Raw genomic sequence first — 72,089 nt, forward strand, 5'->3', positions numbered from 1 at the left:
GGTTAATACAATTCTAGCATGAATAATAAACATTTATCATGATATAAGGAAATAAATAATAACTTTATTATTGCCTCTAGGGCATATTTCCTTCAGTCTCCCACTTGCACTAGAGTCAATAATCTAGTTCACATCGCCATGTGATTTAACAGCAATAGTTCATATTATCATGTGATTAACACCCATAGTTCACATCATCATGTGACCAACATTCAAAGGGTTTACTAGAGTCAGTAATCTAGTTCACATCTCTATGTGATTAACACCCAAAGAGTACTAAGGTGTGATCATGTTTTGTTTGTGAGATAATTTTAGTCAACGGGTCTGTCATATTCAGATCCGTAAGTATTTTGCAAATATCTATATCAATAATGCTCTGCACGGAGCTACTCTAGCTAATTGCTCCCACTTTCAATATGTATCTAGATCGAGACTTAGAGTCATCTAGAGTAGTGTCAAAACTTGCATCGACGTAACCCTTTACGACGAACTTTTTTGTCACCTCCATAATCGAGAAACATATCCTTATTCCACTAAGGATAATTTTGACCAATGTCCAGTGATCTACTCCTAGATCACTATTGTACTCCCTTGCCAAAATCAGTGTAGGGTATACAATAGATCTGGTACATAGCATGGCATACTTCATAGAACCTATGGCTGAGGCATAGGGAATGACTTTCATTCTCTTTCTATCTTCTGCCGTGGTCGGGCTTTGAGTCTAACTCAATTTTACACCTTGTAACACAGGCAAGAACTCTTTCTTTGACTGTTCCATTTTGAACTACTTCAAAATCTTGTCAAGGTATGTACTCATTGAAAAACTTATCAAGCGTCTTGATCTATCTCTATAGATCTTGATACTCAATATGTAAGCAGCTTTACCAAGGTCTTTCTTTGAAAAACTCCTTTCAAATACTCCTTTATGCTTTGCAGAATAATCCTACATTATTTCCGATCAATAATATGTCATACACATATACTTATCAGAAATGATGTAGTGCTCCCACTCACTTTCTTGTAAATACAGGCTTCACCGCAAGTCTGTATAAAACTATATGCTTTGATCATCTTATCAAAGCGTATATTCCAACTCCGAGATGCTTGCATCAGTCCATAAATGGATCGCTGGAGCTTGCATATTTTGTTAGCGCCTTTAGGATTGACAAAACCATCTTGTTGCATCACATACAACTCTTCTTTAATAAATCCATTAAGGAATGCAGTTTTGTTTATCCATTTGCCAGATTTCATAAAATGCGGCAATTGCTAACATGATTCGGACAGACTTAAGCATAGATACGAGTGAGAAACTCTCATCGTAGTCAACACATTGAACTTGTCGAAAACCTTTTTGCGACAATTCTAGCTTTGTAGATAGTAACACTACTATCAGCGTCCGTCTTCCTCTTGAAGATCCATTTAATCTCAATGGCTCACCGATCATTGGGCAAGTCAATCAAAGTCCATACTTTGTTCTCATACATGGATCTGATCTCAGATTTCATGGCCTCAAGCCATTTTGCGGAATCTGGGTCATCATCGCTTCCTCATAGTTCGTAGGTTCGTCATGGTCAAGTAACATGACCTCCAGAACTGGTTTACCGTACCACTCTGGTGCGGATCTCACTCTGGTTTTACCTACGAGGTTCGGTAGTAACTTGATCTGAAGTTACATGATCATCATCATTAGCTTCATCACTAATCGGTCTAGTAGTCACAGAACAGATTTCTGTGATGAGCTATTTCCAATAAGGGAGAAGGTACAATTACCTTATCAAGTTTTCTACTTTCCTCCCACTCACTTCTTTCGAGAGAAACTCCTTCTCTAGAAATGATCCATTCTTAGCAACGAATGTCTTGCCTTCGGATCTGTGATAGAAGGTGTACCCAACTGTCTCCTTTGGGTATCTTATGAAGACATATTTCTCCGATTTGAGTTTGAGCTTATCGAGATGAAACTTTTTCACATAAGCATCGCAACTCCAAACTTTAAGAAACGACAGCTTAGGTTTCTTGCCAAACCATAGTTCATACGGTGTCGTTTCAACGGATTTAGATGGTGCCCTATTTAACGTGAATGCAACTGTCTCTAATACATAACCCCAAAACGATAGTGGTAGATCGGTAAGAGACATCATAGATCGCACTATATCTAATAAAGTACGGTTATGACGTTCGGACACACCATTACACTATGGTGTTCCAGGTGGCGTGAGTAGTGAAACTATTTCACATTGTTTTAATTAAAGACCAAACTCGTAACTCAAATATTTGTCTCCGCGATCAGATCGTAGAAACCTTATTTTTCTTGTTACGATGATTTTCCACTTCACTCTGAAATTTTTTGAACTTTTCAAATGTTTCAGACTTATGTTTCATCAAGTAGATATACCCATATCTGCTCAGATCATCTGTGAAGGTTAGAAAATAACGATACCCGCCACGAGCCTCAACACTCATTGGACTGCATACATCAGTATGTATTATTTCCAACAAATCTGTTGCTCTCTCCATAGTACCGGAGAACGATGTTTTAGTCATGTTGCCCATGAGGCACGGTTCACAAGTACCAAGTGATTCATAATCAAGTGGTTCCAAAAGTCCATCAGTATGGAGTTTCTTCATGCGCTTTACACCAATATGACCTAAACGGCAGTGCCACAAACAAGTTGCACTATCATTATTAACTTTGCATCTTTTGGCTTCAATATTATGAATATGTGTATCATTACAATCGAGATCCAACAAACCATTTTCGTTGGTGTGTATGACCATAGAAGGTTTTATTCATGTAAACAGAACAACAATTGTTCTCTAACTTAAATGAATAACCGTATTGCAATAAACATGATCAAATCATATTTATGCTCAACGCAAACACCAAATAACACTTATTTAGGTTCAACATTAATCCCGAAAGTACAGGGAGTGTGCGATGATGATCATGTCAATCTTGGAACCACTTCCAATACACATCGTCACTTCACCCTTAACTAGTCTCTGTTTATTCTGCAACTCCCGTTTCGAGTTACTAATCTTAGCAACTGAACTAGTACCAAATACTGAGGGGTTGCTATGAACACTAGTAAAGTACACATCAATAACATGTATATCAAATATACCTTTGTTTACTTTGCCATCCTTTCTTATCCACCAAATACTTGGGGTATTTCCGCTTCCAGTGACCAATCCCTTTGCAGTAGAAGCACTTTGTCTCAGGCTTAGAACCAGACTTGGGTTTCTTCACTTGAGCAGCAACTTGCTTGCCATTCTTCTTGAAGTTCCCCTTCTTCCTTTTGCCATTTTCTTGAAACTAGTGGTCTTGTCTACCATCAACACTTGATGTTTTTCTTGATTTCTACCTTCGTCGATTTTAGCATCACGAAGAGCTTGGGAATCGTTTCCTTATCCCTTGCATACTATAGTTCATCACGAAGTTCTACTAACTTGGTGATGGCGACTAGAGAATTCTGTCAATCACTATTTTATCTGGAAGATTAACTCCCACTTGATTCAAGCGATTGTAGTACCCAGACAATCTGAGCACATGCTCACTAGTTGAGCGATTCTCCTCCATCTTTTAGCTATAGAACTTGTTGGAGACTTCATATCTCTCAACTCGGGTATTTGCTTGAAATATTAACTTCAACTCCTAGAACATCTCATATGGTCCATGACGTTCAAAACGTCTTTGAAGTCCCGATTCTAAGCCGTTAAGCATGGTGCACTAAACTATCAAGTAGTCATCATATTTAGCTAGCAAAATGTTCATAACGTCAGCATCTGCTCCTGCAATAGGTCTGTCACCTAGCGGTGCATCAAGTACATAATTCCTCTATGCAGCAATGAGGATAAACCTCAGATCATGGATCCAATCCGCATCATTGCTACTAACATCTTTCAACACAATTTTCTCTAGGAACATATCAAAATAAACACAGGGAAGCAACAACGCGAGCTATTGATCTACAACATAATTTGCAAAATACTACCAGGACTAAGTTCATGATAAATTTAAGTTCAATTAATCATATTACTTAAGAACTCCCACTTAGATAGACATCCCTCTAATCCTCTAAGTGATCACGTGATCCAAATCAACTAAACCATGTCCGATCATCACGTGAGATGGAGCAGTTTCATTGGTGAACATCACTATGTTGATCATATCTACTATATGATTCACGCTCGATCTTTTGGTCTCCGTGTTCCGAGGCCATATCTGTATATGCTTGGCTCGTCAAGTATAACCTGAGTATTTCGCGTGTGCAACTGTTTTGCACCCGTTGTATTTGAACGTAGAGCCTATCACACCCGATCATCACGTGGTGTCTCAGCACGAAGAACTTTCGCAACGGTGCATATTCAGGGAGAACACTTCTTGATAATTAATGAGAGATCATCTTAAAATGCTACCGTCAAACTAAGCAAAATAAGATGTATAAAAGATAAACATCATATGCAATCAAAATATGTGACATGATATGGCCATCATCATCTTGCGCCTTTGATTTCCATCTCCAAAGTACTGTCATGATCTCTATCTTACCGGCATGACACCATGATCTCCATCATCTTGATCTATATCAATGTGTCGTCTCGTGGTCGTCTCGCCAACAATTGCTCTTGCAACTATTGCCATCGCATAGCGATAAAGTAAAGCAATTATTGGACGCTTGCATCTTATGCAATAGAGAGACAACCATAAGGATTTTGCCAGTTGCCGGTAACTTCAGCAAAACATGATCATCTCATACAACAACTTATATCTCATCACGTCTTGACCATATCACATCACAACATGCCCTGCAAAAACAAGTTAGACGTCCTCTACTTTGTTGTTGCAAGTTTTACGTGGCTGCTACGGGCTTAGCAAGAACCGTTCTTACCTACGCATCAAAAACCACAATGATAGTTTGTCAAGTTGGTGTTGTTTTAACCTTCGCAAGGACCGGGTGTAGCCACACTCGGTTCAACTAAAGTTGGAGAAACTGACACCCGCCAGCCACCTGTGTGCAAAGCATGGCGGTAGAACCAGTCTCGCGTAAGCGTATGCGTAATGTTGGTCCGGGCCGCTTCATCCAACAATACCGCCGAACCAAAGTATGACATGCTGGTAAGCAGTATGACTTATATCGCCCACAACTCACTGGTGTTCTACTCGTGCATATAACATCAAACCATAAAAACCTAGGCTCTGATACCATTGTTGGGGAACGTAGTAATTTCAAAAAAATTCCAACGCACACGCAAGATCATGGTGATGCATAGCAACGAGAGGGGAGAGTGTTGTCCACGTACCCTCGTAGACCGAAAGCGGAAGCGTTATATCAACGCGGTTGATGTAGTCGTACGTCTTCATGATCCGACCGATCCAAGCACCGAAACTACGGCACCTCCGAGTTCTAGCACACGTTCAGCTCGATGACGATCCCCGGACTCTGATCCAGCAAAGTGTCGGGGAAGAGTTCCGTCAGCACGACGGCGTGGTGACGATCTTGATGTTCTACCGTCGCAGGGCTTCGCCTAAGCACCGCTACAATATTATCGAGGATTATGGTGGAAGGGGGCACCGCACACGGCTAAGAGAACGATCACGAAGATCAACTTGTGTGTCTATGGGGTGCCCCCTGCCCCCGTATATAAAGGAGTGGAGGAGGGGAGGCCGGCCCTCTCTATGGCGCGCCCTAGGGGAGTCCTACTCCCACCGGGAGTAGGATTCCCCCTTTCCTAGTCCAACTAGGAGTCCTTCCATGTAGTAGGAGTAGGAAACAAGGAAGGGGTGCAGCCCCTCCCCCTAGTCCAATTCGGACTAGGCCTTGGGGGGGCGCGGCCTGCCCTAGGCAGCCTCTCTCTCTTTCCCGTATGGCCCAATAAGGCCCAATACTTCTCCCGGCGAATTCCCGTAACTCTCCGGTACTCCGAAAAATACCCGAATCACTCGGAACCTTTTCGAAGTCCGAATATAGCCGTCCAATATATCGATCTTTACATCTCGACCATTTCGAGACTCCTCGTCATGTCCCCGATCTCATCCGGGACTCCGAACTCCTTCGGTACATCAAAACTCACAAACTCATAATATAACCGTCATCGAACTTTAAGCGTGCGGACCCTACGGGTTCGAGAACAATGTAGACATGACCGAGACACGTCTCTGGTCAATAACCAATAGCGGAACCTGGATGCTCATATTGGCTCCCACATATTCTATGAAGATCTTTATCGGTCAGACCGCATAACAACATACGTTGTTCCCTTTGTCATCGGTATGTTACTTGCCCGAGATTCGATCGTCGGTATCTCAATACCTAGTTCAATCTCGTTACCGGCAAGTCTCTTTACTCGTTCCGTAATACATCATCTCACAACTAACTCATTAGTTGCAATGCTTGCAAGGCTTATGTGATGTGCATTACCGAGAGGGCCCAGAGATACCTCTCCGACAATCGGAGTGACAAATCCTAATCTCGAAATACGCCAACCCAACATGTACCTTTGGAGACACCTGCAGAGCACCTTTATAATCACCCAGTTACGTTGTGACGTTTGGTAGCACACAAAGTGTTCCTCCGGCACATGGGAGTTACATAATCTCATAGTCATAGGAACATGTATAAGTCAGGAAGAAAGCAATAGCAACATACTAAACGATCGGGTGCTAAGCTAATGGAATGGTTCATGTCAATCAGATCATTCAACTAATGATGTGATCCCGTTAATCAAATGACAACTCTTTGTCCATGGTTAGGAAACATAACCATCTTTGATTAACGAGCTAGTCAAGTAGAGGCATACTAGTGACACTCTGTTTGTCTATGTATTCACACATGTATTATGTTTCCGGTTAATACAATTCTAGCATGAATAATTAACATTTATCATGATATAAGGAAATAAATAATAACTTTATTATTGCCTCTAGGACATATTTCCTTCACATTGAACATTTGAAACTTACCAGCTCAACTTGAGAAAAAATGGATAGGCATGGACATTTGTGCTTTTTGCCATCTAATCTAATCTACCTCAGCTTGATTAACTATTGTTTTGGTTTTCACTTTGTGCCAGCCCATTAGATTAGTTGGTAAAGTACATGCTTCATCTTACATTCCCTACCTGTGTGTACATGCATTTGCAGGCTTTCAGGCCCTGACTAATTAACTACATTGCTGATCAGAGACCCTGCTGTTTACTGGGAGGTGGCAGTACTACTGTGCTAGTGTGCTAGTACTGGTTTTTATTCTTTGGAACCTTCTACTTATGAAGCTCTCTCAAGTAAAGATTTTCAACTAGTAGTACATTTTTGTATGGTGCAAAAGTCCAGCAGCACTAGAACTGAACTGATTGATCTATACATGTTGTAGGAGGATCTATATCATTTTCTCCATGGGGAAGGAGGAGAGGGAGGAAGGAGGAAGGAGGAGAGGTACCTGGGCGGGCGCGGCCGGTCGCCGGAGGGGTTGGGGTCAGGGTTGGGGTTGGCGGCGGCGGTGTTGAAGGGATGGCTCGATTGGTCGCCGGGGAGGCCTCCTGGGCGCCTCGGTTGGTCGTGGGGAGGCCGGCGGCCGCGGTCGTCGTCCTGCACCCCATGCCCAGACTGAGGTAGAGGCGGCGCAGGGCAGGGGCCGACGCGGGGAGGCTGTCGGCGACGGCGAGGTCGCGGAGGTGTCGGCTATGGCGGAGCTGCAGTGGTGGGGGGCGCGGGGGCGCCTGCGCACGTAGGGGCGGCGGCGACGTGGGGCGGGGCAGTGCGCGCGGGGGGGGGGGGACACTAGATCTGGCGAGAGGGAGGGACGAAGGGGTCGGGCTAGGGGGGAAGATTACTAATGGCGCACCCCCGAGCGGTGCGCCATTAGAATGTTTTTTCTAGATAGCAATGGCGCATCCCAGAGCGGTGCACCATTAGAATGTTTTTTTAGATAGCAATGGCGCACTACACGAGCGGTGCGCCATTAGTATGTTTATTATTATTATTTTTGTTGCTATTTTTATTTTTTTTATAAAAACAGTAATAATTTTTTTATGAATATGAAAAAATATCATCAAATGGGGGTGCTCGGCGGCGGTGGAGCGGGCCGGGGAGGGTGCGGTGGGTCGGTGGCGACGGTGGAGCGGGGGAGGGTGCGGTGGGTCGTCGGCGACGGTGGAGCTAGCGGGGGAGGGTGCGGGGGGTGTTCGGCGGCGGTGGAGCGGGCCGGGGAGGGTGCGGTGGGTCGGCGGCGGCGGTGGAGCGGGGGAGGGTGCGGTGGGTCGTCGTCGACGGTGGAGCTAGCGGGGAGGGTGCGGGGGGGGGGGGATTGAGATCGAGATGAAGGGGGATAGCGATCGAGATTTAAAAATATTCATCAAATTTGAAAAAATATTCATGAATTCGAAAAGTGCCCATGAAATTTAAAAATATTCATGAGTTTAAAAATATTCATGAGTTCAAATTTGATATCGTACGCCTCATAGGTCGTCAGGTTGTGCTCGGCGCCCTGTGACAAGGCGAATATGAGTTGTTCTTCCGCGGAAAAATCTTCATGTAAAGGATACGACAGAAGCTTATGCTTGAACCAACGCGTGAAACATGAGTTGTGCTCTTTACTAGTTTAAACAACGAGTGAAACACGTGAATCTTGAAGTAAAATAAATAAATATATATACTAATGGCGCACCGGGTAATAGTGCGCCATTACTAGTTTAAACTAGTAATGGCGCACTGTGAAACGATGCGCCATTAGTAGTTTTGCAAAAAATTTTTTTTACAGTAATGGCGCATTGTCTGCTTGGTGCGCCATTACTACTTAGAACTAGTAATGGCGCACTTCAACCTGATGCGCCATTAGTATGTATCGAAAAATGGAAAAAATAATTTAATACTAGTGGCGCACCCAGTTTCTGGTGCGCCATTAGTGTCTTCCACATTAATGGCGCATCACCAATCGATGCGCCATTAGTATATAGTAGTGACGCACTGCTTCCATGGTGCGCCATTAGTATCAATCCTATCTATAGCCCTTTTCCTAGTAGTGTCTGATGGACAGGGATACACATTCATTAGATGTGGGCAAGGGCATGATTTTCTAGCCATGGATTTGTTGTTGCGCGAGCAATACATATCCTCCCTGGCCCGGTGGTGGTGGTCGGGACAGCGTTCTACCACCAGGCGGATCAGTGCTCGAGCCACGGACTTGGCTCGTCTATGCAGATTGCTCGACAATGGCCGTCGGCAGTCACTAGATCACGTGACCTCCGATCCACTGGGATGGAGGGGGATTACAGGTGTGGACAACCCAATGGTGGTGGTGCCGACCCTGGCCCATTGGCTGATGCCAGGCTTTTTCTGCTGCGGCTTGAGCACTGTGAAGTAGATAGTTGGCGATGTCTCATGGCTTGGATACCGAGGCGGCAACCCTGGAAGGCGGTCGTCATGGGTGGCTCTCCGGCGGGCACCATGGCGATAGTGGTGACTATGTCTCTTGGTCACGTGGGCGACGAGAGGTATAGTGGCGGGTGGCTCAAGCACGCTCTGTCTTTGACAGTGGGGGCGCCCCGATCCGGATCTAGGGTTCTGGGCTCGCCGCGCTTCTCCTGAAGACCTCGTGGTGACATGGGGGAGCTATAGAGTGAAAGCTCTGTACTTTGTCGCCACCATAGGCGACGCTCGCGGGCGGCGCTTTCTTCCTGAAGATGTCGTCGTGGTGCTCCTCTTCGTGTCTGGGTTTCGGGTTAAAACCTTTGTCCATTTGGACTCGGCAGCGGTGACGCTTTGCGCCGTTCTCCCTCCTGGGGGCGTTGTCGTGGAGGTTAGGTGTAGTAGGGCATAGCACAACATTGATCTGAGAGCTTCCTGTGTTTTGCATGTTCCGTATTTTTAGGGATTGACTTTGTAAGAAGGATATCTCACCATCTTGTATCACTCAGTCGTGTATTCTGTTCGGTTGTTGCTTTATATATAAAGTGGGGTGGGGCTGTCTCGAGCAATGCATATCCTTATGAGTACTTGTATAAAGGATTTGATTTTTTTAATTTATTTAGGATCATAAAAGGGTTTGATATTGTTCTATGGCCATGCAAACCCCGACCTGTGGCAGTGCCATCTTAGGTCTGGTACAATGTTAGGTGCTTAAAAAGGTGTTTAGACAAATAAGCTAGGTTTTTTCAAAGTACCAGTGTCTATTTTTAAAGAAGAGACATTTAATATATAAATAAGCATTTGTGTTTAAGAAAAGACCGATTTATTTCTCGAAGCACCTCCTGTAAGCACCTTGCATCGTACTAGGGGTTAACATTCAGCCCAAGTACAAACATTTTCTGGTCGTTCCAACGGAGCGATTTACACACACTAGAAAAATAATAAAAGCAGTCTCATCCAATCTTGTCCCCGCAATTCTAGCTTCTTGCAATGCGAGAGAGATATGCGGCAATGCATGAATAAATGCCACGGAGAGTAATTAGCATTACTAACTGGTTTTAGTTTGGTAACTCCCCATCCGACGATCGAGCGACTCCCCTTCTTGTACCTCTTGCCGTACGTGGACATGGACGGCGACGCGAAGGAGCCGAGCATCGTCCACGAGCTGGTGCCACTTCCTCTACTCTTCTCCTATCTATTGAAGAGGAAACCAGCGCCGGCGCCGGCGCCGGCGGCAGTTCTCGGTCCACTCGGTCGGACCGAGCTAAATCCGGATCGGAACGGCAATGTTATCGGTCCCAAACGGGGCCACCCTGAGCCCTATATATATCCGGCCGATCCAGCCGAACCGCCGCATCAATCAATCGCAGCAGACGTGATGCCGCCCAACAAGGTCCAGCCGCCGGGTCCTGGCCGCAGGGGGCTCTTCTCCTGCCTCTACAGCGGCGAGCGCGAGGAACCCTGTAGCTTCAACTTCAAGGCCGCCGGCGGGGAGTGCGACGCCCCCCCTGACTTCAACTTCAAGGCCGACCTCCTCGACCTCATCCCCGACTTCTACGAGGAGGCGTTCGACCGGCTGCCCGTCGACGACTTACCGGACGCCGTTGCCGATCAACTGTACAAAACCATGCGCGACGAGCCGACGACGGCCTCTCCCTCGGCTTCCTGGACCCCGTCTCCAACATCATCCTCAACACCATGGCCCTCCTCCCGCGCGACCACTTCCGGCCAAACGAAGAAAGGCCCGCCAAGAGGATCAGGAGGTCCAAGAGGCTCGCCGGCATGGCAGTGGCACAGCCCAGGGATAGCTGGTCGTCCGGTAGAACCATTGGGCCGTCCTGCCGCAGGGTTACCTGGCGCAGAGTAGCTCAGGCGTCCTGCCAGGCTCTCGTGAGGTTCATGACGAGCTACTTCGGATGCATCAGTGAAGAACAGGCCACCCGCTATCTCCACTGGGCGGGCGCCGACCTTGCCCGCGCCGTCCTGCTCGTCGAGCACGATCTGTACGTTGCGGAGCTTGTGCTCCCCGACCCTGCCTCTGAGAGGACTCAGGCCGCCCTCAGGTGTGCCGCGATCCACGTGTGGCACTCCGCGCCTGACGTCCTCGTGCGGCTCCAAGCGTCGCCCTTGCCCTATCAACGGCTCCTCGCCGCCGCCCCCTTCCTAAAGTCGGGAGGGCGGAAGCTCACCGTCGATGATGTCAACACCATCATGGATCTGCTGCGGTACCAGGACGGCGGACCCCTCGACCTCCAGGTGAACTTGCTGCCAGGCGGGAGGGAGGTAGTCGTCTACTGCCGGAACCTCAAGCCTGATGAAGGAACGCTTGAGGTTTCCAAAAGCACAAGCTCCATGGATGGCTTCGACATGGTCACCATCAACGTCGAGCGGCATGGCGTCCACTTCGCGTCCTTGCGGTCTCCTAGAAACAAGAGATCCATGATATCAGCCTGTCTGGCAAAGGCCACAAAAACCTCCCAAAGGCGCGGCTTGGTGGACAGCTGCAACAGTGATGCGTGTGAGTACACCGAGTCTCTCAAGATGAGGCTCCACGCCATGATCCACGCCTTCTATGTCAAAGTCTTCACCATGCTACCCTCCACGGGGCTCCGGCTCATCCGCGACATCATGTTCGCCGGCCACTGCTATGGACCCATGGACCCCATCTCTAACATCATCCTCAACTCCATTTGGCACAACATAGTGTGCCCGCTCCCACCAGCGGACACTGAGATCCAGGTGTACGACATCCTCGACACCCTCTCCTTGCTTCGTGTGGAGGTCCGTTCCTTGGAAGGTCTCATCGCCAACGTCCGCGCAAACTCTGAGTCTGGATCCTCCATGCAGCAGGCGATGGAGCACCTCTGTTGCAAACAATGTGACTTGACCAAGGAGAAGCACACACTGCAACAATTTGTTGCCGCAGCTGCAGCAGCTCGACACCCACAACCCGCTGCGCTAGGATCATTCCTGGCATCCCTGACACCCGACGTGCTGGTTGACCTACGACGCTTGCTTACTATTGGTACCAATGGTGTGATATCTCATGAATCTCTTGATCAAATAGAGCGCATTCTCTGAGACATGGCACCACCGTTGGCTCCCGAACCTCGAAATGAGGTGGCCCAACTTTGCAAGGAGGCTAATGAGATTCTTCTAGAAAAGAGATCATGGTATAGGAAGATGCAGTCCTACATTTGCTCCGGGCTCACAGAAGCGCTGCAGAAATATGCCTTGGAGCATCCTCAGGTACATCAACACGGATTTCATTTGATTGAATTCATCGTCATTTATTTAATTTGGTACACATGTGCATATGTATTCCATACATCTCTGCATCATTTGACCTAGCTTGCTGCTACTTGTTTTAGGAACCAAAGTATGTGCCGAGTGTTATCTGTGGCGTGGAGTCCGCTTCGGAATCCTTGGGCAGGGACTGCTACCACGTTAATTTTGTGGCTGCTCCCAAATCAGGGGTCCATAACCAATTTTTCTTCGCCCAGGTCAATATTTCGTTTCCTGATGAGAAGACAGAACCAAATTTCTGCTGCCCTCTACGCCTCACACACACCGGTAAGTCCCCGTTCCTTGAGCAGTTGTATATGCAGGTTTTTGTTTTCGTCTGGTTTTTCGTAAATTAACTGAGCAATTCTCTTCTTCTTAATTAACCAATAAGGCAAAAGTTTTGACTTTGTTTCAAAAAGAAATGCAGGTTTGAACATTAAAGAGGAGAATTTTTCCCCTGCTTTGTTGAAAAGCCTTATGATTTCTGTTACGACCTTTTCGTATTTTGATCTTACGATGCTTATTCTTGTTTTTCTGCAACCAATGATGCTTGCTTGTTTCGTCCAATCATAGGAAAGGCCTTATGCTTTGTCGAAAAGCCTTATGCTTTCTGCGATCATGTTAACTCTCTTGTTGTCCTTGAGTTAATAAAATGGCTTGTGCTTGCAGCTGAGATCATGTTATCTGGCCTAGCAAATTCGGTTACATATGCCTTGTGTACGTCTCTGAATCTTGCTATGCATCATATAGGCTAAGCTATCGATTAATACTACTCAAATATATGTAGCAGTTTCGATATAAATTAAAACATTTGTGTGTTTTTGCAGCTTTGCTGCTGACCGCGTGTAGAAAACTTCAGCATCTTAAGATGTTTTTGGGATACACTTTCTCTAGCAGCCTTTATTGTGTCAAGCATGGTTGCTTAAAACTGTCTTTTTTTGTGGTGTGCTCAGTGGAACCAATGCAAAATAGACATGGTTTGCCGAACATTTCACTTGGAAGAATCACTGCCGGAGCTGTTTTCTTGTGACTGATACATAATCAATTCTGGTTTTGGTGACAGGCCGTTGCTTCTATGGAAAGGGATCCGCGAGGAAGCTTGTGTATCCAGATTCAACAAACTATTTCGAGTGTGATGGTGATATTACTAACGGTGGAACAATGAACACAGATGGAATGCTAGACACAGATTTCATCTTCGATTTTAGGAGAGACGTGCAATTTGCAGATGATCTGAGAATATATAGTGAACAACAGAAGTTACCGGAGTGTGATGAGTATTAATTTCAACAGCAGTAGCAAGCAATGTTAGGTCTTGAACCTTATTAAGCCTGGCATAGAAATAATATTATTATGCTTGTAAATACTTCTGTATTCCATCTTGTATTTAATCACCAGCACAAAGCACCTTTGTTTTTCTTTTGGTCGGGGGAGGTTCAATTTATTTGTTCTCACATCTGTAAGAGCAGACACGCGAGTACACAACATCACAGTTCTTAGATGTGAAGTTAAAGGGTCTGTTTAGGACACATCTAGATGTGACATAGTTATGTCACATCTAAGCTGATGTCCACTCTGTTTGTGGTCTATTTTTTTTGTTCTAGTTTTTTCTGTTTCTTGTTGCTGTATTATATATTTGTGGGAGCTTAGATATGACATCCTTGAAAAACATCTAGATGTAAATTAGACAAACTGGAAATTAAAAGTCTTTGAACAACTCTAGCTGATCAGCCGTATTCATAGCCTCCAAAAACAGTTTTGCGGACCCTCCAAAGAATATTCAAGGTTGCAGAGGCTGTGCGCAAACTCAAGGTTACCAAGCGTGTAGCTTCATGAATTTCTCTCTCCCATTTCTCCTATATCTGTGCACTCCAATCGATCCTCAGTCTCATAGATATAAGCTGAGCATATGGCTGGACCTCCTAACGGTTGCAAATTTCTAGGATCCTATCCCATTGGTTTGTGAGATATTTGCCATTCCTTTCCAATACTTTGAACTAGTTTGATCATACCCGGTGACTGCATCTAGCATGATATCCTGACATGCCAACAACAAAGCTATGTTCTCCTTGTTGTGTACTCCCTCGGTTCCTAAATATAAGTCTTTTTAGGGATTCCAATGGAGACTACATACGGAGCAAAATGAGTGAACTACACTTCAAAATATGTCTACATACATCCGTATGTACTCCTTATTGAAATCTCTAAAAAGACTTATATTTAGAAACGGAGGGAGTAGTTTGCAACCCGGACCTCTTCCTAGAAGCTTAGAAGGCATGGAATTGATCCTATTCCGTTTCTTCAATTTGATCGCTTCATCGATTTGCTCAAAGTGGCTATAGACCGGGGTTTTATTTTATTTTTGTCGGTAAAAAAGATGAGATGGGATACAATACAATTGTACAATATAGTAGCTAGTGATCTGATTATTGAGCTCTGCGACTCTGCTTGCCTAGCCAGAGTATTAATCTATCGCTACCACTATTGTACAATTTGGGTGCCTGTTAATCCCTTATTATTTTGGATTTTGGCTGCCTATTAACTGTACTTGAGCACAGAAGTGTAATGTGAGTTTCAATACTCTGGCTAGGATGAATTTGCTTAGCAAAAGGGGGAGCCAAAACATTCGGAAAAACTAATAATTGTATTTATATGCTTCTACTACACCTATAAAAGGACGAGAGAGGCAGATCCAAACCATCTCAGCCGTCCTATTACGCAATCTAATGGTCCAGAGTCTCTCCATGTTTAACGCTAACAAGCCATCAATCCATCAGCGCTAATCCTGCCCGCCCTTCGTCAAAAAAGAAAACTGCCCCGCACGTCCGCAACACCTTCGCCTGAGCGTCGCTCCAATCGCCCGCTCCTCCTGCGCGTTGCTCTAATCGCACGCGGCACGACCTCCGCCGCAAATCCTCTACTACTCCTCTATGGCTGCTCCGATCCTCCACTCCGCCGCCGTCTGCCTCCGCTCCGGTCCTCCACGCCGCCGTCGCTCGACTCGGCCTCCGCCGCCGTTGGTGAACTCTTCCTCCGTCGCTGGCGCTCAACTCGGCAGGGGCCGCATGCCCCAGCCTGGGACTGCCGATGCGGACGCCTTACGCCATATGGTTGCTGGCTTCTGCCAACGCTTTACGCCCTGCGGTTGGCCGGTTGTTAGCTGCTGCCGACGCCTTAACTCCTGCTCCTCCCTATCCCCGTCACCGGAGGGATCCCCGGCGCGAGCGCCTCCTCCTCCACCTAACACGACCCCCTCAGCCCGCACAACGTCACCCACGCCCCCGTCGCCGGCAGATCAGATGGCCATGGACCCTGGAGGCGGCGACCTTCAGTATGTTGTGATGGGCCACGAATCTTCTTCCTGGTTCGATCTGTGACGATTTCTTTTCGTTCCTTGATCCCTTTGCAGGTTCTGTTAACTCCATCTAAAGGAGTTCGAGTACAATTTCATTTCAGAGAGAGCTGGTATAGATCTCTCCTCTTTCGCTGGTAATTCATTATCAATATGTAGCATTTTGGGGATACATTTTGTTTTAGGTGCTATGCTAGAAATGCTTAAATACAACTTCAGGTTTCAGTTGCGGTTTATGCTCATTGGCCATTTTCTGGACTATTGATCCATGGAGATAGAGTATGTTCTGTATGAAAAACATCATAACCAAATCTCATGCAGCTCCATGTAATTTGCCTTGTTGCCCTGCCCGCCGTCACCCGACGAGCTCGCCTCCGCTGAGGCCGCTGCCATGCGAGCCTGCCGTCGCCGTGCGAACGGGCTTCTGCTGAGGCCGCTGCCATGCGAGCCTGCCGTCGTCGTGCGAACCGGCTTCCGCCGAGGCCTCCGCCACGCGAACCCGCATCCGCTGCACCCGTACGACAGTACGACAGCAAGTTTTTCTGAAAAAGTGCAGATCCAATAGGACCGTACGTAGTATTCATTTATCCATGATGTTGGCGCTGTAATCAACACTTGGGGTGCACCGATTGCACTACTTGGGGTGCTTTGGGGCTAGGTTACAGCGCTGCTTTGGCATTGTGCTTTGTATGCCTCGAATTTATATTATTTCTCTCTCCCTGATCAAGATTCTAGCGGAGTGTGGAGGAGGAATGTGTAGGATTCTGATTCAGCTGTTGTAGAATTTTGTCGCAATAGCTTACTGAACAGTTTTTTTATCATGCTTCTTATTCTCCATAATTGATTCTAGAACTTCTCTCAGGGTCTGCTCTGTACTGTGGACACTGTGAGCACATGATGTTTGTGGTAATATTCCTAGAAACAAGTGATTGACGCAGATGGTACTCATTGATGCATCTCATGTACTGTTTTCTTATTCTAACTTAGTTGTTAAGTTGTTATAAATGTTAACTGATTCAGAAGTTACCAAAGGAGCTCTAGGTGGGGTATTTGAATCATAAAAGATGGTCCTTTTTCCAATCGAAGTAACACTTCAGCGACTTTATTTCAATGGCATATGTTCTCATTGGTTACCTGAAATCACTTTGTTCTTGCGTTTTACTTCACTCATTGAGAGGTTACATATAGATCGATTTCATCATATTTTGTATTGTCATAAGTGATTTAATTGGCTCAAGCTGTCGGTATCCGTCGAATAAGGTTCTATAAATATTTTAGGCAATTACGTCTGTGTATCTTTGCCAGACTAAGTTCCATGCAAAAGAATGCACATTTTGCTGAATTTCTTGCAGATTTTTAGTCAATTAAACACATGGTTATACAGATGTATGTTCGGTATAATTGTTTATAATTCTATGATCCCTATCCGTTGAGGTTTGGCAAGTTATAAGAAAATAGGTACAATGAAATTCCATTAATTAAGCTTTCTGTCAAACATTTCATGTCACTAAAGGTTCCGAAATGATGCTTGTCTAGAGGAAGATAGTAGCATGGCTTGTACATTAGGTCTGTAGGAACACAAGAGGTATATGAATATTCTCCGTCGTCACTGATCTTAATTCCGAAACGTTGCTCACTGATCATCATATGAGCTGCTAGCCCGCGCGCACTAGCTAATTTTTGTTCACCCTTTCTTCCCTATAATCTTTCTCTCTGCTTTTACTTCGCGATCCTGTAGCTATATATTAGGATGATATGCTGAGCACATATAAGATCGTCACAAGCAAGATAGCTGGACTATGGAGTGCCTAGGGCAGTGGTAATTCATAAATTGCATGATGTTTAATGAGAAGCATCTGAGAGTACTAATGTCCAGTAGTAAGATATGATTTTATAGGTGATCAAGCCAATATAAGTGTACGTGCATCCCCTTTTAGTACAGATTTATAAAAAGTATGATATATGCTATGATATTTTCCAGAACAGTTTGGCCCTTGATCTTGAGGCACTCATGTCTATTGCTTTTCTTCCTAGAGAAATACATGTCTATTGATTATTATTGGAATTGGTTTGAAGAAACAGAGTATGATCTTCTTTCACAAGTAGTGATCATAAAACAACAGGGAGAGGCGTTTTAGCTCCCGGAGGGTGTTTCAGCGGTGTGCTCGAGGACGAGTGTTGACAGCGCGGGTGTCCGATTTCCAGCGGCGCAGACATGGCGATGGATTTCTCCATCTCTCCGGTAGACAGGTCAGAAATCCCCTTCTTGGACAAGAAATCTTCTTCCATTTACTATCCAGCATCAGAGAGACCTTAGAGCTTTAGTTCAACGCGTGCAGGTTGCCCATCTTCCCGGATGAGGCGGCTAGCGTGGTGTCCCTAATGGATTTGATTGCGGGCGAAGAGGAATCCGCCAATAGATCTTGTGGGGCTGTTGTCGCCGGATTTGCGCATGGCTCATCTGGGCAGTTCATACGTGGTGTTGTGTGCAGCAAGGAGAGGACTGTAGCTACCGGTGGCGCCGCCATGTCCGGTTTCAGTGAGAGCGAGGGTGACAGCGCAGATGCAATTGACCAAGCCGACGACCAAAGCACATATTGATGAACACCAAGAGGCTGTGATTCAAGATCTAGTTATGGAGGGTCTGCTCAATCTACTACTTGCAAGGTGGATCCGCAAGCCCCTGGGTGGACTTAGAGGTAATAGGCATTTACTTATAAGAGGTAAATGGTCTGTAGCAAAACCAGAGTTGCAATGATGTCTTGGTCATTGTAGTTTCATATGATCCCCTGAGGCATTGTCAGAGTAGCCCAGCTTTTTTGTTTTGGTTGCCTGGACTATGAAAAAGTAAATAGAACTGGAAATGTTGTGATGGATATGAGTGTTGTAGTTGTACTGCCATGTGTTGGATCTTGCATTTCCCCTGAATTAGTTTCTTGTTACAAAAAAAACTAGACAGATGTACAAAAAATGATTGGTATTTCATATATAAGAATTTTGCTTCATGTTGTTGCAGAGTAAGAGTCGGGAATCAGCCAACGGATAGAGCCCCATGCCCAGAAAGATTAGGCGCGCTGGAGGAGACAATTCGAGGGCATGCAGATAAATTGGGGGACCATGTAGTTGAGCCTGCTATTGGCTTAACATTCGACTCCTTGGGGGATGCATATGATTTTTGCAACCTTTATTCGTGGGAGCATGGTTTTGGTATCAGGTAAGACATGCCATTTTGCTTGTTTTTCGTGGGAAACACATCTATGGCAAGTGCACACATAGTTTTCAATGTTTCAGTAAAGAGTCATCCATCGGGCATGAAGCAGTAGAACCATTGACTGAAGATTCCTTAGTTTACACACGATGTCTGACGAAGTGTGTCACTGCTCATGGAATTTTCAGAGTTAGAGTAAGAGGTCATCGATCCAACAGAGTTAGAATATTCATCATTTAAAATTAGATTGTAGGTCATGGACAGTGTGTGAACATGTATGCTAATTGCCGACTAAATTTTCGGAGTAAAATATGACGTAGATTAGAAACACATGATTTCGTCATGTCATTGTAGAGCTTGATTAAGTTTATACAGTACATTTTATGGAGTATGCTAACTCTCCGCTGCACTGAAATTACAGGACACCCTGTCCCAGCGGGCTCGGCACACTCTCCGCTCCGCTGAAATTACAGGACACCCTGTCCCAGCAGGCTCGACACTCTCTGCTCCGCTGAAATTACAGGACCAGACACTATGTCTGGGACTGGGAAGAATTGGTGCACTGGAGCAAATGATTTAGGGGTATACAGATTAGTTGGGTGAGCACGGTGCTATTGGGCTAACACTAGACTCTATGTAAGAAACCTATGGTTTTTACAATCTTTATTCATGGAAGCATGGTTTCGCCATTAGAATATTACGGGAAAAGTAGGCTTAATGTCGGGAAGACAAAATGTATGAAGGAAGTTTTCTGCGGATGGTTGGGAGAGGAGAGTGGCACAACAGTGGTGGCAGGAGGAAGAAGATAGCTCCATCCATCAGTTGGCCGAGCTCCGACGTCCTCACGTCAAGCTTGGCTTGGAGTGCTGACAATGAAGCATTCTACATGGTATGCATCCACATCCACTTCATCTACTAGACGCTAAATCGAGTCAATGGACCAGTTGGCTAGAATTAGAAATTAACTGCGTGTATTTTGTGTTCGCGCCTCCGTGTATTTTGCTGGACGCTTAGTGTGTTCATCGCTGGGAGGAACTATCTCTAAATTACTTGTTATTATTGCAGTGTAGTAGCCAACGTGCGTGTGGACTAATGTTTAATTATGTGAGATTACCCCAAAATGCCTGATGCTGTTAAGCTGCAAAACGCACCTTCGTAGATAGACTGAGAACCTGACAACCAACGTTTTTCCAGCATTTTATTTTCCCCAATGATGTCTTTCCGACTTTTTTCCTGTGTACTTGACAAATCTTGCATGTGTTGGTTGTGCATGTAAAAAATAAAGGACCCCGATAACTGCCACACGTGTGGTGTATCGGATGGTTGTGCCGAACGTCCTATGTGGCACGGAGACGACCCTGCCCACACGACCGCGTCCGGGCGCGCGCAGCCACAGCCCGCACGTCCGGTGCAGCGCGATCGCCCCGCACGAGCACGTCCGGGCGAGCGAGCACGCGGCCCGCACGATCCGTCTCGGCCGTCGCCCCTCCCCACCTGCGAGCCACACGCCCCGCGTGTCAGTAACCACGCGTCCCGCCGCGATTGACATGGTTCGGACCCTCTTCAGTTGCCATGTTGCTCAACTGCAGTTGCCATGTTGCTGAACTACAGTTGCCATGTCGGACAACTACAGTTGCCATGGTTGCTCAACTGCAGTTGCCGTCTTAGGTCAAGTGCCGGATGCCATTTTTGGGCAACTACAGTTGTTACCATATCGGACAACTACAGTTATCATGATTTTGGAAAACTTTAAGAGTTGCCACCTACTAACACTGGACAGTTGCCATGTAGCACTAAAAAACATGACAAAAAACATGTTGCGGGTAAAAAGAGAGTTGCCATCTACTTACAAGCACGCTAGGGTAGTTGCCATGTATCCTGCAAAACACATGGCAACTGATGGCTTTTGGTGTGTGGGAGAGGAGACGGGAGGGCAGTTGCCATGTATCCTGCAAAACACATGGCAAACTGATGGCTTTTGGTGTGTGGGAGAGGAGACGGGAGGGCAGTTGTCATGTATCCTGCAAAACAGATGGCAACTGATGGCTTTTGGTGTGTGAGAGAGGAGACGAGCATGTGGGTGACGGTGGTATCTTTAGGAGTTGCCACCTACTAACACTAGACAGTTGCCATGTAACGCTGCAAAACAGACGTGGCAACAATAACATGTTCGGGTAAAAAGAGAGTTGCCATATGTTTACAATCACAAATAGGGCAGTTGCCATATACCCTTCAAAAACATGGCAAATGACAGCTTAGGTGTGGGAGAGTGGGTGAATGGCAGTCGTGGGAGATGTGAAACAGGAGTGGTGCGTGGCGTGCGGGCGCGACAGCAGTTCCATCGCACACCCCGACTGGTGAACGTTGGCCGCGGAGAGAAAACAGGCGTGTGGGCGAACTCCCCCACATGCCACACACACGAGTGGTCCTACGTGGCACATAAAATCAACCTTTTTATGCCAAGATTCATGCAAAAGGCGTTGGACGGTGATGTAGGCGTGTGGGCGAGTTGGCTATCGCCCACACGTATGGGCGTTAACATTTCCGAAAATAAAACCTCTACCCATGGACTCCTGTTGTGAAGTTTTAGAAGACGCCCGATACATTTTAGGGGGCTCATGTGTAAAACTTGTACTTGATCTATCTGTATGTGACATCTACCAGTTTGAACTAAAAAATCATTAGTCATGGGACGTAAGGTGTCGATGGAGGTGGTGGGGGCAGCTAGAGTACCACGGGCGGCTCCGTTTGTCCCAATGTCTGTACCAATGATGGCGTCAGGAAGGAAGCGCGCACATTGAGTGATACTGTTGTGTGGGCATCATGTACTGTTTTTATAATAGAAATACGAATCGAATACCAAGCCATGCCCAAATCATGAGGCACCTGTGTGGTCTAGATTGCAGGAGCATCTGGACCTGGGAGCCGAATTGCATTACCGATTCTAACTTTTCTCTAAATCGGAAGAATAAGACACATTTTAGTGTGTTTGTTCATTCATTTTAGTCCATATGTAGTTCATATTGATATATTCAAAACATGTTATATTGGTGAATGGAGGGAGTATTATTTACACCTTCCATGCGATTTAATTTTTCTTTCACCCAAACAAATACTATTTTTTGGTGAAACAAATGCAGATGAAAAACTATGTAGAATCAAACAACTGTGTTAATAATCATAATTATGTGTGGAGTTAAGACATGCGTTGCACGTGCAAGCTTACTAGTATTATAAAAGTGCACATATCTTTTCTTTTGAGATGAAAAAATGCACATATCTTAGCGGGTGCTGCGTCGGCAAGGAATATGGGCCAGCGACTTGAGGATCTGAATCGCGGGTTGGCCCATACATATCAGACGCGCGGGTGTGTCCCGTCTGCTGTTAACACTACAGCCGCATGCATACATATACGTACGTAACGTACCCATCGATCGTCGTCTTCCTCCCACAGACCCTGACGGCCACCGAACCGAGTCAGCAACCCTAATCGATCCTGCTGCCGGCCGAACCGCCGCATTAATAGATCCTGCCGCCGGCGGAATCGCCGCCTCATTCGATCGCAGTCGCAGCAGACGTGATGTCGCCCAACAAGGTCCAGCCGCCGGGTCCCGACCGCAGGGGGCTCTTCTCCTGCCTCTACAGTGGTAACTGCGACCAACCCCCTAGCTTCTGTTTCAAACGCGATCTCCTCGCGTCCATCCCTGACTTATACGAGGAGGCGTGCGACCGGCTGCCCGTCGACGACATGCCAGCCGAAGCCGCCGACCAACTAATCTCATCCATGGGCAAATACGGCCTCTGTCTCGGCCTCATGGACCCCGTCACCAACATCATCCTCAACACCATCGCCCACCTCCCGCAGGACTTCCGGGCAAACCCACCGCTTCCGCATGACTGTAAGAGGAGGAGAAGGTCCAAGTGGTTGGCTGGTGCGGCGCGGCCAAGGGATAGTTGGTCCAGCCACATTGGGCCAACATGCCGCAGGGATACCTGGCCCAGAGATGCCGCACCATCCTACCTGGCTCTCCACAGGTTCATGGTGAGATACTTTGAATGCCTCAGTGAAGAACAGGCCACCCGGTACCTCCACTGGGCGGGCGCTGACCTGGCCCTGGCCGTCCTGCTCGTCGAGCACGATCTATACGCTGCTGAGCTTCAGCTCCCTGACCCCGCCACTGAAAGGACGCAAGCCGCCCTCATGTGCGCCGCAACCTGTGCATCGCACCCAGCGCCCGACGCCCTGGTGCGGCTCCACACGACGCCAGTTCCACTAGAGCGGCTCCACGCCGCCGCCCCGTTTCTCAGGCCAGGAGGGCCAAAGCTCACTGTCGACGACGTCAACACCCTCGTGGATCTACTGCGGTACCAGTGCAGTGCCCTCCTTGACCTCCAGGTGAAACTGCTGCCAGGAGGAAGAGAGGCCATCGTGTACTGTCGGAACCTCAAGCCCGATGAAGGGAAGCTTGAGATTGCAATAGCACGAGCTCTGTGGATGGATTCGATGTTGTAAGCATGAAGGTCCAGCGTCATGGGGACCTCTTTGCGTCCATGCGGTCTGATCCTCAAGACAAGAGGTCCATGATATCGACGCTTTTAGCCAAGGCCGCGAAAACCTCTCGAAGCCGTGGTTTGGTAGAGAGCTGCAATGGCGATGCATGTGAGTACACCGAGTCTCTCAGGATGAGGCTTCATGGTGTAATCCACACTTTTTATCTCAAAGTGTTCATCATGTTGCCCCCCTCTACGGGGCTCATCCGCAACATATTGTGGGCTGGCCACTGCTATGGCCCCATGGACCCTGTCTCCAACATCATTGTCAACTCCATTTGGCACAGCATAGTGTACCCGCTACCCCTCTCTGAAATCAAAGAGTATCACATCATCGACACCCTATCTATGCTTCGAGTGGAGGTCCGTTCCCTGGAAGGCCTAATGGCCCTCGTCCGAGGAAACTCTGAGGCTGGCTGCTCGACACAAGGGGTGATGGAGCACCTCTCTCGCAAATGTTGTGACCTGTCCGAGGAGACGCACACCTTGCAGCAGTTTGCTGCCGCAGCCGCAACCGCTCAACACCCACAGCATGCTGCACTAGGGCTATTCCTCGCGTCCGTGACGCCCGATGTGCTGAATGACCTACGGTGCTTGCTGACCACCGACACCAATGGTGTGGTCTCCTGTGAATCTCTTGGCAAAATAGAGCACTTACTCCGACAAAAAGCAGTGACGTTGGATCCCAAACCTCCCAAGGTGGCCAAATTGTGCGAGGAGGCTAAGGAGACTCTGGTAAAAATGAAGTCATATTATAACAGAATGAAGTTATACCTTGGCTCTGAGCTTGAAAAGCTGCTGCGAAAATATGCCTCTGAGCATCCTCGGGTACGTGGCTTTGCTTTTATTCATCCTTGTATACATATCCATTACATCTCACTATCAGCTGCTTCATTTGACCTTGTTGTTGCTTGTTTTACGAACCAAAATATGTGGTAAGTGTTATCTGTGGTGTGGTGGATGGTTCCAAATCCTTGGACAGGGAGTGCTACCACGTTAATTTTGTGGCTCCTTCCAAATCAGGGACTGCCGGTAACCAACTCTTCTTCGCCAAACTCAACTGGTTGTTTCCTGGTGAGCAGCCAAAACCAAATTTCTGCTGTCCTCTACCCCTGATATATACTGGTAAGTCCACATTCCTTCCAAGTAGCATGTGCAGCCATCTAGGTTTAAAACATTAGAGATTTTTTTTTCTGTTTCACTGAAAGATCCTTTTGATTTCCATTCAGGACTTTTCTTCTTTAAATCCTACGATGCTTGTTTGTTTCATCCAATCATAGAGATAGCTCCCATAAAGAATTACTTTTATAGGGGCACGGAGTGCACATTCAATGTCGTTTCACGATTCAGCATCATGTTCCTCCCAATTTAATTGGTACACCATTTTCAATATACTAGATGATACCCCGCGCGTTGCCGCGGAAATTCTTGGCAAATTTTAGAGATGTGATGAATTAAGAAAGAAAAAGTTAAACTAATAATGTGAGTGTAATAGCTGGAATATATGAAATACTATTTAACCGGCATCAAATATAAGTACTAATGTGTAGAGACTACTCCATATTGTTCCGAACAGGGCTTTATTTATATGTCCTTTCTGATTTTTCAGTCAACATTATGAATTTTCCAAGCATCAAAATGAATCATAATAAATCAATTTTGGTTTTGGTGACAGGCCGTTGCTACTATGGAGAGTCAACCGCGAGGAAGATTGTGTATCCAGATTCAGCAGACTTTATTAACAGTAATCATGATATTACCGACGATGGAACGGCACACACGGACGTAATACTGGACGCTGATTTAATGTTCGATTTTAGGAGTGACGCACAGTTTGCAAACGATATGAGGAAATACTGTGAACGTCAAAAAGAGTTGTCGCAGGAGGTTGATGAGTATTAATTTGAGAAAAGTATACTTTTCGTCCCTCAATTTTTCACAGAGTTTAGATTTAGTCCCTCAACTACGAAACCGGACAATTTGCATCTCGAACTTTCAATACCGGACAGAATTCATCCCTTGTATCAGCAGACCAGGTTTCACTGCTGACTTGGCATGGATTTTGACTGGTTTGACCGGTCCACGCCAACATGGCAAAGGAGCCGGCAAATCGCTCCTCACATTGGCAAATTAGCTTGCACCGGCGGCGGCGCTCTGGAATCTGGACGAGGCGGGTGCTAGCGGGGAGAGGCTGCGCCATGCCTTGGAGCAAGCCGGGGTGTCCGCGCGTCTGGGAAAGCAAGCACGGGCATGCGGGGTGGCCGAAGCTTTGCCGACTACGACGGGCGGCGCTATGCGGGCATCGAGCTAGATGGCACGGGGAGGCTTGGGGAGACGGGAGAAACGACCAGGGGCTCACCTATAGCACGCACGCGTACTCAGACGCGGCGCATAAGCACCTGAGCGACGGCTGCGTGGACGGCAACCGGTAGCAGAGCACGGGCTCGCAGCGGGGTGAGCTCGTGGATCGGGAGGACGCGTGAGGCTTAGGTAGGACCACGGGGAGCTTAGGAAGCCGACAGGAAGAACCGGAGCTTGCAAGAGGGGGAGATCGCAGCACGACGACAGTCACCGAAGTCGAGGAAGACGATTTGGGCGTCAGCGATTTAGGGCCTCCGGCGTTGCTTCCTGTGGTGTGGTTTACTACGACGGCGAGGTGGAGCACCTGCACATGGCGAGTCGTGGAGGAGGCCTATGCCGCTGCGGGCAACCCGTGCTGCTCCCGACAAGCTGCAGCACGATTCCCTCCTGCTGGAGCAGCAACAGGGACACCCAGCCGGCACAACGACAGAGACGTGCGTGTTGTAGAGCCCCTCAAGCGCTAGCTCGGCGTCATAACCGCCGGCGTCCTGGCATGCCACCACAGCGCTTGTGCAGCCGGTGCACTATAAGTGCTCGTTCAAATGCCCATTAGAGAGAGATAATAGGAGGGAAGAAGAGATAGGATCAGTAGGACAGAGAAATACGGCTACTTGGACTATGACCGGTCAAAAACATGCCAAGTCAGCTTAGAAACCGCTTTAGTTGTGTCGAGGGACAAAATTTGTCCGGTATTGAAAGTTCGAGATGCAAATTGTCCGGTTTCGTAGTTGAGGGACTAAATCTAGACTCCGTCAAGAATTGAGGGACGAAAAGTATACTTTTCTCTATTAGTTTCAACAGCGGGAGGAACTAGTATTAGGCCTTAACCTTATTAAGCCTGATGTAGAAATACTACTGTATTAAGATTAAGCTTGTTGTAATACTTCTGTATTATGTATTCCATCTTGTCCGAACCTTCCTTGTTGTCTGCGATTATGTGATGAGCTGAAAATTTCATTGTTTGACGGAGGTTCATTTTATTTCTTTTCATCTGTAACAAGTTTGTACCGACTTTGTTGAACGTGCGCCTGCCTAAAGAGTAGAACACCTGGCCGCACACTCTTTTTTGCATGATTAGTTAGGGGCCACAAACATTGTGTTATACAAGAGTATATGCATAAATAAACACTCAATCCGATCCATATTAATTGTTGTTATGTATTCCATATTAATTGTCGCCAATTAATATGGATTGGAGTGAGTATATAATACTCCATCCGTTTCATAATGTAGTGCCAGTAGATTGTTTGAAAACTCAAAGTATGCTAATTCATGAGCCATCACATTGGTGCTTGTTCAAAGATGATAAGTAGTGGCGGACCCAGAATAAAATTTAGCCGGGACCAATATTTAAGCTCTAAAACTTTTACCAAAAAAGGATTTCGTCCCTCTTTATAAATAAAGCAAAAGCACTAAAAATTTAGGTACAAATGCAAGCCTACTCAATCAAAATTCATAAAATTCAACTACCAGAAATATAAAAATACATTCGAGAGACATAAAAACTCAGCCTTGAAGTATTCCACTTCCTTTTTCCAATTTTAAAACATGTCTTAGAGTAAGGACTGTTCTTTTCAACTCTGGATTTTCCAACCAGATTCCGGGAAACTGCCCATAGATTCAGCTGCCAATGGAATCAGACATCCAGTCTTTTCAAAGATTGCAGTCTAAGATTGTTTTATGAGTTGTGTGGTGAAATGTCTATAATGCCCTGGACCGAAATTGTGCGCCGAGTTGGTAACATTGAGTTGTGTTGAACTGTTTTACCCTGAATATTGAGTTATCCATGCAGTCATCGAGATCACAAGAATCATCGCAAAACCGCGGATCCATTAGTGAAATTACAACCAAAAATAGTACGGTGCGGGTGGCTTTTGTAATTATTGTTATTTTCTAGAATTAATGATGATTATTTTTCGTGTGTTTTTTATTCACTGGCTCTTAGAAGAGAAATTAGTGAACTTTGCCGGAGTGTCACATTGCAGAGAATGGGTTTTCAGAAAGTTTTATTGTTCAAGTGCTAATCAAATGATTCACCTAATTATGAGGTTACTTTTTTTGAAAAGAAAAATATATTAATATCAAGTCGATACCAATTATGAGGTTAATTTAGGACGAAACAAGTTTTGACGTGCATTCTATTGAGCACCTCGTGTGCACCATTCTGCCGAGCACACACAAGGAAGATATGGCCACGCCATGGTATGAGCGACGTCGAGGGGCGAGGGGCGGCCTGTGGCACAACATGCACGAGAACAACGGCCACGAGCATGCTTTTCACGACACACCAGCTCGCCCTCCTCCTCTGTAAACTGGTCTCAGATCCACGACACTAGCGGCTGGAGTCGGCCTAGCCCCGGCGAGAGGCAGGAGTCGTGGGATGGATCCAGGGAGAGACACAGAAGAGCCTCTTCGAGGAGGTCCCATGCAATTCTGCAACACTGCTGGAGCCTAGCAGGAAATCAAGCCGTGGGGGAGAGGAGCGGTGGCATTTGTTATATAATTAATCCCTCAAACAAGGATATTGCCCCGAAACTAAACATTTTTTTAGGGACGTAGCAGAAGAGTAATGCTAGACACATGGAGAGAAGGTTTACGTGATTCACAGACTAGCAAACGTGGGAGCTTGGGATTGGAGAAGGGGGGAGGATGGGCCCCACCCCGCCTGAAGATCAGGGGGAGATAGATTAGTTAGAGAAGAAATATCCGTAACAACTCCGTAATAATCCTTGCATCTAGGATTATTGGTAGCAGAATTGCTGGAATCGTAGGTTTTTGGCGATTTTGAGATACATTTAGATTCATGGGTTTTGGACGATTTTGAGATACATTGCTATTCTGGCATGATTTTCCAAGATTCTCGGGGAAGAATAAAGTTCTTTTCTGTTTATGATTCTCCATACCCATATTCTGAAATGAACTGGCCGAGCATCTTGTTATTTTTTTTTTCAAAAATGCTCCTAGATATGAAAAGAAGTATAGAAACAATAGCCCACATCTGTATATACTATACTTTAACAAATCATATTATTTATACCATAGTTCTTTGAATTCCCAATATTTTTCAGTTTTTGTGAGGAAAATCATGACCAATCAAATGAGCTACATGCGTAGTTGCTCTTTGTCTACATGGTAAATCGGCTCGACTAGATATGAAATAAATAATCTAAACTCAAAAGAAAAAAATGCAATCCTGTTGTTGCCACTGCCGCGTGCATACTTATGGTTCGCTGTTGCACCATCACAGGGACACGGCTACTTTCCCGGTGAGGTTCCCTTGCGGGGAGTCGTCGAGGACACACCTCGCCTCAGATTAGTGCGGTGGCCTGGCCTAAGATCGGTTGCCTAGAATGGGTGGAAAGTTGATGTGTGTGGTGGTGCTATCTCACTCGGGTTGTGGGTTGTGTTGGCCACCGATGGGTCTTCCTGAGGGTTCGCTCTCTAGATTTGGTGCCGCTCGTTCGGGCCAGGTTGCGGAATGTAGCCGAAAGGCTCATTTGTAGGTTTTGGGGATCTCATTCCGGCTAGTTTGCCTTCGACAGTGAGATGTAATATATCGACAGCGGCTTGTCACAGAGGGTACGGTTGTGCAGCAGTGACTGTGGGATTTGTAGCCCAACGCATGTAGCTGTTGGGATTGCGGAAAATCGGTTGCGACAACACATATTTGAGTCCGATTTGATGGTGCTTCTTGAGTACCCGGTCTCGAGCTCTGGGCTGAAAACCCTAGGTCTCGTCCAAGTCGGTTATACCTAGCAATGGCTATGTTTTTGAGCCGTTACCCTGTTGAAGACATTGCTCAAATATGGCAGGACTTGTTCTTTAGTGTGAAAACCTAGAAGCTGGCCTTTGGTGGTTGGATTCGTGATGATGGTTCTTGAGCGCTGTTTTCTTCTTAAAGGTGTTGTTGTTAAAGAACCTTCTGTGTCCCTGAGGTGTTAAAAGATGGTTGGTCCGGATACGGTCGTTATCGTAGTTTCTCCATCGTAGTTTTGATCGCTTTAGGTTTTCTGTCCTCGTTTAGGCATAGCTTTAGTTTTGTATTGTGTTTGTGCCCATTTCATAATTTATTTTGAAGTCAATAAAATCCACCTTTTATCAAGGTTGCTCTTTCACCATACCTATGCGGTCCTCACCTGCTTCCTTTCTTTGTCGTTGTGGGAGTGTCGTCGACAGGTCGACAGGGGGTTCGGAGCAGGAAGCCTTGTAGCCTTGTAACCAGGAGACACGCGGATCGGCACGATAACTCTGGAGCCATCATTGGAGCACAGAATTTATCTTTAGGATTTATTTGGAGGTGCCAAAGAAATCTTCTAACTGTTGCGAGATAACGTATTTTCGTTGGTCGGAGAGAGAGGGGGCATGTAAATAGGACAGGAGATGTACTAACTGACATGTTAGCTTTGGAACACGTCGACGCCGTTGCTTAATTTTTGCTATAGCTGCTAGTCGAGTCCTGCACATGCACAGAGCTGAGAACACAAAGTAATTTTGTCTCAACTACGTACGTACATAACGACTTGTGAGGTCGATCGACAGGTTCCATGCAACTTCCAGGGTTATGTTAATTATATATACTCTACAGCTTGTATCGAAATGCAGCAACAGCAATGCCATTAATTGGCAATCTCAATGCTTGAGTACGTCAGACCGTCATCAAGCTAACCGTACTGCGATAACCTACGTATCTATATGTATCATGATCGATCCAGCCCAGCTGAGCATTAGTTACAACTTTACAGGAGAAGCAAACAGCAAAGCTAGCCCAGAGTAGGTAGTCATGAGGTCGAAGACGGGGAAGAACAAGAATGTTCTGATGGTGGTGGCCGGCGTGCTGGCCGGGCTGACCGTCTTGTTCGGAGTCGTCGGCGCCATCTTCATGGGGGTGGTACGCACCGCCCGTATGCTAGATGGCTTTCTCGGCCGGCCGGCGGTCTTTGTGACGTCCGGCCATAGCTGATCTTGCTTCTTCTTAACTGTGCGTGTTTCCATCCATCCGTTCATTCATGCAGACAGCGGCTCCGCGTCCGGGCAAGGGCAGCGACGCCTACTGTACCTACAGGCTATCGCCGGCGTTGCCCTGTGGTCTCCTAGCGGCGGCGCTGGCGTTCATGACGCAGATAGTCGCCAGCGTGGCCATCGGCTGCTGCGGCTGCTGCTGTGGGGCGTGTCCGACTCCTAAGAGCATGGTTGAACGCGTCGTCGCCGTCCTCTTGTTCATCTTCTCATGGTATGTAGGTGATCAGAACGAGATACAATTGGAGTTCTATTGATTTTTTCTTCAAGAGTCAATTTTCTTCATGTTTGACTAGTTTCTAGACAAAAAAATATCAGTATCTACAATACCGAGTTTTCAACTTTAGATTCATCATAAAAAAGTATTTTCATAATTAATTTCTTTGATATTCAAGATGTTGATATTTATTTCAGAATTTTGGTCAAGCATATAAATATTTGACTTTCAGAAAAATTAATGCATCTTATATTCTAGAATGAAGAGAGTACTTGTTGGTAGCGGCATCTGTATCCGAACTTTAGAATTTATCTACAATTTCCACATGTATAGCCCTTCACATCCATCAATATATATCTCGGGGGCTTGTTCATTTAAGTATTAATTTTTGCGGTCTATATTGCATGCATGATTTCAGGTTCCTTGCCCTTAAAGTGGTGGTAATATTTCTGGTGGGTGCAATGATGATCGGGCCTAATGCATCTGTTAATTTTAGTGCCGGCAATTGTATTTCACCAGGTGTCGGAATCTTCATGGGAGCCACGTGCTTATTTTTTCTAGTTCTCGGCCTTGATCTCGGCGCCTACGCTCTGATTTAGAAGTCTGGCCACCAGCAAGCAGCTATACCGACCGTGATCCTCCTTTAGTGCCAACCGCCCCGTGTAAAGTTGGTGTCCGGCCTTCTCCTTCTGCATGGGCAAATAAAGTCTGAAACACATATATTTAGATAATAATATGATAAAAGTACTGAAAATATATAATTTATTATGTTGAACAATATTTTTTAAACATAAATAGCATAATGGAATAAAAATTCTCATGGTTGTTTGCGTATTGAGGTGGGCTTCTACTATGCATGGCTGCATGTTGACGGAGGTCCTTTCCTCATATGTATGTTGCATGTTGCGATGACATGTTTGCTTGTCGAGAGAAATATGTAATTGAAGGCTAGCTATTTAGATATAGAAGATTCATAGTATGTCATCATTTCTTTTTGTCAATGAAGTCTTTTGTGGGGATTTCGTGACAATTGTCATGATGTGGGATTCATGAAGCAATACACACTTGAAGGTTCTACATACAGGATTCAAATGAGGAATTTACCTAGGTTCGGACCCTCTGCCTAGAGGTAACACCCTACTTCTACCGAGTGTTTAATCAAGGCTCGTAGGACAAATTTTGTGGCAGTACAAGTATATGAGCGAATCTCGTTTGTCATTTCCTGCCGCGCAAGGGTGCCCTAGCCCCGCCTTATATAGGTCGAGGAGGTTGGGCCTAGTTGGTCTAATAGTACATCCGCCCTAGTTGGTCTAACAGGTGCATTCATCTAATGTGGTTACGCTCGGTTTAATGTGTTGTAGTAACGCTTGGTTTATGGTGCTAGTGTCTTGGAGAGGAGTTTTTTAATTTTTAGCTTTAGAACCAAATCCACAGACGGTATTTGGCCTTGGAAACAGAAGCCAACTTGTGCCGCAGAGGATGCCAAGTCCGTCCTTACCTTGGGTGTTACCGAGTGGTCTATATCCCGGGGGACTGTCGTGCTTTGAAGATCTCTGGAGTTGCCCAATATTGTACTGCACATGAGTTTTTTCTCCTGTGGTTTTATTATCGGGACATTCACTATTTTGCATCAGGTTTTTTTTCGGTTTTTTTCTCTTTTTTGTCCTTTTACTTCTTTCTCTTTTTCGGTTTTCTTTGTTACTTTCCTCAGTGTCATCGATTTTATCTGGTTTTTCCTTTTTCTTTTTTACTTTCTATCTGGTTTTTTCCTTGCGCAACACATTTGGATAAAGAGGTTAGCTTCCAATCTTCATAAGAAGTACTTCCGTCCGTTTACAAATATAAGATGTTTTGTATATTTTAATATGAACTATATACTGACTAAAATGGATGAACTATTTTAATATAGACTACATACGAACTACTCCCTGCGTCCCATAATATAAGAACGTTTTTACACTACACTAGTGTCAAAAACGTTTTTATATTATGGGACAAAGGGAGTAGTAAACGAATTAACAAACACACTAAAATATGTCTTCTAGGAAAATACTTTCTCGCGGTTCCACTTCCAACAGAATAAAAGGAAGAAAAACAGTTCGAGTCCTCTTCTAAGGAAACACTTTCTTGCCGTTACAACAGAGCAATTTACACGCGCCAGAAAAAGAATAAAAGCGCTCTCATTCCAATATTGTTCTCGCAATTATTCTATCAGTTTGTCAAATTCACATCTAGATGTTATTTAAGAATATCACATCTAAGCTCCCACAAGTATATAATGTAGCAACAAGAAACAAAAAAAAAACTAAGAAAAAATAGACCACAAACAGAGTGGACATCAACTAACTATGTCACATCTAGATGTATCCTAGACAGACCCTTATTCTATCTTCTTTCCATTACTTAACCTGCATGCGAGGAAGAAAAAGCAAGAGAGATATGCGGCCATGCAGGGATAAATTCCACGCAATTAGCCTTAACTGGTTTTAGTTTGGTATAACTGCCAATGAAATGATGGACACAGGCGGCCACTATCCCCGTGCGATTCCTCTTCTTCTACGTCTTGCCGTGGACATGGACGGCGACGCGAAGGAGCCGAGCATCGTCCACGAGCTGGTGCCACTTCCTCTACTCTTCTTCTATCTCTTGAAGAGGAAACCAGCGCCTGCGCCGGCGGCAGTTCTCGGTCCGCTCGGTCAGACCGAGCTAAATCCGGATCGGAACGGCAGTGTTATCGATCCCAAACGGGCCACCCTGAGCCCTATATATATCCAGCCGACCCGGCCGAATCGCCGCATCAATCGCAGTCGCATCATGCCGCCCAACAAGGTCCAGCCGCAGGGGTCTCTTCTCCTGCCTGTACAGCGGCGAGCGCGACGAACCCCATAACTTCAACTTCAAGGCCGCCCGGTGAGTGCGACGGCCCCCCCTAACTTCAACTTCAAGGCCGACCTCCTCGACCTCATCCCCGACTTCTACGAGGAGGCGTTCGACCGGCTGCCCGTCCAAGACATGTCGGACGCCGTCGCGGATCAACTATACGAAACCATGCGCGACGGCAGCCTGTCCCTCGGCCTCCTGGACCCCGTCTCCAACATCATCCTCGGCACCCTCTGTAACGCCCTCGATGTGACTATATCTCCCACGTGTCGAGGCACGACTTAGAGGCATAATCGCATTGAAGGCATATGTCGCAAGTGAGGTAATCTTCACACAACTCATGTAATATAATAAGGGAAAGAGATACATAGTTGGCTTACAATCGCCACTTCACCCAATTACATGAATAAAGCATTACATCAATCAGATACAAACAAGGCCCGACTACGGAGCCAAAATAAAAGAAGAACCACAAATGCGACAAAAGGCCCCCGATCGACCCCAACTGGGCTCCACTACTGATCAACTAGAACGAAACAACACAAAGGGCAAGATCTTCATCGAGCTCCTCCTTAAGCTTGGTTGCGTCACCTGCTCGGTGACATAGGCACCTGCAAACTGGTTTTTGAAGTATCTGTGAGCCACGGGGACTCAGCAATCTCGCACCCGCGAGATCAAGACTATTTAAGCTTATAGGAAGGATGGAGTAATGAGGTGGAGCTGCAGCAAGCGACTAGCATATATGGTGGCTACAATCGCAAAAAAGAGCGAGAAGAGAAGCAAGGCACGGTCGTGAAGCTAGTAGCGATCAAGAAGTGATCCTAGAGCAACCTACATCAAACATAACTCCAACACCGTGTTCACTTCCCGGACTCCGCCGGAAAGAGACCATCACGGTTACACACACGGTTGATGTATTTTAATTAACGTCAACTTCGGGTTTTCTACAATCGGACGTTAACAAATTTCCATCTGCCCATAACCGCGGGCACGGCTTTCGAAAGATAATACCCTGCAGGGATGTCCCAACTTAGCCCATGACAAGCTCTCACGGTCAACGAAGGAATAGACCTCCACCCGAGACATTCCGATCAGACTCGGTATCCCGGTACAACAAGACATTTCGACAGGGTAAAACTAAACCGGCAACACCGCCCGAATGTGCCGACAAATCCCGATAGGAGCTGCGCATATCTCTTTCTCAGGGCACACTCAGATTGTCCAAGGTACGGGTAGGCCAGCCCAGAGTTGCCCCTGGTGGCCACCGGCAGCTGACAGGTTGGACCAACACTCAGAGGAGCACTGGCCCGGGGGGGGGGGGTAAAATAATGATGACCCTCAGGAGCGCGACTCCCAAGGGAAAAGAAAAGCCTAGGTGGCAAATGGTAACACCAATGTTGGGCATTGCTGGAGGAGTTTTACTCAAGGCGAACTGTCAGGGGGTTCCCATAATAGCCCAACCGCGTAAGGAACGCAAAATCCGGAAACATAACACCGATATGACGGAAACTAGGGCGGCAAGAGTGGAACAAAACACCAGGCATAAGGCTGAGCCTTCCACCCTTTACCAAGTATATAGATGCATTAATTAAGTAAGATATGTTGAGATATCCCAACAAGTAAACATGTTCCAACAAGGAACAACATCTCCATGTTCCAACAAGGAACAAACTTCGATCTTCACTTGCAACTAACAACGCTATAAGAGGGGCTGAGCAAAGCGGTAACATAGCCAATCAACGGTTTACTAGGACATAGTGGGTTAGAGGTTTGACATGGCAATTTGGGAGGCTGACAAGCAAATGGTAGGCATCGTAGCATTGGCATGGCAAAAGAGCGAGCAAACTAGCATAGCAAAGATAGTAGTGATTTCGAGGGTATGATCATCTTGCCTGAGATCCCGATAGGAAGAAGAACGAGTCCATGAAGAAGACAAACGGACGTCGAACGAATCCTCACAACTCCGGAGCGAAACCGAAGCTAACGAGAGAAGCAAACCGGAAAGAAACAAACAACATAGTAAACAACCAGCACATCAACATGGCATGATGCACAATCAAGTATGATGCATGTCCGGTTTAATGAGGCATGGCATGGAAAAATGAAGCAAATAACACTACAACTTAAGTGGAGCTCAATATGCACGAGTTGCATATTGACGGAACACCACATCAATTATTTAGTTCTCTCTCGGTTAGGTACTCAACAATATTAAGTGTTATTAAACATGGCAAGAGGTGGAGCAAATGAAAACTACCTATCTAGGCAAGTTTAAATGAGGCCGGAACAACAAACAACAATTCCGGTAAATCCCCACATGTCTTTTAGTAGTTTAATGCAAACATAATTTTTAAACATTTTAAATGTTGTTATCATGATGCGGATGACATATGCAAGTTTTATGCAATTTTTATAAAAACGTTAACATAAGCATGTTATGAAGCATTAGTCGCCATGGCGGAATGAAAAGGGTGCCACGGCGGTGAAACAGAAATGGTTCCACGGCAACATATCCGAAAATGATGCCATGGCAACATATCGGTTCCGGTAGCTCACAGAGATACCGGTGCAAAAGGAGGCGTGACGTGAGCGAGTCATGCAAGATGGTGGGGTGATCCCGACTTCCAGGTTCCCACGGGACGGTGGCACGGCAAAAGAGGGGCATCGCAAGGACGATTCGATCACAGAGCAAACGATGCATCTCATTCAACACATGCATTAGGTCACGGGCGTCGTCTCGGCGTTATACCTTCGAAGCGTGCGTTTTCGGGGCGGATCGAGTTCGTAGTGGAAGTAGTCGTTCACGGAGCAGTCGACGTCGGAAGTAGTTGTACATGTCGGTGGTAGTAGTTGTACACGGCATCGGTAGTGGTACACCATTGGAGACGTACACGTTCCGTAGATGAACTTGGCGCTCGTGGTACACGGGTCCTCGGACGACGGTAGATGTACACGGCAATCATAGTGGAACTTGGTGCATCCAAGCTCTTCGGCGTAGTGGTACACATTCCGTAGACGAACATGGGTGTCGTGGTACTTGGTGTTACTGTGGCCTCCAGGTACTAGCCGAAAACCACATCGGAGGTAGTCGTACAAATTTGAAGACGAACTTGGCGAAAATCCCGAAGATGGCCTTGGCGTTCCTGGTGAGACGACATGGTTCGGGGCGGTCTCGGTCTTGGTCCTGAACTTCAGGAGATCACCGGTCGAAGTGGGCGAGCAGAGACGCGTCCTCCACCCCACTCAAACGAAGTAGAGGCGGGGCAGGAGGTCGCGCGAGGTGGAGGAGGACGCGGCAGGTGAGGGAGGAGGCGGTGGAGTCCGGCTCCGAGGCGGACGGGCGCGGCTCTGGTCGGTGGGTCGAGGGGCTTGGCCGGCGGCGCGGCTTGGGTGCAGCTCCGGCGAGGGGCTTGAGGACGCGGGGAAGGAGCCGCGCAGAGAGGCGGTGCTCGGTGGCGGGGCGGCGATGCAACAGGGTGGCAGCCTGGGAGAAGACGAGAGGGAGAGGATGAGGGGATCGGGAGGAGTTGGGGACGGGCGCTGGGGCTCTCCTCTCCTGGCGGCACTCGAACGGGAGACGAGGGAGAGATCAGGGGAGATGGGGATCGAGGACGACCCCGATCGGGACGAGTGGCTGGCGGCGGAAGGGGACGAGGAGGGGGAATGATCGATGGGAGCGCTCGGGCTAGGGTTAGGGCAGCGGTTGCGGCTGGGCCTTGGGCCTAGGGAGACTGGGCCGGCCTGGTGGGGAGGAGAATGGCCAGAGGCCTGGTGGGCTGGCAGAGGCCTAGCTGGGTCTCTCCCTCACTCTAATGAAAAATAAAATAGAACAGAGAAAAGAAAGAAAAGAAAGAGAGGTTAGTGGAAAGATTTGCGCATGGGGATAATTTTTCCGGACTCGCAAAAATGCGCTTGTTCCAAGAAAAATAGAAAGGCCACGATTGAAAGATTTAAATTCAAATTCATTTGAATTTAATTCAAATGATTTGAATAGGAAGTGAGGGTTGGGAAGGTCCAAAAATGTTCAGATTTTTGGTGGAGCTCCGGAAAATGATGAAAGAAATTATGGGCAAGGTTGGAGACCAAGAATTGAGATAACAAAGGCATTGGGATTTATTTGCAAATGGGTTATGGTTAATTCCAAATAAATGGAATATTTACTATAGCTCTCTAAATATCGAGAGGATATGTTTTAAAGAGAAATCACCATGTGAATATCCCTCGATTTAAATAGATCAACGATCTATGCAATTTATTTAGGTGAGTTTTTAAAAATTAAATGACATGATGGCATGATGCAATGCAAATGATGTAACAAACAAAACAAATCACACGATGAAACTCGAAGTAGCTGGAAGTCTTCTGGAGCGTCAGTCTCGGGGCGTTACAACACTCCACCACTACAAGAGGATCTCGTCCCGAGATCTAGAATGGCACCGGAGAGAAACGGAAGAGGAAGAGAAGAGGTAAAACTAAGTTGCTTCTTCGACAAAAGAGTGAAACCAAAGAACCTTGAGAGGTTGAAAAGTTGAAAGAAAGGACATAACAGAGTTGAACACAATTGAGAGCACTGCGGTAGAAAATAGAAACAAGGAACACCATGTGAACCTTGGAGGTTGCAAAGCTATGAATGACGAGTACAATGGACAAGAAGGAATTGAAATCACTCTGGTTGAAACGAGATAAACAAGGAACAAGGAAGATCAAAATCGGACAACACTCCGGTTGAAAAGAGACGCATGACTTGATAAGATGAAAAGAACTTGAAGAGATGACACAACACTCCGGTTAGATGGATAAGCACGAAAAGAACACGATCCTCACAATTCGCGATGATGAGTGAAGAGAGCAACATCACAATGCCTTCGGAAGAAAGAATAGAAGATAGATCATTTGAATAACCGAATGGAGAAGAAAATGCCAACTTCTGCCACAAATGAGTTTGGAAAGCATCCTTGCAAAGAAGAATTGAACGGAGTTGTTGGAAAATCAACAACGAAAAGCACAAGCTTGTAGTGGGCTTATGGAAAACATCTCAAAATTATGAGGTGACAACCGGCCACTAACGGAAACAATTGCTTGCTTGAGATCAACGAAGAGATGAAAACTGCTTTTGCCGAGAGGATAGGAGAAAACTTGGATCATTGATAAGCACCACAAATAGCAACATTCCCAATGGAAGGCTTTAGGTGAAATATGACACAAGATAACTCCAAAGAAGAGATTAATGGATTTAAAATACCTCATTCTTGACAACATATGAATCATGAAACATGAAGGAAATTGTTAAGAGTGACATAACACCACCTCAAAAGATAAGGTAGGAAGAATTGCACTTCAGATGCAAGAAGAAGAATACTTGAACTCCTCAAAACAAAACATGTGTTGAGCACCATGTTTAATTTTTTGAGTATAGCTTGGCGGGTCATAACTTCGAGAGAAATCTTGAAGAACAATTGAAGAACGAAAAGAATCCTTGACAAACCACCATGTAGAGCCTCCATGAAGAACTCCGGTAATAAAAGGATGATCCAATGGAAGGAAAAAGAAGTTGAAAACACAAGGTGAAACCTTGTAATGATTTAGATGAATCTCCGTGGTGATATAATTGCCAGAGCTTGAGACTCCGGGAACACAAAATGAATCAAGTGAAACCGAGAATTTGATGGGCCTCCGGAATAAGGAATTAATATCTTGGGTGAAACAAGAATAAGAATTACATTATGCTTATCCTTCACCATTTAAATTGATGACAATCAACGGATTTGGCATACTACTTATTCTCGTAGAAAGGATTAAGATAGATATTGCGCAAACTTGAGAAAGTCTTCAACTATCCACCGATAGAATTTAGAAAGTACGAATGCATAGATATGATACACGAAGGAAGAAAACTCTTGAACGAACCACCGGTAGGATTGGAACAACAAATGAATTGATATGATGAACAAGGAAGAGAGATCTTGAAAGAACCACGGTAAGAATTAAAAATGAACAAAGAAAAGATAAGGAAGACACCGGGAAGAATTTGCAAATACACGAAGATGCTTGAGAGGATTTAGATACATGAGAAAGACGAGATCACGAGCCGATTAAAGATCACTTGCATGAAGCATCGGTAAAATTGAAGAACGTGAGCTGAAAACTGAGAATGAATAATATTTGAAAAGATGGATTCCGGATAAGAAATTGAGAAGACTCTTGAATTTTCTCCGGATAGTTGAAAAGAATTCTCACAATCGAAAACAATTATGAGAGGATGGCATAACGCTAGAACCATGAATCTCTGGAAGAACGGGCAAGATTTAAGAGGAACTCTTCTTCGGTCTTCAAAATTCGAGAATGACAACGAGAAACACCACCATGAATTGTTGAGGCACTCCGGAATGACAATTTGAAAGGTTGAACCAAAAATGAAAGAATTGGAAAGACCTTGGAGAAAGACATTTGACTGATGATAATTCATTCTTACGTCAAACTTTGCAATGAATTTGAGAATAACTTCGGGAAAGTTGGGAGAGTCAGGTAAGATCCTGGAAAGACCTGTGGGTTAGGGCCCACTAAAAGGATACACCGTTGAACGATTGATTGAAATAGATATTGCACCGGTAGAATTAAATGACTTGAATGAGTTAATAATCTCCAAATAGTTTGAACAGATTGAGAATGGAAACACGAATCTTCTGAGATATCTTGAGCACTCCGAATAAGAATAGAGAGAGATGAACAATTATGAGAGGCACCAGCATGGGATAGCATTTGAACGAGGATAAGGATATGATCAACACCGAAAGCTTAAGGTAAATCCACCGGAGAAGAAAACGAGAATGAAGAGTGATGAACTAGTAGAACATCTTCTTGAGAACCACCGGGTAAGAACATTGACGGAAAAGAATGGAGAAACTTCACAAAAATAAAAGGATACTTGGTAAAGAAATCTTAGTCCTTGAGGAAAAAGGGTGGGTGGGCGGGAAAAACAAAGGCAACTTGGAGACGGATGAAACAACCACCGTTGAGAAGAAATGATAATTGGTCTTGCTGATGTTGAAGTGATCGGATCCACTTGAAGAGAAACATGCCGGTTGAAAAGGATTGACATGACAATCTCGATTGTCGAGAAGGATTGGTATTCACACCGGAGTATGAGAACACCATTTCGGAAAGGTATGGAATCAACACTTGACATTGAAGCAACTCAAATACCACAACTCAAAACAAAAACAAAGGACTGGCTTGCAGAATAAGCCGGAACAAACATATGATAGAGATTTCGTCCGAAGTTTTCGTGGTGGGGCCTACACGGGCTCGATCGTACAGCACCATCATGTACAAGGCAGTGCACATGACATACGAAGTGTCCCCGAACCAGCATAGCCAAGGGTTCTTTAAGACACAACGAGACCACTGTAAAAACGACCGTGAATAGGCGGACCACTAGACGTCGAACCCCAATTTCATACCATACATCTGTCGGAAAGATATCCTAAGAGCTACTTGATTTCCCACCTATGAAACTCCCGAAATTTTCCGGTTATGCAATCAGGTGTTGGGGATACAGGGGAAGCATAATATCTCACCCAAACTAACAAATCCTACATCCAGCTGTATCCATCCTTCAACACATAACCAAGAAAACTTCGGAAATCATCTACCTCAACCTTCGAAAAGCATCCGTTATACAAGTTATGGCGATACTCCCGAACTCGCGCCCCAGTACTGGGTGGCGTCGAGGTTATCTCACCAACAACTGCATAAAAGAGATTTTCGATGTCGGCGTACTAAACTCAGGTATTCCAGAACTGCAACGATAAAATTATGATGACAACACCTCAGAGCTCAACTCCCCGGGACACTTCCACAAAACCCCTGACAGGAGGCACCAAGACAATGTTCTCGTCATAAAACCATCGGAACGATTCCAAGATACCCGCGTGATCCTAAATTTTTTTTAGTGAAATTTGAGAAGAGAAGAGTCAAAACTCTACGTCAGGATGCCTTACCAGAGCGATGGGGATACTGGGAAGTAAAAAGAATTCCTAACTCTCCGATATATAATTCCTAAATGACTCAAAACATTTTTCTAGACACAACTCGGCTGCTAAAAACGATCAAGCAATGGGGCTCCTAAGGTCGGGGAAGGCTCTGATTACCAACTTGTAACGCCCTCGATGTGACTATATCTCCCACGTGTCGAGGCACGACTTAGAGGCATAATCGCATTGAAGGCATATGTCGCAAGTGAGGTAGTCTTCACACAACTCATGTAATATAATAAGGGAAAGAGATACATAGTTGGCTTACAATCGCCACTTCACCCAATTACATGAATAAAGCATTACATCAATCAGATACAAACAAGGCCCGACTACGGAGCCAAAATAAAAGAAGAACCACAAATGCGACAAAAGGCCCCCGATCGACCCCAACTGGGCTCCACTACTGATCAACTAGAACGAAACAACACAAAGGGCAAGATCTTCATCGAGCTCCTCCTTAAGCTTGGTTGCGTCACCTGCTCGGTGACATAGGCACCTGCAAACTGGTTTTTGAAGTATCTGTGAGCCACGGGGACTCAGCAATCTCGCACCCGTGAGATCAAGACTATTTAAGCTTATAGGAAGGATGGAGTAATGAGGTGGAGCTGCAGCAAGCGACTAGCATATATGGTGGCTACAATCGCAAAAGAGAGCGAGAAGAGAAGCAAGGCACGGTCGTGAAGCTAGTAGCGATCAAGAAGTAATCCTAGAGCAACCTACGTCAAACATAACTCCAACACTGTGTTCACTTCCCGGACTCCGCCGGAAAGAGACCATCACGGTTACACACACGGTTGATGTATTTTAATTAAGGTCAACTTCGGGTTTTCTACAACCGAACGTTAACAAATTCCCATCTGCCCATAACCGCGGGCACGGCTTTCGAAAGATAATACCCTGCAGGGGTGTCCCAACTTAACCCATGACAAGCTCTCACGGTCAACGAAGGAATAGACCTCCACCCGAGACATTCCGATCAGACTCGGTATCCCGGTACAACAAGACATTTCGACAGGGTAAAACTAAACCAGCAACACCGCCCGAATGTGCCGATAAATCCCGATAGGAGCTGCGCATATCTCTTTCTCAGGGCACACTCAGATTGTCCAAGGTACGGGTAGGCTAGCCCAGAGTTGCCCCTGGTGGCCACCGGCAGCTGGCAGGTTGGACCAACACTCAGAGGAGCACTGGCCCGGGGGGGGGGGTAAAATAATGATGACCCTCAGGAGCGCGACTCCCAAGGGAAAAGAAAAGGCTAGGTGGCAAATGGTAACACCAATGTTGGGCATTGCTGGAGGAGTTTTACTCAAGGCGAACTGTCAGGGGGTTCCCATAATAGCCCAACCGCGTAAGGAACGCAAAATCCGGGAACATAACACCGATATGACGGAAACTAGGGCGGCAAGAGTGGAACAAAACACCAGGCATAAGGCCAAGCCTTCCACCCTTTACCAAGTATATAGATGCATTAATTAAGTAAGATATGTTGAGATATCCCAACAAGTAAACATGTTCCAACAAGGAACAACATCTCCATGTTCCAACAAGGAACAAACTTCGATCTTCACTTGCAACTAACAACGCTATAAGAGGGGCTGAGCAAAGCGGTAACATAGCCAATCAACGGTTTACTAGGACATAGTGGGTTAGAGGTTTGACATGGCAATTTGGGAGGCTGACAAGCAAATGGTAGGCATCGTAGCATTGGCATGGCAAAAGAGCGAGCAAACTAGCATAGCAAAGATAGTAGTGATTTCGAGGGTATGATCATCTTGCCTGAGATCCCGATAGGAAGAAGAACGAGTCCATGAAGAAGACAAACGGACGTCGAACGAATCCTCACAACTCCGGAGCGAAACCGAAGCTAACGAGAGAAGCAAACCGGAAAGAAACAAACAACATAGTAAACAACCAGCACATCAACATGGCATGATGCACAATCAAGTATGATGCATGTCCGGTTTAATGAGGCATGGCATGGAAAAATGAAGCAAATAACACTACAACTTAAGTGGAGCTCAATATGCACGAGTTGCATATTGACGGAACACCACATCAATTATTTAGTTCTCTCTCGGTTAGGTACTCAACAATATTAAGTGTTATTAAACATGGCAAGAGGTGGAGCAAATGAAAACTACCTATCTAGGAAAGTTTAAATGAGGCCGGAACAACAAACAACAATTCCGGTAAATCCCCACATGTCTTTTAGTAGTTTAATGCAAACATAATTTTTAAACATTTTAAATGTTGTTATCATGATGCAGATGACATATGCAAGTTTTATGCAATTTTTATAAAAACGTTAACATAAGCATGTTATGAAGCATTAGTCGCCATGGCGGAATGAAAAGGGTGCCACGGCGGCGAAACAGAAATGGTGCCACGACAACATATCCGAAAATGATGCCATGGCAACATATCGGTTCCGGTAGCTCACAGAGATACCGGTGCAAAAGGAGGCGTGACGTGAGCGAGTCATGCAAGATGGTGGGGTGATCCCGACTTCCGGGTTCCCACGGGACGGTGGCACGACAAAAGAGGGGCATCGCAAGGACGATTCGATCACAGAGCAAACGATGCATCTCATTCAACACATGCATTAGGTCACGGGCGTCGTCTCGGCGTTATACCTTCGAAGCGTGCGTTTTCGGGGCGGATCGAGTTCATAGTGGAAGTAGTCGTTCACGGAGCGGTCGTCGTCGGAAGTAGTTGTACATGTCGGTGGTAGTAGTTGTACACGGCATCGGTAGTGGTACACCATTGGAGACGTACACGTTCCGTAGATGAACTTGGCGCTCGTGGTACACGGGTCTTCGGACGACGGTAGATGTACACGGCAATCGTAGTGGAACTTGGTGCATCCAAGCTCTTCGGCGTAGTGGTACACTTTCCGTAGACGAACATGGGTGTTGTGGTACTTGGTGTTACTGTGGCCTCCAGGTACTTGCCGAAAACCACATCGGAGGTAGTCGTACAAATTTGAAGACGAACTTGGCGAAAATCCCGAAGATGGCCTTGGCGTTCCTGGTGAGACGACATGGTTCGGGGCGGTCTCGGTCTTGGTCCTGAACTTTAGGAGATCACCGGTCGAAGTGGGCGAGCAGAGACGCGTCCTCCACCCCACTCAAACGAAGTAGAGGCGGGGCAGGAGGTCGCGCGAGGTGGAGGAGGACGCGGCAGGTGAGGGAGGAGGCGGTGGAGGCCGGCTCCGAGGCGGACGGGCGCGGCTCTGGTCGGTGGGTCGAGGGGCTTGGCCGGCGGCGCGGCTTGGGTGCAGCTCCGACGAGGGGCTTGAGGCCGCGGGGAAGGAGCCGCGCAGAGAGGCGGTGCTCGGTGGCGGGGAGGCGATGCAACAGGGTGGCAGCCTGGGAGAAGACGAGAGGGAGAGGATGAGGGGATCGGGAGGAGTTGGGGACGGGCGCTGGGGCTCTCCTCTCCTGGCGGCGCTCGAACGGGAGACGAGGGAGAGATCAGGGGAGATGGGGATCGAGGACGACCCCGATCGGGACGAGTGGCTGGCGGCGGAAGGGGACGAGGAGGGGGAATGATCGATGGGAGCGCTCGGGCTAGGGTTAGGGCAGCGGTTGCGGCTGGGCCTTGGGCCTAGGGAGACTGGGCCGGCCTGGTGGGGAGGAGAATGGCCAGAGGCCTGGTGGGCTGGCAGAGGCCTAGCTGGGTCTCTCCCTCACTCTAATGAAAAATAAAATAGAACAGAGAAAAGAAAGAAAAGAAAGAGAGGTTAGTGGAAAGATTTGCGCATGGGGATAATTTTTCCGGACTCGCAAAAATGCGCTTGTTCCAAGAAAAATAGAAAGGCCACGATTGAAAGATTTAAATTCAAATTCATTTGAATTTAATTCAAATGATTTGAATAGGAAGTGAGGGTTGGGAAGGTCCAAAAATGTTCGGATTTTTGGTGGAGCTCCGGAAAATGATGAAAGAAATTATGGGCAAGGTTGGAGACCAAGAATTGAGATAACAAAGGCATTGGGATTTATTTGCAAGTGGGTTATGGTTAATTCCAAGTAAATGGAATATTTACTATAGCTCTCTAGATATCGAGAGGATATGTTTTAAAGAGAAATCACCATGTGAATATCCCTCGATTTAAATAGATCAACGATCTATGCAATTTATTTAGGTGAGTTTTTAAAAATTAAATGACATGATGGCATGATGCAATGCAAATGATGTAACAAACAAAACAAATCACACGATGAAACTCGAAGTAGCTGGAAGTCTTCTGGAGCGTCGGTCTCGGGGCGTTACACCCTCGCGCTCCTCCCGCGCGACGACTTCCGGCCAAAGGAGGAGCCGCCCGCCAAGAGGATCAGGAGGTCCAAGAGGCTCGCCGGCATGGGGCAGCCCAAGGATAGCTTGTCGTCCGCAGGGTTACCTGGCGCAGAGTTGCTCAGGCGTCCTGCCAGGCTCTCGTCAGGTTGATGACGAGCTACTTCGGATGCATCACCGAAGAACAGGCCACCCGCTACCTCCACTGGGCGGGCGCCGACCTCGCCCGCCCCGTCCTGCTCGTCGAGCATGATCTATACGCTGCGGAGCTCGTGCTCCCTGGCCCTGCCTCCGAGAGGACTCAGGCCGCGCTCAGGTGTGCGGCGATGCATGTGTGCCATTCCGCGCCTGACGTCCTTGTGCGGCTCCAAGTGTCACCTTTGCCACGTCAACGACTCCTCGCCACCGCCCCCTTCCTAAAGCCGGGAGGGCCGAAGCTCACCGTTCATAATGTTAACACCAACATGGATTTGCTGCGGTACCAGGACGACGGCCCCCTCGACCTCCAGGTGAATTTGCTGCCGGGCGGGAGGGGGGGTAGTCGTCTACTACCGGAACCTCAAGCCCAGTGAAGGAACATTTGAGGTTTCCAAAAGCACGAGCTCCATGGACGGCTTCGACATGGTCACCATCAATGTCGAGCGGCATGGCGACCACTTCGTGTCCTTGCGGTCTCATGAAAACAAGAGATCCATGATATCAGCATGTCTGGCAAAGGCCGTGAAAACATCTCATAGGCGTGGGTTATTGGACAACTGTGGCGGTGATGCCTGCGAGTACACCCAGTCTCTCAAGACGAGGCTCCACGCCATGATCCACACCTTCTATATCAAAGCCGTCACCATGCTACCCTCTGCAGGGCTTAGGCTCATCCGCGACATCATGTTCGCCAGCCCACTGCTATGGCCCCATGGACCCCATCTCCATCATCATCCTCAACTCCATTTGGTACAACATAGTGTGCCCGCTCCCACACGCAGACACTGAGATCCAGGTGTACGACATCCTCGACACCCTCTCCTTGCTTCGCATGGAGGTCCGGTCCTTGGAAGGCCTCATCGCCACCGTTCGTGCAAACCCTGAGTCTGGATCATCCATGCAGTGGGTGATAGAGCACCTCTGCTGCAAACAATGTGACTTGTCCAAGGAGACGCACACACTACAACAGTTTGTTGCCGCAGCCGCAGCGGGTCGACATCCATGGCCCGCTGCACTAGGATCATTCCTCACGTCGTTCCTGACACCCGGCGTGTTGCTTGACCTACAAAACTTGCTGACCACTGGTACCAATGATGTGATATCACGTGAATCTCTCGATCAAATAGAGCACATTCTCCGAGACATCACACCACCGTTGGCTCCCGAACCTCGCGATGAGGAGGCCGAACTTTGCACGGAGGCTAAGGTGATTCTTCTAGAAAAGAGATCATGGTATAGGAAGATGAAGTTATACATTCGCTCTGGGGTCGCACAAGCGCTGCAAAAATATGCATCGGAGCATCCTTGGGTACATCAACCTGGCTTTAATTTGTTTGTGTTCATCATTATTTATTTGGTACATACGTAGTACATATATATTCCATACATTTCTATATCAGTTGACCTTTGTTGCTGCTTGTTTTAGGAACCAAAGTATGCAACGAGTGTTATCTGTGGCGTGGAGTCCACTTGGGAATCCTTGGGCAGGGAATGCTGCCACGTTAACTTTGTGGCTGCTCCCGAATCAGGGGCCCATAACCAGTTTTTCTTCGCCCAAGTCAATTGTTCGTTTCCTTATCAGAAGACAGAACCAAATTTCTGCTGCCCTCTACTCTTCACGCACACCACTAAGTCCCCGTTCCTTGAGCACCTATATACGCAGGTTTTTGGTTTTCGTCCGGTTTTTCATAAATTAACTGAGCAATTCTCTTCTTAATTTATCAATCAGGCAAAAGTTTTGGCTCAGTTTGAAAAAAAATGCAGGTTTTGAGAATTAAAGAGGAGACTCCCCCCCCCCCCCCTGCTTTGTCGAAAGGGGGCAGCTACGCGTCTGCCGGGTGATGTTTAGAAAACATCCGCCGCCTTAGTAGCCGTAGGATCGTGAGCTAGCCAACCATCTGATCTTCTTTCAGTGAGCGTGCATCAACCTTTGCAACAAAGCTTGTGTTGCGCTCGGCGCTTTGCAACACGAGTCTTGTTGCGTCCTACCGAACCTTCTTTTTTCTAAAACAAGGCATGTGTTTCAGAAACAAGATCTCTGTTATAGAAAAAAAAAACTTTGCTCTTGCCCCGTTGCAACAAACGTAGCAGTGTGCGCTCGTTCCCTTGGCAACAAGAGGCTTGTTGCAGAAATGAAAAAAAACCCTCACACTAACGTCATCAAATGTCTGACGGGCATTTTAACCTTTTCGGCAAAGATTATGTTGTAGAATATTCTGCAACACAGAACATGTTGCAGAAACGTCTGTAGATTTTTTTGCAATAGAGTTTGTTATAGAATATTTTCTGCAACAAAGATCGTGTTGCGGAAACATCTATAGAATTTTATTTACAACAGAGTTTGTTATAGAAATATTTTCTACAACAAAGATCATAGGTGATGCTGTGGAAATATTTGCAACACAGATACTATTGTAAAAAAATTGTAATAGAAGTTGTGTTGCAGAAAACATTTGTAACATATGTCCTGTTGCAGAAATATTTTTGGGCTTCGCTTTTTTGCAACATAGGTGATGCTGCGGAAAGACTTTTGTAACATAGGTAATGTCACATAATTTTTTGTTGTTTTTTTTTGCAGCATAAATGATGTTGCGGGAAAAAAATTGCAACACAGGTAATGTTGCAGAAAATTTTGCAATGAAGATGGTGTGCAAAAACATCCCCACATGTTACTGATTCATGTGGTAGGAACACAACTATTGTTCGTCCTCGTCGCTTGCAACTCCGGCATTGCAATTGCAATAGGGAGGCGGCCGGTGATGGTCGGGGATGACACAAAGGAGGTCAGCGGAGGCACGACTGCCCAGCAGGCGCCGACCGTCGGCGGCAGCTGACACCATAGCGGCACCCTCGCCCGAACTCATCTATGGCTGCGCTGCAGACGGCGTCCGCGGCTGGCCTCGTCTACGGCTGCCCAGTAGACGTCGACTGGCCACGACAGTGACACCGATGCCCGATCTCGTCTACGGCTACCTTGCGTCTGCGAATACATCAACGCCTACGCCCAGGCGCTTGTGACCATCTTATCCATTCCCTTGCATATCGGAGATGACGAGAAAAAGGAACCGCTTGCTATAGTGGTTGGTGGCCCCAATGCGAGATACGCGTCGCGTGGAACAAGGGGCGGATAATGGGGTGGAAATCGGTCGGTTGAACCAGAGAATTTCCCATCTTTTATTCTTACAAATACAATTCGTCTCGTGTTAAAAAAACAAATATACTTCATCTTTCCAACTCAAAAAAAGATATGTCATCTTTGATTCGCAAAACCTAATCACGAATCCTATTGAACCGATTAACGAACCCTATGCCTGGTTCGTGAATCAGAGATGTATACTTCCTATTGAATTAGATTCACTGGAAGTGGTGAATCTTGAATCAAGACCCGTATCGCGAATCGAGAGAATCACGAATATGGTAACTATCGTATTATTTGCCGTACAAGGTTCAGATAGATTTTGTCGTACGTTTAGCATCGTTCATGCTGGGTTACTTTCCTTGGCACCTTGCTCCAACTTCCACATTCCGGGTCGGTACTTCCACTGTAAACAATTTACTAAAGTACTCACCCATGCATTTAGCTTCAAATATATATCTGTACCATTCTATGGTGATTTCTACCTTCCTCTGTCGTCACTCGTCTCCAAGGAATCAATGGCCTATGATTCTGACTAAATAAGGACACGGTGTTATTAAGGGTATGTTTGGGACTGCTCCACTTAATCAAAATCAGGTACACTCGACCAAATCCACTTGAAAAAACGAATAATATCCACTTACCAATGGTAGCGGTGGGTGATTTTTCATCAACTCATGAGGGCTTTTCAACTTAGAGTGTTCTTGAAGCATGCTCTGAAGAACTTCACGAAAGCAGGAACTTATACCTCATATTCTAGTGTTTTTTTAACAGAACATCATAAAGCTACTCGTTTAGCTTGCATCTTTTTAGAGGAGCTGAATTTTCAAGAGCGGGATAGTCCAAACAGGCCCTAACTATGTGGCCGGGAACAGAGTCTACCACCTTTCCATGCGACCCGGAATAGAGTCTACCACCTCATCCGGGTAAGAACATGGTTAATAGCACAGCCAGCTGATGGCTATATGATGTTGACATGTCATCTATAGCCAAGGTTATAGCCGGCACGTACAATAGTTAGATGTTAAGATGTCCTACTTTATTAATGTATGGCTCACATACCACTTTCACATAGTGCCTAGGAGCATGTGTTGCAGTTGGCTCTTATTCTGTAGCTGGTTCCTCTTCTCTCTTCTCCATGTTAGCAGAAATATACTCCCTCTATTCACTTTTGTAAGTCGTCTAAGACAACTGAAATTGAACTGTTTTAGGTGTTGTCTTATAAATGTCTAAAAGGTCTTATAAAAATGGATGGAGGGAGCAGCATTTTAACTCATATAGCCCGCTTACATAAGCTTATTGTAGTTGCTCTAAATATATGGGCGACGCTATGCGTCGGCCGGCGGATAATTAGAAAAGATGCCGGCTTGCTGACCATTGGATGTAACGTTAACGAATGTCCGATCTAGGAGTACTCCAAAAGCAGCCATCTCTTTGGAGGGGCGTCGTAGAAGGCCCTCCGCAACAGCTAGCTTGTTGCAATCACCCGAGCATGTACTTCTTTATTTTTTACAATAGAGGTCTTTTTTTTTGCAATAGAAGTCTTGTTGCATATTTATTTATTTTTGCAACAAGGGTCTTGTTGCAGAAATTTTTCGCAACAAAGGTCTTGTTGCATAATTTATTTATTTATTTTTTGTAATAAAGGTCTTGTTGCAGCAATTTTTCGTAACAAAGGTCTTGTTGCAGAAATTTTAGATATCGACTGCAAAAATCCTTTTGCAACAAGGGTCATGTTGCAGAATTTTTTGCAACAGAGTTCATGTTGGAGAACTTTTTTGCAAATACATACCATGACATGAAGGAGATGGTTCTGACGGCAGGAAGAGCCACGGCCGAGCCGGGCGTTGCTGCGACAGCTTGAGGTGGTCAGGGGCATGGCCGAGGCTGGCGTTGCTGCAGGAGCTTGAGATGGTGGGGCGAGCGTTGCTGAAGGAGATGATGGTGGCTGAGGCGGGTGTTTCTGCGCACGGGAAAATGTTGAGAAAGAGATAAGATTAGGGAGAGAAACGTGGGTAGTCCAGTAGGCCACGTGTCGCGCAACCAGGACGGCGGACGCGAGCGTGATAATCCGCCGGTTGATGTTAATCATTTCCCTTGTCGAAAAGCCTTATGATTTCTTTTGCGACCTTTTCGTCTTTTGATCTTATGTAAGATGCTTATTCTTGTTTTAATGCAACCAACGATGCTTGCTTGTTTCGTCCAATCATAGGAAAGGCCTTATGCTTTGTCAAAAAGCCTTATGCTTGCTGCGATCAAGTTAACTCTCTTGTTGTCCTTGAGTTAATAAAATGGCTTGTGCCTGCAGCTGAGATCACGTTATCTGGCCTAGCTAATTCGGTTACATATTCCTTGTGTGTATGCCTCTGAATCTTGCTATACACCATATAGGCTAAACTATCGATTAATACTACTTCAATATATGTAGTAGTTTCGATATAAATTAAAACATTTGTGCGTTTTTGCAGCTTTGCTGCTGATTGCGTGTAGAAAATTTCAGCATCTTAAGATGTTTTTGGGATACACTTTCTCTAGTAACCTTTATTGTGTCAAGCATGGTTGCTTAAAAGTTAAAACTGTCATTGTTTTATGGTGTGGTCAGTGGAACTAATGCAAAATAGACATGGTTTGCCCTTTGCCGAACATTTCACTTGGAAGAATCACTGCCGGAGCTGTTTTCTTGTGACTGATACATAATCAATTCTGGTTTTGGTGACAGGCCGTTGCTTCCATGGAAAGGGATCCGCAAGGAAGCTTGTGTATCCAGATTCAACAGACTATTTTGAGTGTGATGGTGATATTACTAACGGTTGAAAATTTTCAACTACAAAGTTGACAATTTTCATGTACATAATGGATAAAATCTTGGTCACTAAAATTTCTATCTGTGGCATTTTAAATGGTAAGTGAAAAATGCTTCTAAATTCGATTTGGAGTATCGTCTCAAGCAACACTTGCGGCAAGGAGAGAAACAAAATATTTCAGGAAACAAAGAGTTATAAACAGAAGATTTTAGGAAACAAACAGCTATAAGCATCAACACTAAGGCAACATGGCCTTCAGTTCTTCAATTTCTGAGTTTCTTTGCAGGGATTTCAACTTTTCCTTGTAGTTCAGGGGGTTAGTGCCTCTTATTGTGAAGGATTGAAGTTCTTGTGCCAGGGATTCATTTCATGACTTGATACTACAGCTTAGAGGTGCATTTGAAACATGACAAAACAGGTGTTAAATTTTTTTTTCCATAAATCTTGGATCGGGTTCCACTATGGTCAGATAACGGAACAAAAGATTCAAAGCATTCAACATCGCAAAAGAACCAACCACGTCCAACTCCTACTCTCAGGTCCAAACCAAAAGGAAGGTTAAACCACCGCATGCACCGCTAGTGGGAGAGAAGAGGGAAACTACAAAGACAACCCTTTTTTCATAGGAGGGCTGAGAGTAGTCTATGCATCTACACACATTTCTGCATAGCAAATTACAATAGAAGCCAACCGAATATAGTAGTCTATGCATCTACACACATTTCTGCATAGCAAATCACAATAGAAGCCAACCCAATATAGTAGTCTATGCATCTACACACATTTCTGCATAGCAAATGACAGTAAGATGGATAACATGGAACTTGAGGCTGGTCATCTTCATGAAGAATGTACCATCCACATGCATGAGCAGACAAAAAAAAAGGAACATGACTTGAAGTTATAGAAAGAACCTGTAACTTAAATAAGGTGCATTTTCACAATATATAGAGCCCCTAACGTATATGATTTCACTCAGTTGTGCCTTAGAAATAAAATAAATATGGCATCGTACACTGAAAGACGTCTCAGACTTCATAAAAATCTGCTGACCATACTAGAGTTCAACAAAATTCAAAATTTAACAAAGAATTCTACCCTGTGCTGAAATGATATATCAAGATGAGCATAATCTACCAGTGTTCAAAAATAAGATGGAACAAATATTGCATGGAATATGCTACATTAAGTTACTAACACAGCAACGCAAAACATGAAATGTCTGATGCACTCCCTCCGTAAAGAAATATAAGAGCGTGTAGATCACTAAAGTAGTGATTTAAACGAGGGAGTACCTATGTATCCGTTTGCTACCAGCATCAAGCCATACATTGAGCAGAAATCATGCAACTAACAGTGCTATTTTGCATCGTATTGAGAAATGACAGACTTACTAATCATCTGCGATCTATCAACGGTACGTGTCCAAGTCACTTTGAATGGATACTCCTCACGTCGTTCTACAACTAATAGTGCTTGATCATGGTCTGCAAATCTCACATCAACATAGCCGCCTTTCTTATTTGGATCCAGGAAGAGAGACTGCAAAATCAAATTTCAGAATTAGAACATATGTTAGTAACTTCATGTAGTCTGCAGTTGGACAGAATTAGACAAAATTAAATTTGAGAATTACAACATATTGGTATAGAATGATTACTAATGCACATTACCTGACCATACTTCTGTGCGTAGTACTGTACCACAAATTCTGAAACCATGGGTTTACCATCTAAAGCCTCACACCGAAGGGTATCTTTGGGATCATCGTCTGGGAGGTGATTCGTGGGCAGGGGAGCCTTTCCAGATGGCTTTTTGCTCTGTCCAACTGCAGAACTGGGAGAAGGTCTCTTCCTGGTTGTTGACATCTAAAACAGAGTGAATTTAGTCACACACACACACGGTCAAAAATAAGTTAAGAGCACACGAATCAACGTACTCTTGGACAATGACCACCAAGTAATAAATTTAAAGGGACAAAAATAAGATTTTCAGCTCAAAGATTTTTTTTCCCAGAGTCATAAATGAATTCACAGTGCACAGAGGGACATCTTCCTGTACGCATTGTCAGATAAGTAATGAATGAAATGGAACAACCGGCCAGTAATTTATACCAAAAAAAAGGGAGTAACAGGTTGTGCTGGGGAATGCTCCCATGGCTAAGGCCACCCAAGGCCAGCTAAACGAATTGAGAGCATCCGTGCGGCAAATTTAGTTAGGAGAGTGATGAATCTGACCTGAGCTGACCTGCCGGTGGAGAAGGTGTAGCAGACGCGGCCGCCGCCGCCGGAGGTGACTTATGGATGACGGGGAAGGGTTGGGGGCGTCTTGGTTTAGGGTTCTTATTGTATGGTTCGATAGCCCAAAGTGGCCCAACCTAGGCAATCTTAGCCCGGCCTGGGCCCGCCGCGCCGCGGCTGCGCGTGTGCCGCTCACAACTTTCTCGACCGCTCAATGTCTCCAAAAAAGAAAATCTCGACCGCTTCGGGCGATTCCTATTTTTCCCTTCAAGCGTCCATTACTGTGTATTTTTTTACAATAGTGCTTTGAACCTGCGACCTCCCGTCTCGACGCGAGCGAACAAATCAAACTTATGATTGTATGGTTAGAGTGACAGTGGTATCCTCAGGGTTCAAGTCTTAGTGCTCACATTATTTCTGGACTTATTTCGGCGCTGGTCGTGGGGCGTCCGAGTGGCACGAGGAGCTGCGCGGCAGAGGTGGCGACGCATGTGTGGATTGGATTTGGCGTGCTCGTGGGGGCGGTAGCCAGATTGATGTTGTAGCTCCGTCGGGCTGTGCGGGATTCGGTCCGACAGTTATGGCTGGCGTGACGGGGCGTGGTGACAACCCCCCTCTCGTCTTAGTGTTGCGCGTCCCGGCTCTGGCCGTGGGATTCGTCTCCGGCGGTCTTTTTGCTGAAGGTGTTGCGGTGGCGGCTGCCTGCTGGGCCTCCAGATCTGGCTGGCATGGTTGGTGAGGGGTGGCAGCCCTCCCATCCCTACTCTTGTGGCCGCCTTGGGTGATGCGGATCTGCTCGAGGGTTGGACTCCGGGGCGGCGGCCTCGGGACGGAGGTTGATGTGTCCGCTGTCGTGGAGTTCGTGTGGGCGACGTGGCGGGCGTAGTGTGCTTGGTGGAGGGAGGCTCGTCTCTTCTGTCTCGTCAGCGAGGCGTGGTGGTGGTCTCTGCGTGGCGATGGCGTAGTTGTTGTGCAAGGGTGTGTGGGTTGGCGTTGGTCGGACGCGCGAGAGTGATGGTGCTATTGATTCGGGCGAAAGCTTGGCCCGTGCTTGCTGGCCGGTAGCGGCGACGCCCGTGGGCGTCGCATTCTTCCTTGGAGGCGCCGTCGTGGTGATTTGCGCATCCTCAACTCTCGGGTCAAGATCTCGGGGCGAAAGTCAAGTTCCTGGTTGGATCAGGCGGCGGTGTCGTCTCTAATGTCGTATTCCTTCTTTGGGGCACCGTCTAGAAGATCTTGGTCCCATTTGTGCTTCCTACGGGCTGGACGTGCATGGCATCGCGGTCGGCAGGTGCCTGACCGGCGGTGAGGTTGGTGTGGCGTTGAGACGCGTGTGGCAACGACGATGGTGGCGAGCAGATCCGAGTCGCAGCTTGTCCTTCTGCTGTCGATAGTCGGGCGCGCTTATGGGTGTGCCCATGCTGGTTTCTAGTTGTGACAGAGAAGTCGGAGCTGCGGAAGGCGAGGCCACTGCGGCAATGATGACTCCATGAGGGCGGTTTTCAGCGGACGGTGCTCTCCGGATGTTGCGCTGGACTAGGTCGGTGCGAGGCTTGCAACTTTCTCCTGTGATGCTCGTCAGCAAAATCGGAGCTGCCATGTCCTCGACGTTGTGGTCGACTGTTTGGTGTTGTTGTGGCCAAGTCGTTCGCGTGTGCCCCGTGTGGGGTTGGTATCTAGGTTTTTGCTTTTCATCTAATTAACCGGGCAACTCTCTTCTTCTTAATCAATGAAAATGACAAATCTTTTGCGTCATGTCAAAGGATTTTGACCATTCAGAAAAAATAGCAAAAAAACCAAAAAAATCAGAAGTTTTGTAGGATCAATGATAGTCATGTCCGCAAGGCGCGTGCAAGTTTTTGTGTTGGTTGGACACTCCGGGAGCTCGTGGCAAAGGAAAACAAAATTAATTTATGCCTATGAACAGTAAATTCAAAAAGTAGCAACAAAATAAAAAAATGATTTTTTTTTGGCTTCAAAGAGGCTTGAGTGCACAAGGTGGTTGCAAGTTTTGGTGATCAAATGAGCGTATGAGGCGCTCTAGAGAAAAAAATAGTGCATTTTTACAAAGTATTTTTTAGCTAAATTTTGTTTTTTTCTCCACGAGCTCCTACGATGTCCAAACACAACAAAAATGAGCACACATCTTGCACCTGAGTATCTTCAGTCCCACAAAATTTCATATCTTTTATTATTTTTCTATTTTTTCGAATTTACTGTTCACATGCGTACAAAAATTATGTTTTCCTTTGCCACGAGCTCCCATGGTGTCCGAACGGCATGAAAATTTATACACAGCTTGCAAACATGAGTATCTTCGATCCCACAAAGTTTTAATTTTTTTGTCCTTTTTTGCTATTTTTTCAAGACGGTCAAAGCTCTTTAACCTGACGGTAACGGCATAGAAGGTCATTTATATAAGTGAAACTAACGGCGGAGGTGCAAAACTGAGCATACCTAAAAATTAGGGGCAAAAATGAGTAGTGGGTTCGAGTTAAGGGGCATAGATGTAAATGCTCCTTACATAAAATTCATCATTGTCATACCCATGATCTAATGCAGGCAAAGTAACAATGATATGGTTAGGGGCAAAACAATTCCCCGAAAACAATAAATCAATAATGAATAAATAGATACATGTTGTACTTAAAACCAACCATTCTTGTTGCCTGGCTCTAGGATTAAAGAGAGACCCTAAGGAGATGATCAGAGGGGGAAGCTGCACATCTACAAGGACTTGTTAGGGAACACAACAAAATTATCTGATTCCATTGAGTTAAACAAGGATAGCGAGATCTGCAAAAATGTAGACAACATGTAGGCTTGTTATGCACTTATTATGGCTAGTATCAACCTCATATATTTTTTCTGGATCACCATCTGTTTAGTTAACGGACCATTAAAATGTCCTTTGAATTTCCTAGGCACCGCGGATAATCCCTTCCGAAGATGAAGACTTGCTTCCAAGTGAAGAAGCAAGGCTTGAATCTAGTGAATTTGGTTACATATTGTATGCGCACACAGCTTCATGCAATAATTCTATCGTAATTATCAAGCGGATAAAAGGGAAAAATAATACAACCCTATTTATTTATACTACCATACTACCTTCGTTCCTTTGGAGCAGGTATGATACTATGCAACAACATAATTTCCAAAGAAACAAGTGACCAACTTTGTTCGAAACAATAGCCCTTGAGTTCATCTAAGATCCATAAGAAAAGTAGTCGCATAACTGAAATGAACAACGCACAAAGTTTTGACATCCAAATGCAAAAGGGGTGAGAGGGCAATCATAAAGAAACATAAGTTAAATTTAAAAGATAGCAATCTCATATCACGATATGACTGTCGAGAGCATTACCGCCAGTTAAAAGTGAACCATGCTTGAAACCTTTACTTTCAAAAACATTGCACCTACATGCAGCAAAAATCCATAAGTCAATGATCAATAAAACAGATTTCATGAGCGGGACAAACTAAAAAATGTAAGTGTATAATTAACCATACATCCAAATCATGTAATAACCCGCATTGGTCATTCTTCGGACATTTCTTCTTTCCTGAGTAGACGGAAACATAGAGAACAAAGTAGTTATCATATAAATTCCATAGATGTTGATTTAATTTGGAATGAAAAAAAGGCATATCAAAATTTAATAGCGTGGCAATGAAAATGAGAAGATGGACAGTCTAATATAATGCAATAACTGATACGGAAGAAACATCAATAGCTTAAATTGTATTTCTTGCAATAAAAATTTACTTGCTCACTTTTTCCTCAATTGAATCCCTAACCTGGACAATACTCTTATTTCTATGTGCCAGAAAAAACGGAATATCAAAGCTAAGTATATAAGAATCCCGGGTGAACAATTGCAACAAAGCACTAACCAGCGATAAATTTTAAGAAAATCCATTAACTGTGCAGGCAGCAGGCGTGTTACAATAGAGAGATTGGAAAATGTCACCTCCAGTAATGTAGCGCAAAGGAGTGGAACGAAGCATGAATGAGCGGTTGTCTGTTCTTCTCCATGTACATGGATCAGCAGTAGAGGCCAAGTATATACTCCCTCTGCCCAGAATATAAGAATGTTTTTGACACTATGCTAGTGTTAAAAACGTTCTTATATTTTGGGATGGAGGGAGTACTTGACTGAACTCCACTCTTCGTGTACAAAGAGCCATGTCGCCTTCTAGCCGCTGCAGCATGGGAGGACGGCTGGGTCGCGTGACCCTCCAGCTGGTGGATCCATGGTGGCTGACCATCGAGCTCGAGGCAGAGAAGCTTAGGGTAGCCGTGGTGAGATCCATGCCAGCCAACCGGGCGAAGAGAAGGTCGTCGGGGAGGGCCACATCGGCAAGGTCCGGTCACCCAACGACCTGCAGAGCAATGGTGATCTCCACGAGCTATAGGTCGACGGCGTGCTCCATGCCCTACGATGGGGTACGGTGACCATGGCGGTGGCCACAAATCCTCATGCTCGCCTCGATCTCCATGACACACCCCGAATGCCGAAGGCAGCAACGACCTCGACGAAATTGTGGCCTCCATCCGGCAGCGGCTCGTGGGTAGGAGGGCAGGCGGCGTCGCCTCGGATGGCGGCGGGGAGCAGCGTTGCTTTTGGATAGGTGGCTTCGCGAGGACAGCCGCGGCCCGCGGGGAAGCGCCCCGATCCAACCCTGCGCGTCGACGAGCACCTCCTCAGCCGCCGCCAAGCCTATCCTTCTCCTCCCTGATTCCCCAAGATGTGCCGCCGCCCCGGTCCTGTTGTTTCCGTATATTGTGCCATTTTTCCTCGTACCTAAACTGATGCGGGCAAGCGGATGGCAGAGTTTTCGTCCGCCCTTTAAAATTGCTAAACGCATTTTTAATGAGGATTATTGTTGTCTTTATGGTTAGACCTAAATGAGTGGATTCGATCATGTGGCTCTAATTACTCCGGATTATTATGTGTACACTGAGCGGGGTGCAGTTAGAAAATAAAATGTTTGCTTGTTTAATACTCCTTTCGTTCCTTGATATATAAGGTGTATATATTTTTGAGAAAAAATATGAAATATAAGGTGTATTGCGTTTCACCACTCGTTTAGATAGTTTTTTTTAGGGATTTGATAACATTTCCTTATATAAGGCAAGCTTCTCTATTTTCTCATGTCAACTAGTCAGGTATAATCTCGTCCAAAACTTGTGAAATTTTCCGTCCACATATGTTTTTTAATTTTCATGTCAAAAACTATACACCCTATATTTAGGAACAGAGTAGATAGATATTACCCTAAAAAAAGTAGATAGATAGATAAATATAGATATAGAAAAAAGAAAAAAAGAAAAGAAGAAAAGAAGATTCTGGCTCATACCAGACGCGTTGTGTCCTATGTGCCCATACCAGACGCGTTGCGTTGTAGTCTTTCTCCACCGGCAGTCTCTCAATCGTCTTGTGCTGTCATCCCACGCCACCGAACCCTAGATCCGCCGCCGCCCAACCGCAGAAAGTGAGGCCGATGCCGTGGCCCTCGGCTGCCGCCGGACACCAGGAATCGCAGCCGATGCCGTCAGATCCGGGAGAGCGCAGGGGTCTGTTCTCGTGCTTGTTCAGCGAGTGCGACGCTCCCCCCTTGGACAAATCAAATTTGGACGCCGATCTCCTGGAGCTCCTCCTCGACTTGCACGAGGAGGCTTTCGGCCGGCTGCCCGTCCATGACATGCCGGTGGAAGCCGCCGACCAGTTGGCCGTATCCATGCGCGAAGGCGGCCTCTGCCTCGGCCTCCTCGACCCCGTCACCAACATCATCCTCAACACCGTCGCCCTCCTCCCGCGCGACTTCGGGGACATGGCAAAGCCCGACAGGAGGAGGCCCAAGAGGCTGGCCGCCGACAGGGTGCAACCCAGTGACTACAGCAGCTGGAACACCAGCTGGGTTTTGCCATCCTCCGGCAGGGTTACCTGTGGGCCGTCCACCCGCAGGGCTACATGGTACTCTATTGCTGGGGCGTCCCGCCAGGCTCTCATCAGATTCATGGTTGGCTCCTTTGGATGCCTCAGCGAAGAACAGGCCACCCGCTACCTCCACTGGGCACGCGCCGATCTCGCCCTCGCAGTCCAGCTGGTCGAGCACGATCTACACGCTGCTGCTGTTTCACCACCCGACCCTGCCTCTGAAAGGACGCAAGCCGCCTTCAAGTACGCCGCAAGCTGTGGGCGGCGGCACCCTGCGCCTGATGACCTGGTGCGGCTCCAGGCGTCGCCCCTGCCCAAACAGTGCCTCCGCGACTCCGCCCCCTTGCTCGAGAAGGGAGGGCGCAAGCTCAGCGTCGATGATGTCATTGCCATCATGGATTTGCTGCGATACCAGGTCGGTGCCCCCTTGGATCTTCAGTTCAGCTTGCGGCCAAGCGGAAGAGAGCTACTTGTCTACTGCCGGGACCTCAAGGCCGATGAAGGGAGACTAGACATTTCCAACACCACAAGCTCCGATGGCTTCAAAATGTTCACCATCAATGTCGAGCGTCATGGAGACCACTTCGCGGCCCTGCGGTCTCCTCACGAGCACAGATCCATGATCTCATCCTGTTTGCAGAAGGTCGTGAAAACCGCCAAAGCACACTTCGGCTCTGCGGTCATGATCTGTTCTGGCGATGCCTGCGAATACACTGGGTCTCTCAGGATGAGGCTCCATGACATGATCCACGGCTTCTATCTCAAAGTCTTCGCCATGCTGCCCTCTACGTGGCTCCACCTCATCCCCCACATCCTATTCGCTGGCCACTGCTATGGCCCCATGGACCCTGTCTCCAACATCATCATCAACTCCATTTGCCACCACATACTGCGCCTGCTCCCATCGTCAGCTGACTACAAAGTAGAGGTGTATGACATCCTCGACACCCTCTCTATGCTTCGTGTGGAGGTCCGTTCCTTGGAAGGCCTCACTGCCCTCGTCCGAGCAAGCTCCGAGTCCCAATGCTCGACGCAGCGGGCGATGGAGCACCTCTCCTGCAAACGCTGTGACCTGTCCCAGGAGACGCACACCTCGCTGCAGTTTACTGACGCAGCCACAGCCGCTCGACACCCACAACATGCTGAGCTGGGATCATTCTTCGCTTCCCTGGCGCCTGACAGGCTCATTGACCTGCGGCTCTTGCTGGCCACTAGCGCCGATGGCAGGATCTCCTTTGAGTCTCTTGGGGAAATAATATCCACTCTCAAACAAAGTGCACTGCTGTTGGTGGCTCCCGTATCTCCCAATGCGGCTGAACTGTGCAACGAAGCTAAGGAGACTCTGCTACAAAAGAGGTCATGTTATAACGAGATGAAGTTATTCATCCGCGCTGAGCTTGCGCAAGTGCTGAAGAAATATGCCTTTGAGCATGCTCTGGTACATGGCTTTGTTTGTGTCCATTGTTTCTTTCTTGGGTACATACTACATTCTTAACATATCTCTTTCAGGTGCCTCATTTGACCTTTGCTGTTTCTTGTTTTAGGAACCAAAATATGAGCCAAGTGTTATCTGTGGTTTGGTGGCGGCTCCCTGATCCCTAGACAGGCTTTCCTATCATGTTAATTTTGTGGCTGCTTCTGAATCTGATAACCAACTCTTCTTTGCCGAAATAAATGAGCCATTTCCTGACCCGCCAAAACCAAATTTCTGCTGCCCTCTACCCCTGACATCTACTGGTAAGTCCCCACTCCTTCCAGTTAGCATGAGCAGCCATGTAGGTTTGAAACATTAACGAAAGGATTTTTTATTTTATGTTTCATCGAAAAGCCTTTTGATTTCCATTAAGGCCCATTCGTCTTTTCAATCTTACAATGCTTTGTCGTTTCGTCCAATCAAAGAGAGAAACATTAAAATATTCTACTATAGCTTCCATAAAGAAGACCTTATATAGGGCACTGCATGCACCGGATTTTCTCTTTTCAGCAGCCTGTTCCTCGCATTTTAATTCTACGCCATTTTTCATATATGAGATTGAGATGATACAACAACTTAACGGCTATGTATACACCCATTTTCGACATGCTTGTGAATCGGCCATGAGAGACCAGTGTTTATTTGGAATAACTAGTTTATGGTCCAAGGTTTTTGAGTCGCCGAGTCAAGCCAAGTCGCCGAGGCTGCGGCTAGTGGCTTGCTGGCTTGAGTCAGCGACTTGGCTTGATTAGTCACCCCAAGTCGCCATGGCACAACAGTACATAGAGCAGCAGAGAACATAGATATACAGCAGCAGCAGAGCACATATACAGCAGAGAAAATATACTACATCTAAGCAGAGCACATATAGAGCCCACCCTGCGCTCTCTTTCATATACTACATCTAAGCAGAGCACATATAGAGCCCACCCTGCGCTCTCTTTCCTTCAGTCCTCCTCCTTCCCCAGTCCCCACATATACATCAGCAGCAAGCCACTCAAGCCAGCAAGCCAGCGAGTCGCGCGACTGATCGCACCAAGTCGCCGGCGAGCCACGCGAGTCGCGCGACTCGCTCCCTGAGTCAAGTCGCCTGCGCGAGCCAGCCACGCGGCGACAACTCGGCGATTAGTCGGCGACTAATCGGCGATTAGTCGGCGACTAATCGGCGATTAGTCGGCGACTAATCGGCGACTCAAAAACAGAGTTATGGTCATTCAGATTTTCAGTCAAAAAACTGAGTTTTCCAAGCATGGTATGCATTGTCCTGTGAATATACCTCAAGAAGGCAACCACGGCACTTGATTTGATTAAATTCTAGAGTCCATTGAGTGTTTTATTTATTTATTTTGGCAAACACAGTCTGAATGAGAAATCATTAATCATGGGGCCGACTGGAACGAATCATGATGTATCAATTATATGAACTGGTATAGACAAACATATGGGCAAAACATCCACTGCAAACATTAGAAACTCTTGCCTGAAAGTATAGTTTCTTTGAATTAGTGAAAGCGTAGTAGATCTTCAGTATGCCCTTCTGCAATGCCACCAACAGGCCATCCATCAGTGCAAGTGCTCAGGCACCAGCAGGGCATTCATCAGTGTCAGGTGCTCAGCCACCAGCTCATTCACAAAGAAATCCAGCTTCTTATTTACCCTATGAACATGCCTCTCTATCACCACCTTCCACTCAACCTTCTCTGGTCACTTTGGTTGTCATATTTTGCATAAACCCTGGGATGTGTCACATTTCACTTCACACCATCGTCTAGATTGTGCACTATTTATCAGGTTCTGGTATTTTACCTACTTGAATCATTGACCCTAGAGTATGTCTGTCTACCTATGCAGCACTTATCACTCAGGATGCAATTGGACACGCCTGCGGCCTGTCCACAATGTTCGGCATTAGCTAATCACAGGATTAGTATCAGCCGCGTCTGCCTGCTATTGTCCAGCAGACAGATGCAGCTGCTGCTTTCCGTACCACTGATTGTTGTACATGCACTCAGGCTGGTTCACGCCAGCTTTTCATACTGGCTGCTGGTGCTATGCGGACACTGCTGTTGGACGCCCAGACTTAGAAATATGTTGCTAGCTCATGTAAACATGCTGGCTCTTGTACTGAACTAGGGCTTTCAGATAATGTAAACATGAATAGCTTGTACAGGTTAATAGCCAAAGACCAAAGTACATTTTAGCATAATAAGCACATGACACGAGCCTTGTCTTCCTTTTAAAAAGAATATTTTTAGAATTAGATTGATGCATACACTTGTCAACTTCTTCAGACTATACTTCACCACTTGTTTGCATATATTTTGCTAATCATGTTCATCACACATCTGACAACTAAATAGTACTACTACTCCTGTCTGAATTCCTTGCCTATTAGCTGCAAAAATAAAAGGGAATTTCTTGCCAACTAAGGTTCAGGTTCCTTCCAACAATTCAGAGTAATGGTAATACAAAAGAGTCTCATGCCCCTTCAGGAGTTCTGATTAGCTAAAGTATAGTACCAACTTCAATATTTCAGCATAATAAGCATACATCATAATTCTGATTAGCTAAAGTACAGTACCAACTTCATTGTGGCATCCTCTTTTCTTGACAGATCTTCCTCTCTGCTTCTTGATTCTGCACACAGCAGATCATGTGAAAGTTTTAATCTAAAGTTGTTGTATAAACCATTCCGGTAAAAAGGAAACCATGTATCATGTAAAGTACATAAACTACAGTATATAAAAACAACTCCTTGCAGTATATAAAACTATCAAGTACACATAGGTCTATGTGCACAGTAGTAGGTCTCTTCAGAATTTAGAATGTGACAAGAATAAACACGTACTGTCTCAGGTAGTGTTACTTGTTACAGCCGCAAGAATGCTTCTTTAGTATGAAAATCAGCTTACCCATACCGAGTTTAATATTAGCAGTGCATCGTCGTCATCTTCTGCCCCTGCCGCGTCTGTATTCACATCTGAGAATGTTTGCTACAGAGGTAGTTGTGTAGGAAAAACGTACCGCAGGCAGTTGTGTAATGATGCCCTAACGACCATGCACTCCCCTTCGACTGTGACAAAGAAGAGATGGTGTTTCCTTCGTTGCATTTGCTTGCTTGGTAGAACAGCTGCTAGGTTGTTTGTAGGCATGTGAGACAAAAAGCATTCCTTAAGAAAGTAAATGTCACAATGTGCAGGAATGGAGCTTGCTTATTGTCAACTTATCAAGCAATCTTCGTCGTCAATTTTAGTGGTAGGTATAGGTCTGAAGGATTCAATCAGCAGATTTTAACCAATCCTGGAGGCAACTCAACGCCTCCAAATTGTCTTTCTTCAGCCTGGTTCTATGGTCGCTAATGACCATTCCACCTGAATGCCAACTCAGACGCCACTGTTTATGCGGAAATCTCACAATTTTTGTTGTTGGCAAGCTCATGACTCCACTGTTTCTTTTTTTTATGTCCTTTGTCATTTTCCATTTTTTGCCCTCATTTTTTCTTTCCTCTCCCATTTATCTTCTATTTTCTTCTGTTCTAGATCTGTGTTGATCCTGTTTGCCCTTTCTTCTTGTAGCTGAATCTCCCGCCTCTTCCTTTTCTTTTCATTCTTCCTCTTTTTCTTGGTCTTGCAGTCCTCGCCTTCCGGCTCTGCATCAACCCCAGCTTGGTCTTTTCAGCAGCGCCATCCAGCTGATGTTGCGGCTCTTCCCTCTTCTTTTTCTTTCCATTATTATTCTCTTCTGGCTCAGCATGAAGCCATCAATCCCCAGGTGGGTCTTCTCAGTGACCGTGTCCAGCGTCTGCTGCAGTTCTTCCCTCTTTTTCTTTCCATTCTTCCTGTCTTCCTTGGTCTTGAGAGTATCCTGAGAAGAAATCTGAAGCAGAATAACATTGGTTTAGTTTGACTTAGAGCAGAAAAAGAAACATTCATAACTAGGAGAGAACAAATACTAAGATGCAAAATCATGAGACAAGCAGACCTGGCCCTTTTTTATGTGATTGCCACAGTCCTTACCTTCCGCCATACAGCTGCTGCAGCTGCAGCTCTCCCGTATCACTCTGAGCGAATATGAAACATGGTATATACTCAAAAAATAAAGGACCAATTTTAGAGGGGCTGTAGCTGTACTATATGTTCAACTTGACAGTAATGAGCCATCAATCTGAGTGTTTTGCGGCTTATTAACGTAAGAAACCACATGTACAGTCAGTCTATTAAAGTGTGCTGCAGCTTAATACTAATAAGAGAGTGCTCAATATGCAGTCAGTTTATTGAAGTGCGCTGCAGTTTATTAATCTGAGCTAAGGGTGAAACCGTTTGGATTTGGACAGATAATGCCCATACCGTATCCTATTCCACATTTTTCTTTGGATTCAGAAGCGGTGCAGTTACGGAAACGAATATGGAATACGCCGGATAATAGCGGAAACAGACACGGTATGGTTATGGAGCGGCGGCGGACTGGAAGCGGAAAAAAATAATCGGACAAAAACAGCAACAAATGATACATCAAAGCATTAATACAGCTAACAGTTCCATCTAGCCATTCCAAAACAAAACATAAATTTAGTCCTGGTCCTCCGCCGGCCATATATAGCCAATGGCCTACACTTGCTGAATTATCGTTGCACTTGAAGATGATGCCTCACACGCAAGTGATTCCAAAACAAATGGGTTCCATACTTCCATTACAGGCTTAGACTCGAGCTTTATAGTGACATGTGTTGATCGTGTGTAATTGTGTAGCATATCCTATTCCGAATTCGGTTTTGGTATCCGATATCCGGTTCCGTATCCGACCGGATAGGTAAATCCTTGTCCCATATCCTGTAAGTCTGGATTCGAAACCGGATTCAGACGGAAATTATCCGATCTTTTTCACCCTTATTCCGTGCCAACAATCTGCAGTTTATTTCCATTCTCAGGTTCTTGGTTGCTAGCTGCAACCGAAGTGCATTAATAAGTTCCAGTCTTCTAAGTAAACTGACAGTAGGAATGGTGGATGTTCCAAGGCCGCAATTACTGACAGTAGGAATTGACAGCCTTCTAAGTTCCAGACTTCTAGTAGGGATTTTATCCTATTTTTTCTAAGAGAGAGGCTATTTCTTATTTATGTTATCAAAGTACTCTAGTGGCTTCATTGAAGAATCAACACTATTTGGAAAGAACTGAGCACATCACATTGAATCAGAGCATACTGATAGTAAATCACACTAAGCATAGGTGGGAGAGAGGATCAGAGCTGTACCTTCTCATCATCTCTCGTCGGATTCTTGTCCTCCTCCGCCGACTTCTTGTGCTCGTCCACCGCAGCACCGGACATCTTGCTCAACGGGCGGGGACGAGCAGGGAGCAGGGTTGGCGCCGGCGGAGAGCGCATGCGGAGACGAGCGGGACGCCGGCCTGGCTGTCGCGAACGGCGGTGTGCCCTATCGGCTGGCTTGCATTGTTGCTTCGTTGGGATTTCCTCCCGTTAGCAAGCTATGCAGGCCAAGCAGGCTAGGCAGGACAAGTCCGCTTCATTTTTGCGGCTCATCCGCAAGGCTGTTTGGGTGTTTTTTGCGGCGCGGGCGACGTGGGCTCGTGGATGTCTGCGTCCGCCTCCATCCTGACTAATCACTGATGTCCACTTCATGTCTGAATGAGCTCCATCCACCTTTCTTTTATGGTCACTTCAGTTATGTTTTGCATGCACATTCACTGCCTTTTCACTTTTCAGCATTCTGTTCCTTGCATTTTAATGGGTACGCCATTTTCTATATATAAGATGATACATCAACCTAACATAACGGCTATGCATACACCCATTTTCGACATACTTGTGGACCAGCCATCAGGGTAATAGGTTAAGATCAGCGTTCATTTGGAATAATTAGTTTATGGTCATTCAGATACATCAAGAAGGCAACCGTGATACTTAATTTGATTAAACTGAGGATTCCATTGGGTGGTCTTTTATTTTGGCAAACACGATGGCCCTGCAATTGTTTGATTCAGGTTCTTCTCCCCATTCTGGCCCCTTGTCCACCAACAAGCATCGCCTCCTCTCCCATGTCCGCTCCAGGCATCTCCTCCTCTTGCCGTCTTCTGCAGCAGGCTTCTCCTAGCCCACCACATTGGCTCCAGCACACCTCTAGCTGCCCTGTTTGAAATAGAGTAAAAGGCATCATAAGTCCTGAAACTATTGGTGATGTGTCAGTTTAGTCCTATAACTTTGATACTGCAGCTTTGGGTCCTAAAACTATTGGAGGCGCGTCAATTTAGTCCTATAACTTCAAAACATCAGTTTTTGGTCCCAAACTGTTGGAGGATGTGTCAATTTAGTCCTATAACTTTGAAACTGCAGTTTTGGGTCCCAAAACTATGCAAGTTTGTTCATCCCAGGTCCTGAGCTTGCATGGCCAACGTCCATGGTGCATTTTTTTTCAAAAGAGCAGTTTATACGTGTTTACTTCCCCAAGAGTGGTTCATATGCTTCAAGGTCGCAGTGTGCACGCCCTCCAGTCGCGTGCCCATGAGCTACTAGGCAACCTTGCTAAGAGGTTTTGGCGCGGCTGTTTGGGAGATCCCGAGCCAGTCGGCATGGAGGACGACATCCATCTCCCTGGGCGCGGCCGCCGGAGAGACACCGAGCCAATCGGGATGGAGGACGCCATCCCACCCCCCCCCTCTCTCTCTCTCATGACATTATCCTTGCCCTGATACCCTTGCCATAGAGCTGGTTGTGCATGTTGTCGTTTGGGCACGAGCATGGCCATAGATGGGAAATAGTCACTGCCGCGGGACAGCGCGGAAGTTAACCTGGTGGGTCCATGGGGTCAACGTGGCAACAATTCAAGCATCTCCAAGCGACACGGCGGTGGGTCAATGCTGACATGCAAGCTTAGGACCTGAGATGAACAAACTTACATAGTTTTGGGACCAAAAACTACAGTTCAAAGTTATAGGACTAAACTGGCACACCTCCAATAGTTTTAGGACCTAAAACTGCAGTTTCGGAGTTATAGGACTAAACTGACACTCCCCCAATAGTTTTAGGACTTGTGATGCATTTTACTCTTTGAAATATCAGTATCTTTCTCCAGATCGACGAGTGCATATTCTTTCGGATTTGCAACCCAGTTTACAGTCCTGCCCTGATTGCACACCTGTTATCATATGGAATGGTGATGTACAAGTTGACAGTAATCTCCAATCTCCAGTCTTTCCTGCAATAGAAGCCATAGACACATTGAATAGAAAACAAACACAAGGACCTATCCGCATCGATGTCAGGTCCCATTTATTCCTTTTAAAAGGCCATGTGCTCATACTTATATACACAAGTGCCAGCGAAATTTCTGTGCACACCTCTGAATCCTGATACATATCATGTGCATATGACATGTTACCGATTGGTGCGGCTTGAATGTAGCAATTCTGACCGAACTCAAGACATTTCTGTGCTTGTGCTGCTGAACGTGTGTAAAATATTTTAACATCTGAAGATGTTCTGGGGATACACTTTCTCTACCAACCTTTCTTTTCGTGTCAAGAACGGTTGCTAAACAGTCATTGTTTTATTGTCTGCTTAGTGAAACCAATGCAAATAGACAGGGTTTGCCAAACATTTCACCTTGAAGAATAGATGTTATGTTGTGATTGATACATAATGATCAGTTTTGATTTTGGTGACAGGTCGTTGCTACTATGGAGAGGGGTCTGCGAGGAAGATTGTGTATCCAGATTCATCAGAACTTCTTGAGTGTAATATTGATATTACAGACTATGGAACGGTGCACGCGGATGGATTGTTGGACCCAGATTTCATCTTGGATTTTAGGAGAGACGTGCAGTTTGCAGAGGATCTGAGGAAGTACTGTGAAGAACAAAAGGCTGATGAGTATGAATTAATATGAATTCCAACAGCTGGAGAAGGGAACGAGTATGAATTAGGTCTTGAGCCTTATTAAGCCTGATGTAGAAATACTCCATATATTATGTAGTAGTATGTGCTATACTCATTTATTTATGGGAGCCGCTAGGGATCAGACTACAATCAGACCAGTAAATGGTGGTACAATCCACATGCATTGTGTGTTTGATTGCTTCATTAAAGGGTGCCCCACATTTGTTACGGGATTTTCTCACTAATTACGTCTAATCAGTTTCCTAGTAACTACTCCCTCCGTCCGGAAATACTTGTCAGAAAAATGCATAAAAATGAACATATCTAGAACTAAAATACGTCTAGATACATTTATTTCTCCGACGAGTATTTCCGGACGGAGGGAGTGCTTGTGATTTGCTTCCAACAAACAAATATTAAAAATATATTTATTTTTGCAGATGCTTTTCTTTGCAGCGCAACATGTTTTTCTTTTTTGAAACTTGTGATTTGCTTCCAACAGACAAATATAAAAAGAAGAAGAAAAAATTGCAAATGCAAAATTTTCAGGGTAAGGTTGCATGGAAACATTACTTTTTATCTATGAAAGCATTGTTGCTCTGGAAACATATAATTCGATAGTGATACAAATCATTTTATTTTTCTATCTACGGAAGCATTATTTCCATGATACGGTAGCATTTTTTAGTTGCTTTGGAAGCATTACTTGGTGTACCAAAAATAGTATTCAGATTTGAGAGAACATTTGCTTCGCAAAAGTAATAGTATGGAAGCACAAAACAAGAATATACACCACCACAAAGTAACGTTTTGCCTTGTATAAAGGTACATTTTGTTTTCAAACATCACAATAATGTTTCCAAACACCACCACGTACACATTTGACAGAACGTTTTGCCTTGTATAAAGGTATGTTTTGTTTCCAAACATCACAATAATGTTTCCGCCAAGTAACGAATGCAAATACAAATACAAATGTGCACATTTTGCTTCCATCATAGGAAAGTCAAGCTTCCTACATAACAAACCATGCTTCATTATCCACAATCATTTTTCTCTAAGCAACCGAGTGCGCCTATGGCTGTTTGCTTTCAAGCTGATGACCATAACACCAGCACTAAGATGCACGATCACACGCTGCACGCTAGGCCCACCATCGACCAACATGTTATTTCACCATTTGGGAAAACATGTTTTTCCGCTCCCGTCAACCTTGCAGAAATTTAGAAGTATGAGCTGTTTCATGTGTATATAAAGATGATTCTTGCGATATGATATACAAAGCATGGAAATGAAGCAAACCGAACAAAATGTAGAAGCACAAGTGTGAAAGATATGAAGCATAACTGTATATGTGGCGTATGAAACAAACTGTATACCATGAAGAAAAGTATGGTTCATTCGAATCATGAAAATTTGGATGCATTATATTCATACAATCTCAACATAATATCTACATGGTGGATGCACATATTTTTTTCTAAATGGGAATACAAAAGGTTTCTATGCAGTGGTTCAAATTAAGTCCATAAAGGTGTGATTGACTTGTGCATAATATGTGTGGAATTCAGGAAGCATGAGTTAGTTTTCAATCAAGAAAATACATGACGTCTGCAAACATACATGAAGCATGCAGATGAAGCAAACCTAACTCAATGTAGAAGCACAAGTTTGAAATTTACGAGCCAAACTAGACTCAGTAAGCGCTAGCATGAAAAATATGAAGCAAGCTGATACGGATTTCTGATGCAAAAATACAATACGTATGAAGCATGTAAAGTTGTAATTGTGGTATGAATGAGG

At 45.8% G+C, this 72,089-nt stretch overlaps 1 protein-coding gene and 3 pseudogenes across 1 annotated transcript; 3 read left to right on the plus strand and 1 right to left on the minus strand.

Annotated features, from left to right (window-relative positions):
* The first annotated feature begins 10,779 nt into the window (after nucleotides 1-10,779).
* On the plus strand, nucleotides 10,780-13,972 carry LOC123101122 (uncharacterized; annotated as a pseudogene).
* Nucleotides 13,973-22,711: 8,739 nt separating this feature from the next.
* Nucleotides 22,712-25,701, plus strand: LOC123101123 (uncharacterized; annotated as a pseudogene).
* Nucleotides 25,702-53,258: 27,557 nt separating this feature from the next.
* LOC123106326 (uncharacterized) lies at nucleotides 53,259-55,077 on the minus strand. The gene is made up of 4 exons (XM_044528525.1): nucleotides 54,978-55,077; nucleotides 54,414-54,594; nucleotides 54,135-54,282; nucleotides 53,259-53,578 (listed from the first exon to the last, which is right to left on the minus strand). Exons 2-4 carry the CDS (start codon nucleotides 54,459-54,461, stop codon nucleotides 53,445-53,447), a joined length of 330 nt encoding a protein of 109 aa, XP_044384460.1. The 5' UTR covers nucleotides 54,462-54,594; nucleotides 54,978-55,077; the 3' UTR covers nucleotides 53,259-53,444.
* Nucleotides 55,078-60,485: 5,408 nt separating this feature from the next.
* LOC123101124 (uncharacterized) lies at nucleotides 60,486-70,296 on the plus strand (annotated as a pseudogene).
* Nucleotides 70,297-72,089: the final 1,793 nt, after the last annotated feature.

This window comes from Triticum aestivum, chromosome 5A (genome assembly GCF_018294505.1).
Source record: "Triticum aestivum cultivar Chinese Spring chromosome 5A, IWGSC CS RefSeq v2.1, whole genome shotgun sequence".
NCBI classification, from domain to species: domain Eukaryota; kingdom Viridiplantae; phylum Streptophyta; class Magnoliopsida; order Poales; family Poaceae; genus Triticum; species Triticum aestivum.

Excerpts from the sequence above, each read along its gene's own strand:
- LOC123106326 (XM_044528525.1), bottom strand. The coding sequence starts at position 54,461 with ATGGTTTCAGAATTTGTGGTACAGTACTACGCACAGAAGTATGGTCAG. Across the intron at positions 54,283-54,413 it reads ACGCACAGAAGTATGGTCAG|TCTCTCTTCCTGGATCCAAA; the intron begins GTAATGTGCATT and ends TTGATTTTGCAG. Across the intron at positions 53,579-54,134 it reads TGATAGATCGCAGATGATTA|ATGACCAGCCTCAAGTTCCA; the intron begins GTAAGTCTGTCA and ends TTCTTCATGAAG.